The sequence below is a fragment of the Diceros bicornis genome, chromosome 41 (assembly GCF_020826845.1).
Source record: "Diceros bicornis minor isolate mBicDic1 chromosome 41, mDicBic1.mat.cur, whole genome shotgun sequence".
Taxonomy (NCBI): Eukaryota; Metazoa; Chordata; class Mammalia; order Perissodactyla; family Rhinocerotidae; genus Diceros; species Diceros bicornis.
The window spans coordinates 2,045,438-2,117,307 of record NC_080780.1 but is presented as its reverse complement, the minus strand read 5'-3'; the positions used below and the strand labels follow the sequence as shown (position 1 = coordinate 2,117,307).

General features: G+C 49.4%; 1 protein-coding gene across 1 annotated transcript; it reads right to left on the bottom strand.

The window, feature by feature from the left end:
• Window positions 1-13,557: 13,557 nt before the first annotated feature.
• RAMP3 (receptor activity modifying protein 3) lies at window positions 13,558-38,270 on the bottom strand. The gene is made up of 3 exons (XM_058534763.1): window positions 38,114-38,270; window positions 21,153-21,285; window positions 13,558-15,835 (listed from the first exon to the last, which is right to left on the bottom strand). Exons 1-3 carry the CDS (start codon window positions 38,172-38,174, stop codon window positions 15,580-15,582), a joined length of 450 nt encoding a protein of 149 aa, XP_058390746.1. The 5' UTR covers window positions 38,175-38,270; the 3' UTR covers window positions 13,558-15,579.
• Between the last annotated feature and the right edge of the window lie 33,600 nt (window positions 38,271-71,870).

Below are 71,870 nucleotides of genomic sequence, written 5' to 3'. Positions count from 1 at the left end.
ACGAAGCCCTTAGGACTTTAATTATGGTTCCAAAAATGGTACAGAACTTCCCCCATAGCAGATAGTTTTAATTAACCCTGGAACAGCATCCAAGCATGTTCCCCTAAATAGCACTAAATAGCACTAAATAGCACCAGCCAGAGGACCCATATTCATTTTAGAGATACAGGTAAATGTCCAAAATACCGATGCCTGATGTGGGGTCTGTCTTGGCATCTCATTTTTATTGTTGCAGAGTTAGAGTGGTGTGAGCCACAAGCCCAGGCGGCCTCAGGACTGGGGTCAAGCCCGGGTCCCACAGTGACACTGCTATGTGCTCCTCCCCACTACACCTCGGGGTCCCAGTGTCCTCGTCTGCCTTCCAGCAGGGGGTGCCCTGTAATTCTGCAGGTCCTGGCAGAAGGATGGCATGCCCCTGCCTGTCTACAGTCCCCAGCTAGAGGTCATCAGCTCCTGGCCCCTGTGACCCCATGGTGGGTCTCCCACCTTTTCTCAAGAGCAGAGTCGACCTGAGGGGAGGCTGGTGGAGGCTGGTGGGTGCTCTGTGGACACAGAGCAAGGGCCCCATGGGGCTGCCTCTGGCCCCTGCAGCTAAGCATTCAGTGCAAAATGGCAGCCCACTGAAGGACTCCAGCAAGAATCAACCTCTGAGAAATTGTATGGCCTGTTTTCCCCCTAAGCTGAACCCCTGCATTCATCCCACCTCCTGCCCCGCCAGCCACACCTCCTCCCCTCCTCTCCAGATGAGCTCTGCTGCCCACATCTTTAAATGCCCATCTCCAGCCCTGATCATGCCTCCCCACGGCCGCGACCCCTGCCTGTGTGGTCCCCTAAAAGAGCAGATCACACCGTGCCCCCCGCCAGAGGCTGAAAACTTTCAAATGTTCCCCTCACGTGGGAAAGGAGCCCCGCCTGGCACCACTCCCCCCATTGTGGGGATGTTCAGGCAGGGGTGAGAGCTGCAGGTTAGAGAGCAGCGGTTCTCAGACTTTACAATCACGGGGAGCTTGTAAGACACCAACTTCTGGGCTCCGCCTGTTTCCTATCAAGTGGACACCTGGCGAGTGGAACCTAGACGTCCAGCTGGGCTTGACGCCCCAGTGTAACCCCTGCTCCGAGAGTCCTTGGCCCTGGTTGGGCATTGAAGTCACCTGCTCATGCCCCAGCGCCATCTCTGAGATCATGACTCTGTTGGTTGGGGGTGGGGTCCCAAACTGGAATTTTGCAGACTTCCAGGGGACCCTAACATGCCGCCAGGCTGAGAACCCACTGCCCTGGGCCAGCGGTTCTCAAACTCGAGCTGCAGAGCCCCCAGGGGGTTGGCCCATCCACAATTTTTGGTGAGGCGATCTGAATGGGCCAATAATCTGCATTGCTAACAAGCCCCTCAGTGATGTTGGTCCTTGGACTATACTTTGGGGACCGCTGCCCAGACTTTGCACTGAGGCATCAGCTCTAACTTGACCTTCTCAGACAGACCCGACCACCTCGGCTAGAGCAGCCCCCACACCCCATCTTCCCTCTATCACCTGTTCTATTTCAATGATCCTATTTTCAGCAATTTCAAGGGCACAGGAGGAGGCAGAGCCTAGAGCAGGAGGGCCATGGGGAGGAGGGGTGAGGGGGTGCAGGTTCCTACCGCCCTACCCAGCACAAGTGAGACCACGTGAAACAGGTGAGACCAGGAAGGCACCAGCCAGGACAGGATTACTTCTGGAGGAGGGAGGAGTGTGCAGGGAGGGACACACAGATTCCCAGGAGCTGGTAACTCGATTTCTTAACCCAGTGCACGTGGCTTTGTGTCTTATCATTCCTCTTCCGTGTAGACATACATTTTATGTGCTGTTAAAGCCTTTTTCGGACGCTATGCACCAAGAGTCTGGTGCAGGCAGAGCTCGCAGTGGTGGGGTGGGGGTGGGAGAGGGGCAAGCAGGAGCTGGCCTGCAGTGTGGTTCTCAGGTGCCGTGAGAGAGTGACCCCGACCCATGCACCCTTTTTAAAGGGCTCCTGTGAACTCAGCCTTACAGATGAAGGTTCAGCATCTGTGCCACCCTGCACTGCCCATCCTGGGGGATGGGGCACCACCAGGGGGTCTGTTGCCCACAAATGAGCCATCACTGAACAGACAAGAAAATCCGGAGGGCTTCCAGTCACTCTCTCAGGAGTATCTGCCAGCACCACACCCCCACCCTGGCCACAGGGGAGCCCGTGTGCCCTCAGAGGCCCACCCAGGACCCCCAGTCCACCTCCCTCATCCCGTCTCAGCCACGTACAATGTCTTAATTGGGATCAGACTGCCTCTGCCTTGCTCCAGGACCGTTGCACATGCAGACCCTCCGCTCAAACGCCCTTCCTGGCTCCGCCTACTGTGTCCACATAGTAAACCAGAACGCCTTCATACCTGGCTTGGGCATCCCTCCTCTGCTTCAGCCCCAGGAGATGGCAGGCCCCCCACGGCACTCTGGGAGCCTCTACCGTATTGTCATGGTTTTCGAGCTCTGTGTCCTCCCCTGCACCAGACCCCCCGGGCCTGATTTCCCAGCACCAGCTCTGAGGCCCCCTGTTGTCCTGCTGTGCCCTAATTGACAGAAACAAAACCCAGCTGTTGCCCTGACTCCAAGGCGCAGAGTCATGCCCGGGGGCCCCAGAGCCCCTGTGCCTCCATCTTCCTGCCATCCACCCTCTCCCCAGAGAGCCCACTCACCTCTCAGACCTCACCTCTCCCACTGCTCCACATCGATGCCAGTAAGATTCCTGCTGCAAGACTGCAGCCCAGGGATACAGACAAGCCTCGATCTCTGAGAAACGTTCCTGCCCCTGAATGGAGCTCAAGAGCTGGCACTTTCTCTGAGCAGGTAGAGGGGGTGGTCACCTGAGGCCACGGAGACAACTGCAGGAACTCAGACCCTGAGCAGCTTTGATACCCTCCCCCAAATCCTGCTCTGGGGCAGGGCTGCCCGAAGCTCACAGTGGGTCCCCCCGGGCGGACAGAGCCAAGCGGTCAGCTTTCTGCTCACTGCCCCAGGGGCCACCTGTCCAGGGAGCTGGTCAGGTAGCAGCCGTGAGCACAGCTGCAAACCTGTGACCAGGCAGGGTTGTTTCTTCCTTTCTACAATACACCTCGTGCAGAGTTTAACAAGAAATCTGGACGTGACAAAGAGCAGGGATGAATGCCATTCAGCTGCATTGGCAGTGGGCCTTCCAGAAGGTTTAGATTTTCCGATCAGCAGGGTCTCGTATTTGAGACATTTCACAAATGTGTCATTTTAAATCCACGTCATTGGCTACCACTGCAGCCAGCTTTTCCCCAAATGATGGGAACTTGCCAACAAATGTGGTTTTTCCCAGAAATCTTTTTATAGATTTGACTCTAAAACAAGGCCCCCTCTGGACTTCGGGCCCAGGTGTGCCAAAACTGTGGTGTGCCAAAACTGGGGTGTGCCCAGGTAGAAGGCAGGGAGGGCAGGTGCCTGGCCCTCCATCTGTCATCCCCTCCAGGCCTGGCCAGGCACCCTCAAGGATCCACCAAGGACACAGCCCTGGCCCAACCACCCGTGGGGCAAAGCTGCGGGTTTTCTCCAGACAGCTCCTGGGCAGCTGCGGCCTGGAGCTCAGCCTGTCCCTGTGGGCCAGGTATAACAGGCATGGTGGCCGTCAGGACAACACTGACAACCATCCCCTGGCCGCCCAAGCAGGGGTCTCAGGCCAAGCGCCTCACAAGCCTCATCTACTCACCATCACAGAAGTCCAGCACGAACACACGGCCTTTCCCCTCAGTTTTGTTATAGCAAAGGTATACACGCCCCAGTTTCAACCTCATAATGAGGTTTATGCATAAAACAACAGCCTTACCCACACCCCCATGTCCTCCTCCTCAGTGGTAACCACTTTGATCTCTTGCAGCCAGTTATTTTGGTATTTTTTTCCAGCCTTATTGAGATATAATTGACAGATAACACTGTGAAAGTTGAAGGTCCACAACATGATGATTTGATATATGTATATGTTGCACAATGACCCATTACCTCATGTAGTTACGACTTTTTGTGTATGGCAAGACCAACTCTCTTAGCAACTTTCAAGTATACAATAGATATTGTTAACTATAGTCACCATGCTATACACTAGAGCCTCAGAACTTACTCATCTTACAACCGGAAGTTTGTGCCCTTTGACCTACGTCTCCCCGTTTCCCCACCTCCCAGCCCCTGGTAACCACCACTCGACTCTCTGTTTCCATGAGTTCAGGTTTTTAGATTCCACACGTAAGTGAGATCACACAGTATTTGTCTTTCTCTGTCTGACATCACTTTGCATGATGCCCTCCAGGTCCACCCACATTATCACAAATGTCCTCCTTTCTTGCGGCTGACCTCACCTCCCTCTCACTGACAACCATGCCGAGCAGAGGGCTGCTTCTCTTGCAGCATGTGCACACTTGTCCCTGTGAAGGAGGAGCATTTGGCTCTGTACCACTGCCTCCCCAGCCGTCCCAACACCCCATCCCCCCCAGATCTCCCTCTCCTTTGGGTCTCATCATATTTGGGTGAGACTGGAAGCCAGGCCTCCACGATGATAACCATGTACCCAGCATCGGAGTGGAGCCAGGCACACACTGGGGCAGCCCCTCTTTCTTACTCCACCTTTTTACACTCCCGCCTCTCATTTCTCCACAACGCTCGTGCTAGCGCAGTTCCCCGATGACCTCCACCCACCTGCTCTGAAGATGAGCACCTTCCTAGAGCCGCAGCTTCCCAAGGCCACGTCAGGACATGGACGGCCAGGGCTCCCTCTACCCATGGAGGGTCTCCTGGGCCCTGGCCATGGTCCTGCTTCCTGATTTACTCCCTCATGCCTGCAAGCTGGATGCTGCCATGTTGCTGCCAGATGATGGAACTGGGCACAAAGCTTTGCTGGAAGCGGGTTGGTGGATTTTAAGTCTTGTCCTTGCTGCCATCTGGCTTCTGCAGGGCAGCCTAGAAGTCGACCCAAGAAGCCCCTGCTCGCTTCTCACTAGTCTCCTTCCCCCAGGTGGGGCCTGCTGCGGCCCCTCTCCCCACTGCTCAGGGCCTCATGCCTTCAGCTGGGCTGTGCCCTCTGCCTAGAGTAACTTTCCCGTCTCCACCTGGCAAACTCCTCAGCAAGCATCAAGACCAGATTAGCATCTGCTGTGAAGCCTCGCTCATCTCAAAGATTCATTTCTGCTGACGGCACTGCCTCCAACTCCAGTTGGCTCCAGCTCTTACCAGAGTTTCCCGTTCCATGGGTGGACCAGTCTGTCAATTGTGTCCTTTGATGCGCAGAGTTTTGAATTTGACATAGTCCAATTTATCTGTTTTTCTTTTTTTGTTGCCTGTGCTTTTGGTGCCATATCCAAGAAATCATCACCAAGTCTCACATCATGAAGCTTTTCCCTTCATGTTTTCTTCTAAGAGTTTCCTAGTTTTAGCTCTTACGTTTAGGTCTTTGATCCATTTTGAGTTAATGTTTGTATACGGTGTGAGGTAAGGACCCAACTTCATTCTTTGCATGTGGAGATCCAGTTTTCCCAGCACCATTTATTGAATTCGTGCTATATTACAGTCCCACACAACTGAAATGACCTTTTGGACAAAGTGGGAAGAGAAACAAAGAAAAGATAACAGGGACCCCCATAATCTTAGAACAAAACGGGCCCCTTTTCTCCATTCCTCTGATCAGAAGGATGGTGTGGGAGCCAGCCTCCAAGATGGCCACTAACTATCCCACATCCCTCGTGTCCCCCCATCCCACATTGTACCAGGGTCAGCCTAAGTAACCAATAGAACATGGCAGAATTCTCTTTTGTCACTTCCATCTGGGGTTTGCTCTTATGCCCTCTTTCCCTTGGATTGCTAACTCCAGGAGAGGCCAGCTGCCATGGACAGGCCCACATGGCGAGGAATCATAGTGCCACATGTGCGATACCCCAGGCAAGACTTCAGATGACGCAGACCCAGCTGACAGCTTGACTGTGACCTCAGAGAGACAGGGAGCCAGAACCACCCAGCTGAGCCACTCCCGGGTTCCTGACTTTCACAACCCTGTGAGAGAATAGAGGTTTGTTGTTTCACTCTGCTAAGTTGCTGGCACAAATTGCTCTGCAACAATAGGTGACAAATGCAGATTTGTCTTTTTTAGGGGTTGAGGTGTGCCACACAGCACTGCTCTGCAAATGAGGCTGGCCTTGGGGCAGGGCTGGAAATCAAAGTCTAGGCAAAATAAAGAATAGGGACCCCACACACTGTCTCACGTGGGGGCGGGGGCGCTTTGTCTGATCTTCTGTCAAGAAACGAGGCGTTTCTCCTGGAGGTTTGGCAGAGTTCCAGGATTCAGCCAGACCTCAGGTCAAAGCCAGAGGTGAAGGATGAAAACAAAACCACAGACCTCACTCCTGTTACAGGTAGTTTTGACTTCAGTCCCCTGGTGGCCTGCATTGTCTTCTCAGAGCCCTCAGGTCACCACTTTTTGGAGCTGTCCAGAGTTTGTTGTAATCAGTGGGAGAGATCAGCTTTAGTCTCTCACTACATCTTCCATCTTACCTCTTCCAAATTCAGCAGAGATGCCACGGTATGAATGCAATCCATTCCATTACTTAGTCATTCCTAGTTGAAGGACGTTCATATCGCTCCCCATCTGTGGCTGCTGCAAACAGTGCTGCAGGACATCCTCATTGGTGCCTCTTACACTTGAGGGTAGAAGAATTTCTCCGGGACTGCTGCTGGATTGGAAGGAATGCCTCTATTTTTCCATGGAGACTGCTAAATTGTCCACCAAGAAAGACACATTTATGTATAGTCCATCTAGGACCCTTTCAACACAGCCTACCAATGCTTGATATTAACACTGTCATTTTCACACTGAAAATTAATATCTCAGTTTTAATTTGATTCCCCTGAGACTTGTCTCCTTTTCAGCTCCTTACAGGCTATTTATATATCTGTTTGTAGTTCCGTTACTATCATTTTCCCATTTAAAAATTGGGTTGTTGGTCTTTTTTAAATTAATGTATAGAAACTCTTTATATACCTATATAGACTAGATCTTAATAGCTGTCCTATTTGGTTTATTCTTAGGTATCTTATAGTTTTGTGGCTATTGTGAATAGGCTATTTCCCACAATAATTTACATTTGAATATTGCTCTTATATAGATTATTAATTTTGTATGCAGATTTTGCTTCAAGCCACCAGTAAAATCTCATTGGTTCTAATTATTTTTATGGTTTTCCTGGATTTTCTAAATAGAGCATCATATATCTGCAAATAATGACAGTTTTGACAATACATGTCATTTATTTTCTGGTTCTCACTACACTGACTAGGGTCCATTCCATAAGACTGATGACAGCTGTGAGCGTGAGCATCTTTGTCTTATTCCTGACTTTAAGATGGATGCTTGTTATGTTTTGTTATGTTTCTTCACATGTGTTATGACTCCTGGAGGCTGCTCGATTTTGAGTTAAGGAAGTGTGCATCTGTGCTCACCCAGTCTTGTTCTGTTTAGTGTGGCAAACGTGGGCTGCCTCATCCCAACTCATTCCCACTCTTTTATCTCAGACTTCTCCTCTGGAAGCTGAGACGTGGAAGACTTTATTCCCAGCCTCTCTTGCAGCTAAAGGTGGTCATGTGACACAAGTAGGGCCAAGAGTAGAAGGGAAAAGGTGGTGGGAAAGGCTAGATTTCCTGAATAAGAGAAAGAATTTCAACAAGAAAATGCCTTTGCCCTTCGCCCTCCCCTTTTCTACATTACTGGATGCAGATAGAATGCTTTGAGGTGCAGCAGCTGGGCAAGATGGAAAAGGGAGGTAGAGTCAGCTGAGTTCCTTCGTGACATCCTTGGATCGCTGCTCCAGCGTTCTTGTCTCATGAAAAAATAAACCACTCTCTGTGTTCTTTTATGAGATGATCAGTCGAGTGTGGCCACAAGGGGAGACATGAGAGAGGCTCAAGAAAACAAAGGCTATTATACTCCCAGTTCCTGGAGACAGGAGGCATGGCATGCCATGCAGGGCCGCAAGGGGAGCACCAGGGTGGTCAGAAGGCAGAAGCAGGAGTGAAGGGAGAGCCAAGGCCACAGCATTTATTCGGGTTTCCATGGAAAAGGCAGGGCAGTGTGAAGAGCTTAGGATTGGCTAGTTGTAATATTTCTGGAGGGGTCTAAGGTATAGGGATGGTCCCTCAATGCGTGGTACCTGCCCTGGGGTGACTAAGGCTGAGGAATATTGCCTCCTGGGGGCACAGGCCAGAGAGAGGAGGTCTGGCTCTGGGTTGGTCAGTTTGCACTTCACAGGTGTGCTCCCATTGGACTCCTTGCTGTCTCTAAGGACTGGCTAGCCCAGGAGGGGCAGTCTCTCCCCAGACAGATGGACAGAAAGGATGCCAGAACATCATAATATACAGAAAATTAAGAATATACACAGCACAACCACAAACTTGTTTAAACCACTTCTTGGTCACTCTCAGGCTGGCTGTTACCTTCAGCAGAATGAGTCCTAATGAGTCAAGGTGATATCAGCCTTGTAGAATTATTTGGGGAACTTTCCATCTTTGTCTATAATCTGAAACAGTTTATCTACGATATAGGAATAGATGATGGAACCTACTCACAAACCCATAGGGTCTGTTGTCATATTTTAGAAGTTAATATCTGAGTAACTTTCCAATTTCCTCTGTGGATATTATTCTGTTCAGGTTTTCTACATCATTTTTGATCTCCAAAGTAAACTTATCATTGTATTGATCAAATCTTCTCTGGCTTTTCTCTTTCATTACTCTGCTTTTATCATTATTTATTTCTTCCTTCTATTCTTCTTGGGTTTTCTTTGCTATTTTTCATTAATGTATTGAGTTGAATGCTTAGTTAATTTTATTTTGATCTTTCATATTTTCTGAAAAATACATCTAAGGTTACACTGCGATGGCCATGCAGGGATTTTGGCCCCATCAACATTCCCAGCCCTTTCTTCACTTAAGGCAGTGTGCTTGGCAGTTGGCCACTGGTAGGAGGGGTGTCTATCTCCTCATGCTGACTGGTCAATGCCCTTCCTTGTTCAGGTCATGCTGGGTGCCAGGCACTTTGCATACCCTCCCTCACTGATGTGCATAAACACATGTCATGTATTTTGGTGTACGGATGGTGCTTTTATTATTATTAATTTTTTAATAGTTTGTGATTTCCATTTTTATTTTCTCTTGAATCCAAAATTATATAGAAAGTTTTTTTCGTATTTTCCAAGTGAAAAGCTTTTTTTCTTTTGCCTTTTAGTCCTTTTAGTCCAATAGTATGGTGAATATCACTTCAATTTTTCTCCATTTCCCACGGGTATTCAAAAAAGAATGACTACTTCTATTTATGGAAGATATATAGATATTTTGACAAATATTAGATATACATTATATCAAGCTCATTAATTATTATTCAAAACCTATACATCCCTACCTTTTTGTGTGTGTTTATTTGACCTCTTGATTTCTGAAAGAGATCTGTTCAAATCTCCCATAACAATTATGAACTCCTCAGTTTCGCCTTGCACCTCTAACAATTCTTGCTCTGTATCCTCTGAAGCTTCGATGCTGTATGCCGCTGCTTCTCTGCATATCCCTGTCTTATCAATCATTCAGAGCCTGGCTTAAACACCACTCTTCTGTGAGCTCCTCAGGTACACAGAGCTGAGCCTGACCTAGCCCTCCCTGGACATCCCTTTCCGCCCATCTCTCTGGCAAACTGACCTCATTCTGCCCCCTTGGAGAGTTCTCTGTAGCCTTGCCTCCTCTCCAAGACTCTGAGACAGGGAGCCCTTGAGAGCAAAAGTGGTGTCTTTATGGACCCCACCCCCCTCACAATGTCAAGCTCCAATTTAATCAATGCTAGGTGACTGGAAGAGTGTCTGTGCTTCCCAGATATCTTACTGCTCATAACTAATACCTATTTGATGCTGATCTCTTGATTGAGAACTCAATCCTCCAGTTGTAAAATTAAAATAGTGCTCTGATAGCAAAGCAAAGCCATGTAACAAAGAGACTTCCATAAATGCCTCGTATTGTGAGCACAGCAACTGACTGCACTGCCAGAGCGATGACATTACTATTGTGTCTTGTCTTGATTACCGCCTGCCATGAATTGGTGCCCCTGTGGAACAGAGTCTCTTCCACATCTCATATGGTCTGAATGTGTGTGTCCTCCCAAAATTTGTATGTTGAAATCCTAATGCCCTATGTGATGGTATTCGTAGATGGGGCCTTTGGAGGTGATTAGGTCATGAGTGTGGAACTCTCATACATGGGATCAGTGCTCCTAGAAAAGAGACCCCAGAGAAATCCTCAGCCCCTTCCGCCATGTGAGGACACAGCAAGAACATGCCGTCTGTGAACCAGGAAGCGAGTCCTCACCAGACACCTCACAGAATCTGCCAGCCCCACGATCTTGGACCTCCCAGCCTCCAGAACTGTGAGAAATAAATTTCTATTGTTTATAAGCCACCCGGTCTGTGGCATTTTGTTATAGCAGCCCAAACAGACTAAGACCACATCCTTCTAAACAACCAAAATGCTTAGAAACAAAACATGTGAAGCATAGAAGCTTAAGCAGAAGGAACCGTCTTCTGCAGCCATAGTCTATCCCTTTCTCCAGTTGCATCCATTCAACATGTACTAACGTCTGATGTGACAGAACCCCATGGGGGGCAGGGAGAGCAGGGCTGAGAGAGGCTGAGCCTGGGAGTGGATGCAGAGCACAACCCAATACAGTCCCAGGTTGCAAGTAGCTTGATGTGAATGTCAGTTTACAAACAGGTAAGATGCCTGGAAGTGCCTGGCTCTTAGTGGGGCTTGGTAGATGTTAGTAGAAATAAACTGGAATGGGGACATGTGACATTAGCTAAGGAAACCCAAAGGAATATTCTGGGCCACCTGAGTTGGCAGTACCAAAAGCAAGACGCACAATTGCGTCAGTATGCAAGAGGAAGCCTCAGTCCTCGGAGGAAGGACATGCAGCCATCGTGGTCATGCCCCCTCCTCAGTCATCTGTGCAGCCTTGACAAATAACCTTGTCTCCACGCCTCAGCTCCCATCCAGGAGCTGGCAGGAGAGATGGGTGCTCTCCTGCCATCACATTCTGTGGATAGGGGGTTATGAGAATTCTGCTGACTGCTCGGTGACCTGTTGCCCTCACACGGCTGAATGGAGGATACTCGTATCACACCTCCAGCCAGAAAGATGATTTTCAGAGCAGAGGGGAACAAACAGATGAGAGCCCGCCAAAGGGGCAGATCCAGGCATGGAGACTCAGCCCTGGGAAGTTGGACAGAGTCTGGACGGCCCGGAAGTAAAGGTGTGCAGACAGGCTCTCGTCGGCCAGATCACTGCGGAGATCCTTCTGGCAGTGATCAGAGCATCTCAGAAAAGGACCAACGGGAACTGATACTGTTGCCGGCTCCATTCTGGTCAGACTCCTATAAGCAGACACTTTGCACAGTGCTTGACTGCAGAGAGCTCCCTCCCTGGCTTGTCCAGCGCTCCTAACGGTCACCAACGTGAAAAGGGACAGGTCAGGTGCCACCACAAAGTGCCACAGACTGGGCGGCTTACATAATAGAAACGTATTCCTTCACAGCTCTGGAGGCTGGAAGTCTAAGACCAAGGTATGGGCAGGGCTGGTTTCTCCGGAGGCCTCTCTCCTTGGCTGTACACGGCCATCACCTCCCTATGTCCTCACATGGTCTTCCCTCTGTGCGTGTCTGTGTCCTCATCTCCCCTTACAAAGACATCAGTCATGCGGGATTAGGGTCCAGCCATACAACCTCATTTAACCTTATTCACCTCTTTAAAGGTCAATCTGCAAAGAGAGACACATTTTGAGGTCCTGGGGGTTAGCGCTTCAACAGGTGAATTTGCGGGACACACTCAGCTCAGAATAACAACCATCCTAAAATCACATGCATATTTCCTGACTTCACACACACATACACAATCACACACTCACACACTCTCACCTTGGCTCACATACACTCGCAGATACTCACACACACAGTTATTCCCAAAAATGACAAGGCCTACTGACAACTGACTCCCAGGCAGAGAAGACCTGCACACCAGGTGTGGGAGAGGAGAGGGCCGTGTAGGGCCCTGTGTGGATGCCCTGCGAGCGGGGAAAGGGGTCTCACCCCGATCCAGGGCTCAGGCAGCCCCCAGAGGAAGGAGTGTCTTGGCTGAGACCTGAAGGTCTCAGTGTCCTCAGTGTCCAGGCAGAGCTTGGAGAGGGCAGGGGTTCCCGGCATCAGGATGGGCTGGTGCGTGTAGGCCTGGAATTGGAGGAGCTGGTGCTGTCACGAATCCATGGCCCCTGTGTAGCTGGGACATGTTGGGGTAAGTGGGCAAGGGGTGGGCTGGGGAGGGTCTGCGTGACCGGGGAGGGTCAAGGTGAGAGTGTGCGCGTGTGTGCATGTGTGAAGTCAGAGCTGAGGGCTCAGTCATTCTGCTGAGAGCCAAGAGCACCGCAGCAGGGCAGCAACCTGACCTGATCTGCGCTTTAGAAAGACACTGACTAAGCATGGGGAGCAGAAGGGAGGGGAGGAAGGAGTGGGGCGTGAGAAAGGCAGACAGGACCAGGCATTGGTAGTGAGGACGCCGAGTCTGGGAAGAGGCAGGGATGGCAAACTGTGCGGTCTCCACCCCTGGGGTCAGGACAACATGGGGAAAGAATAGCTTCTTGTGACACTCAGGCATCTCAGCCCTTTCCTCCCTTGCCCCTGGGGGAGTGACCCAACATACCGCGGGTGAAGGAGAGGAGCCCCGTCCTCCCCTTCTATGGGATTGCTGCCCGCTGCAGCCGCGAGCCCATCAGCCACCTCTGCCTCTGCCACTGTGGGGCTACTGTGGAAAGGGGCAAGCTCCTTTCAGGGGACTCGTTTGGGCTGGGAGCAGAACCAGATGAGGTGGACCCCTGCACATGGGTTCCCGGCAGCATCCATCACTTGTGACATGCAGAATTGAGTCCTGCTTGTACTGGGCCCCAAGGTTGGGCAGCCTGGACCTTTGACCTTATCGGTGGGCAGTGACTGCCACGTGGGGCAGCTCTGTCCACACCAGGTGGGCTTTTCTCCAGGCATGCTGCTCTGGGACAGCCCACACCTGTGGGCAGATGGGCAGCCTGAGCCCACCGCAGGCACCCTGGGAGGCAGGCTGCCCCAAACCGTCCAGGTGCACCGCCTGGCCCTGGCACTATGAGTGAGGCTGACACAGGAGGGCATCTCTCCTAGGCACTGGGGAGGGGGATGATATTTCTGGCTTTAACTGAGTCAGATCAGTTAGACAGATGGAGAACTTCAAGGCAGCAGCGTCCTCTTGGGCCGCAGAGCCCTGTGAGCTCTGGCTGGGCAGGTGGACAAGATCAGCTGCCTCAGTGCCTTCTGGGCTCAGGGCCAAGGAGGGAAGCACAGGCAGCCGACCTTGCATTCCTGTGGCTTAGCCTCAGGCTCCTCTCCCCACCTCTCCTATGGTCTCCAGTCGGCTCTGAATTGGCTTTCTTTAGGAACTCAGATGGAATTACACTGTATCTTTTATTATTATTATTATTATTATTATTGAAATATACTTGACATACAATATTATATTAGTTTCAGGTGTACAACATAGTGATTTGACATTTATATATATAAGGAAAAGATCACCAGGACAAGTCTGGTAACCATGCATCACCATACAAGGTTATTACAATATTATTGATGACCTTCCATGCTGTATATTACACTGTATCTTGAGCATTGCAGAGAGCCACAGGCCTCAGAAACAACAAAGCCTCCCCATTTCCTGCTCTGCTGAAGGAGAATCTGCACCAGAAAAGCATGGGTGGGGGGGACCTCATGCAGGAGCAGGGTCTCACAGGCCTCAGCAATTTCACAGAAAAAGGCAGCACCAGACCCCAAGCCGCCCCCAAGGTGGCATCAGGTCCCTGCATCAGGAGCTTCTGGCCAACATCTGAGGGAAAATAACGTGAATAAGCAGAAGGGGGAACAGAGATGTCCCATGCAACTCCAGGAGGCAGAACTAAGGTGGGAAGGGGGGAGTCCCAGGGAGAAAAATTCCAGGTCAATAAGCACAAAGGAACGTTCTAGCAGCCAGAGGTGTCCAAGGGAAGGGGCATCGCTTCTGAAGGTGGCCAGGAGGGGGTGTCCAGGTGAGGCAGGACCTCAGAGGCAGGATGGGCACCACCCACGGGCCAACAGAGCCACCCAGATGGTCCCTCTGACAGTTGCACACTGGGGGTCAGGAACCGTGCAGGTGCACCAGTCCCAAATAGCAAAGTTCCCATGCCACCCGGCGTCCCACAGGGAAACAGCTCACACTATGTGGCTCCAACAAAGAGACTTTACCCAAGGGACACTACAGTGGGGGGCAGTGAGGACACTACCAGGAGGGGGTGGGCGAGGACACTATGGGGAGGGGGTGGGTGAGGACACTACCGCGAGGAGCAGTGAGGACACTACAGCGGGACGTAGGTGAGGACACTACAGCGGGGGGCAGGTGAGGACACTACCGGGAGTGGGTGGGCGAGGATATCCTCGGGGGGAGAACATCTGAGAGCTGGATGGACAGGTCCCCCTCCCACCCGCCCACATTCTCCTGGCGTGAAGCTCTCTGAGCCACTCGGAGCTCTGACATTCTGGGATGCTGGGGCCTCAGTCACTCCCTATCTATAAAATGGGTATGAGGGACTTGCCAGTCCCAAGAGACTGCAGTCTCTCTGAACACCCTGAAATAAAACAGGAAACTGCAGAAGTTGCATTACTCTTTACTCTGAGAAAGCACAGACGGCGTAGACAGAGCTCAGCCAGCATGTGAGCACACAGGACCCCACCAGAAGGGCACCTTGCTCACAGGGAGGCTGGTTAGGAAGGAGGCCTGTACCCACCGCACAGCCGGCCTCATGCTGGGCACCCCGCGCCCCCAGAGGAGCTCTGGCCCACTCTCACTCCAGCCCCTGGTTGTAGACACAGATAGCAGATCTGCAGGCTGTGCACAGCCCAACCCTCAGTCTCCCAGCTTCTCTCATCCAGGGATGTGCATGGAGGACTCGGTCGGCCAGGAGGTCTCAGGGACTGCACAGCAGGGACCCACAAATGCCCTCATCCCTGTCTTCCCCCACCCCCAGCTCAGGTGGGAGTGGGCTGACCAGGCCAGAAGTGGGGCTAGGGTGGGCGGTAGGGTCAGGTTGGGAGGTGGGGTCAGGGCAAAAGGTGGGGTCAGGGCAAAAGGTGGGGTCAGGGCCAGGCCTGGGCTGGGGCCAGGAGGGACTCTCTGCTAAAGAATGGCCTAGAAACCCCCACAGCCTCAGCCCAGCCTGGCAGCACAGGCCCAGCAGCAGTGACTTGTGCCCAGCACGTAAGCTCCAGCCTCGGGACATTTTCTTCCACCAGCCCAAGGAAGAGCGAAGAGCTTGGGTGAGCAGCACGGGTCGGTGGCGTCTGCCCAGAACTGATGGCCGAGTGGCGGTGGCCAAAGCCGTGTCCACAGGCTCTCCCGGCCCCCAGGACCTGTCTTCTCTCTCCGCCTAGCCAGGCCCTCACAGTAGCTGGTCAGTGCGTTTGCTGCGCCACACCACCAGGCCAGCCATGGCGACAGTCAACAGGATGGGCACAGCGATGAGCGGGATGAGAACCTCGTCCGGGGGATCCTGCCAGTGGGGCCTGTCCACCGTGCAGTTGGAGAAGAACTGCCTGTGGATGCCAGTGATGAGGCCTTGGGCCAGCGGGTTGGGCCAGTAGCAGCCCACCTTTGTGCTCTCCTCCTCGGTGCAGTTGGTGAAGCTGTCGTAGTACCTGCAAAGGCAGAGCCGTGACTGCCCAGCCCCCTGAGGGCAGGGGGAGGGGGCCCAGTCCTGCTTGGCCACCTGCTCTCTCCCACGTGGGAAGAGTGCACCCTCCTGCCGTGACCCCCATGGGGCCTGCTGGGCAGGGGTCCATCCTCTGGCCTCCTTGCCCTGAGGGTCTCCGGGCGTGATGACCCTGTCCCCTGTACCCTAGCACTTCCTACCTCTGGGTCTCAGCCCCACTGTCACCTGCACCTGAGCCGCCTCCCCAACGCACACAACCATGTTCTACCCCACTTTGCAGGACCCCTCATCACGAATCCTCAATTCCTCCCGTGCCCCTGCCCCAGCAGACAATGACCTCTGCACAGATCCTGGTATCATCGAGCCCAACCCCTGGCACTCCCATCTTAAGGAATAGGAAACTGAGCCCAGCAAGGAAACTCTAAGACCATGAGCTCCCCATCTATACCTCATGCCCACACCTGGGTCATCCACACCCGTGACAGGCTTCCTGTGAGGCCGTGAGCCCCCAGCGCCCGGGTCTGGGCCCAGCCCCCAGGCTCTCAGCACTTGTGCCTGGAGGACACATCAGGCCTGGCTTCTCCAAGGCCAAGGGGGGTGTGGGGTCACGGCCGCTGGGACCTGCAAGACCCTTGTCATCTAGGGCCCCTCTCTGGGCCCCAGGGGAGGAGGTCTCTCTGAGGCCAAGGGCCAGCTGCCTCCCAGTCAAGTCAGCCTACCCTCACTGACCAGGTGGTGGAGGGGTCCCCTGTGAGCCCAGCCCCGGCCCCCGCTGGACAGGACACTTGCAAGCGCCCCTCCTCCAGGGTCTCTCTGTCCGTGTCAGTCAAACCTGGGAAGGGCACTCAGAACACCACCCAGAGGTACTACGTCTGTCCAGCAGGAGGGCTCTGGGCGCTCCTCAAAAGTGACCAACAGACAGCTACCAGGACCCAAGTTCAGCCCAACAGCAGGCAGGCCCAGGATGCGATGAGCGGTCTCTGGAGGGGGTGGCTTAGGCTGGCAGTCACTGTCCAAGATGCTCGGAGGGGAGGACTGGACGACACCTGCCAAGGTGCACCAGGCCCGTCCACTGCCCGTGCTTCCCCACACCCGGCCGAGTGCTGCATGAAGGACAGGTGCAGGAAGGGGAGGGGCTCCTGCCTCCGCTCCCCCTGGGAACAGGGGCCTGGGGTGAGGCCGGCCGGTGGCTCTGCAGCCCACCTCCTCCCTCCAGTGCTGTCCCTGGAAGAGCAGCCTGGCCTGAGCCATCAACAGGAAGGAACTGCTTCCTGCAAGGAGCTTCCTGCACAGAATGCCGTCTATGCCAGGACACCAGCTGGGAAACAGGGCCGCTCATCCACTCAGTCTACCTGGGATGGCCCTCTTGCGGCCCACCCCTCCTGGCAGTGCCAAGCAGCTTCCCAGTCCAGATGCTGGGATGCAGGTCAGGCACACACGTGTTCCCCCCTGCCCCTGTCAGGTAACGTGGCAAGGAAGAGCCCACACAAAGCAGAAGAGAGCCGGAAGCAAAGGGAACAGCCTGGTACCTGAGTCCAGAGCTGTGATGCGGCCCCTGGGACATGTCACATCCCAGGGCACCTCACCAGCCAGGTCCATAGGCAAACCCACCACCTCCTCAGACCCACCCCTCCCACAGGGCCCTGGACTCAATGACCTGCTACCCAGGAACCGTCTAACCTGACACCCCGCCAAAGCCTTCACCCCAGGGAGCTCCCATCCTGGGAGTTTGATGAGAGCCCGGTGCTCCCACTCCATATCTCCCAAGGCCTCCCAGCGTTCCCAAGAATGCCACCGTGACGCACACCAGGGCTCATGGGGCTGAGGCCAGGCAGAGGGGGCCGGGGAAGCCCGGCTGCAGACAGCAAGCCCTCGGGGGCCAGCGAGTGGCATGTGACCCATGTGACCCACACACACAAAAGGCAGCACGGCATAGCTTAGGGCTGACCTGAAAGGCTTCCTCCAACCCCAGCTTGGCACTGACCATCTTCCTGACTTTAGCCACGTTACTTAGCCTCCCTGAGCCTCAGTTTCTCCACCTGTAAATGGGGTTCATAATACTCATCCAATAAGGTGGCTAAGAGGACGAAGTGAGGTGGTGTGTGTGCACCCCTGGCAAGTGCCTAGCACATGGTAGGCGCTCAGTGAGGTCTCAGGGCGAGCCCCCCGACTGCTAGGAGTGGGCAGAGCTGAGCACAGCACCCGCCTATGTGGATGGACTCATAGGGACGACACGCAAAATGCCCATGCCTGGTGCTTCTCAAGAATGCTGGGAACTGGCTCCGTATTATAATAACAAATGTTTTTAGGATGAAAGTCATCGAAGGTTGGGCACCTGACAGGAGCTGCAGGCTGACTCGCACATCTGGCATCCTGCCATTCCCGGGGCTAGGAGGTAGACAAGGCAGGAATGCACATGTTTCCACACACAGCCCCCACCTGTTAACTCCCCAGCACTGACTCAGGCTGGAGACAAAACCAAGGTGTTCTTCACAAGGAAGCTGCTGTCTGCATGGCATCACAGAACCAGGGTCACAGCAGGGTCTGTTCTTCCCAAACATCCCTGGTCGCCCAGGCCTCCCCACGCCGCCACTTCGGTCTGGCTCCAAGACCACTCTCCCTGCAGCTCCTGGGTTGCTGCACACAGGCTTAAAGATGCAGCCGCAGCCCAGATGGGAGAGGGAGGCACAGAGCCTGGAAGACATACAAATCTCCCCCATCGGACTCCCTCTCCCACCAGGAAAAAGCTTTTCCAACTCGACAGGGGTGGTCATGGGCCCCTCGCCTTCCTTCTAGTCCCTCCACTTGCAATTGCTCCCAGGCGATGCAGCGCTGCATTTGGAAATCCCGCTGGCAGCCAGCCCTTAACCCCAGCTGGCCGCAAGGCGGGGACAAGAGCTACAACCTCAGAAAGCATCAGGCGCCCAGAACATCGATTGCCGCTCCCCAACTGCTTTGGGGACAGGCTGCCTTCCACCCCTGGTGCTCGCTGCCCCAGGGACGCCTTCCCCCTCCCGCTTTGGCTGTGTGTCTCATGTTGTCCTTTTCCGTGGTTTTCTCCCTCGCCTTGAGCACAGCCAGCACTGCTCCCTAAGAAAGGGTGCCCAGGAAACAAAAGGTGGAGATGGCAGGAAAGAGCAATCTAGGATTCTGAAGTCCTCCCCATGTCCTGGTTTCCAGGGCTGCTGTGGGGACACCCAAGGCCCCAGTTCATCATCTCCTGTGTAGAGCCCACTTTTGTTTCTCTGGACATGTAGACACATTTCTCTTCGCTTTCACAGCTCGGCTACTTCCCAGCCCATGCCAGGCACCAGTGAGCCCTCTCAGTCTGCAAATTCTCGCCCCCGCCCACGAAATGTCCCTGAATTTCCCCCTCCACCTCCCTCGTCCCACTAGAACTCCTGCCACCTGGGTGTCAGACCTGTTGTCTGGCTCTGCCCTCCTCCTGCTCCCAGCTCTCTGTCTTTCTGCTTCCTGGGAGATCTCCTCAGCATTCATCTCCCGACTCCTGTTTCGCGTCTCATTGCCTCACTTCTGAGGGTTCTTCCTTGGTTCTGGAGCTTCATCTCCTCCTCCACGGGTGAGCACCTGCCTCTCTAAAGTACTGATGATGACGTTCGGGGTTTCCCTCCTGCTACACGGTCTCGGGTTGCCTGACTCTGTCTTGGCCCTCGTGTCAGAGCCCTTACTCAGATGTCCCTTCTTGGATGTTCATGGCTGGGAGGGAATCACGGCTGGTGGACGCTCAGGGCCTGGGGGAAAGGCCTGTCCCAGAGCTTCCCGGGCATCTGCTGGGCCCTCTGCAGGGAGCCCATAGCCACACCTCATTTCCTTAGGAAGGACGGCTCAGGCCCCCACCCTGAAGACCACCCTCCTGGAGCCAGTGGAAGGAGCAAGCAGGCACCAACTGCTTTCTCCACATCTCCACTCTGGGGTACGGGGCCCACACTCACGTGGGTGGTGAGGCCCCAACCCTCAGTTTCAGCAGCAAACCTCAGTGTCGGGCTGGGCTTCAAAGGGGCCCCGGACCCCAGCTGCTTCTCAGACGGCTCCCCAGGTGCCCTTTCTTCCAGCCCAGGTCTTGGAGGCCTGTGCGGTATAAATCGGCTGCTCCTGGCTGCCCTTTCCCCAGGTGTGTGAGGTCAGTGCCCACCTGCTCTCCGACTCCCAGACGCCCCTCCTGGCCTCCCACTCCTGTCCTCCGGCCCTGGGGCCGCGTGTCTGTTCAATCTCCTCACCAAGACTTTAGCGGATGACAGAGGACAGGAAGCTCCCACCTCATCCTCCCTGGCCCCCACCCCTGTGTGTCCACTCTGGGCATGGGGTCGGGCCCCCTTCTCCAGAAGCTTCCTCACAGCTCACTGAGGACAAGAAGGAGCCTAGTCAAGCCTGACCCCCCAGCACCCATTCCTAGCAGACGCAGGAATTATGTTCCATTTGGTTCAGCAAATGGTTCCCCCACACCGACTACATGCCAGGTACACACAGGGGCTGTGGACATGGACTCTGCCCCCAAGGAGCCACTGTCCACTGGGGAAATGGGCATACAAAGCTCTAGGACGGCCACTGGGGACAGAGAGCACAGGGACTCAGAGGGGAAAGGGCTGAAGTGGCTGAGCAGGCCCAGGGCTTCCTGGGAGGATGGGGACTCCAGGCAGGCACGGTGCATGGGACCCACCAGCAGAGCACCAGGGTGAGACAGGAGGTGGGGGGAAGGTGGCGCAGCCCATCAGTGATTTCCAAGGAGGCAAAAGGACATATCGAGGCTTGATGCAAAGTGTGATCACAGGAGATAAAAACCTTAGAAGCTTCTAGAACATGAAGCCCTCTACAGTGAGGCATTCCCAGCACCAGGTAGAAACCAGTGGAATTCACTTTCTCTGGGGTCCACTGGCCCTGACCACAGACCCAGTCTTTGATGGTGCTGTAAGAAAGACCCCAAAATGACAATTTCCACCCAGCATGGGACCGTGAAGAAAGACAGGCACCCCAGGGCAGGGCACCAACCCCATTCAATAAGGGGAGTGGGTATCAGGGGCTTCCCAGAGAAACAACCACACTCAGAGGAGGGCAGACAGCCTGGGGCATTCAGTACGGAATTGCTAGACTATTCAGTGAGGGGGATGGGGGGATATAGGCTAGAAAGCAGCTTCAGAGCATGGGGAGCACAGACACTGAGGGAAGGGTGTGGGCAGGGGGTGGGCAAGGTGTGGGCAGGGCACGAGCAGGGCGTGGGCAGGTTGTGGGCAGGCTGTGGGCAGGGCATAGGTGGGCAGGCCCAGTGCCTGAGCAGTGGCACTCACACAATGAACTCTGACAGGTTGCACCACTTCCAGGCGTCCACCTTGTGCATCATGTCTGCGAAGGCCTTCTCACACCGGGGCAGCATCTCCAGCATGCGAGTCTCGTTGCAGCCGTCCACTGGGGCACACCCCCCTGGAGAGGGGACAGCCATGAGCACTCCACTGCTGGGAAGGCTTGGTTTACAGGCATGACCCTTGAAGGCCCTCCTGCTGACGTTCCCCTACAGGCAGCTGGGGTCTTCCTCCCTCATCCTGGCCTCCGTGTGACCTGGGAGGTTGACGCCAACGCAGAAAGGGAGACCCACATGGGAGTGTCCCACTGAGACAGGACCCAGAGGGGCCATGGCCTCCCAGTGGGATGTGCAAGGAAGAAGGCAAGGCGAGGGCAGTGGGCAGGGAGACACGTGTCCCTGGGGGTGGGGGGGGCGAGGGCAGACAGGCTGCAATGTGGGTGGGGGAGGCAGAGGGGTCCTGGGCAATCAGGGCAGAGGCTCCACTGCTACTCAAGGGCTGAGGGTGCCTGCAGTGTGTCCTAAGAAGTTTCTGAGTCTGGTGACAGTCCAAGGCCTCAGGGGCAGCAGCAGAGGCCCTGTGGTGGTGAGGACCACCTGCCCTGTCAAAGCTGCCCCTCAGACTCCAGGAAGTCTGAGGCTGAGGTACTGTAGGGACCCGTGTTCTAGCAATGGGGGCCAGTCCTTTGGACGCTCTTGGGGTCTGGTGGGGCCCCTTCCCCAGGATTTCCCATCACCCCTCCTGACCTCTGCCACCAACAACCTGTCTGCTCCACCACCAGGAACGCCCACCTGTCTGTCCCTCAGGACCTGTCCACCCACCCTCCCTGGACACCTGATTTCCGGTCATGACCACCAGCTGGTAAACCCCTCCCTTGACCCTTGGCTTTGGCTCCCGTCATATAATCAAGAGAAAGCCCTTCTGTGACTGTCCTGCTATGTGTCCTGGTGTATGTGTATGTGTGTATGCACGTCTATGTGTATGTGTGCACGTGTGTGTTATGTGAGTATGTACATCTATGTGTGTGGATGTGTCTGTTTGTGATGTGTATGTGTGTATCTGCCCTGCCATGTATATCGTGGTGTATGTGTGTATGTATGAGTGTATGCATAGCTATGTTTGTGTATGTGTGTACTGCCCTGCTGTGTCTGTCCTGATGCGTGTATGTGTGTGTTATACGTGATATGTATGTGTGCATCAATGTCTATGTGTGTGTACGTGCACCCTGCCCTGCTGTGTCTGTCCTGATGTGTGTATGTGTGTGTTATACGTGATATGTATGTGTGCATCAATGTCTATGTGTGTGCATTTGCACCCTGCCCTGCTGTGTCTGTCCTGATGTGTGTATGTGTGCATTATACATGATATGTATGTGTACATCAATGTCTATGTGTGTGTATGTGTACGCTACCCTGTAGTGTCTGTCCTGATGTGTGTATGTGTGCATTATACATGATATGTATGTGTGCATCAATGTCTATGTGTGTGTATGTGTACGCTACCCTGTAGTGTCTGTCCTGATGTGTGTATGTGTGCATTATACATGATATGTATGTGTACATCAATGTCTATGTGTGTGCATGTGTACACTGCCCTGTCGTGTCTGTCCTGATGTGTGTATGTGTGCATTATACATGATATGTATGTGTGCATCAATGTCTATGTGTGTGTATGTGTACCCTGCCCTGCTGTGTCTGTCCTGATGTGTGTATGTGTGCATTATACATGATATGTATGTGTGCATCAATGTCTATGTGTGTGTATGTGTACCCTGCTCTGCCATGTGTGTCCTGGCAGATGGTGCTGGGATATAAAAGAAACCACAGGGACGCAAACAGGAGCAAGGCCCAAGCCCCAGAACTGGGCACACCTGGGCTCATACCCAAGCTTCATTGTTCACCGGCTGGACCTCAGTTTCCAGCTTGATCTGAAAAATAGGGGAAACAGGCCAGGCCTCACAAGGGGGTTGTGCTGACTAGAATTAGTCATGTGCCCACAGAGGCTCCCATAATCATGGTGTTGTTACTGTAGGTCAAGGCCAGTGTCCTGTCTCTCCCAGAACAGCCACTTTCCAGCCTCCGATCGCCCTCCATGGTTTCTTGCACTTGGAATGCCCCTCACCCTCATGTTCACCTGTTCCATCAGCACACCTGCAGGCTGGCTTGTCTGAAAGCCCACAAAGCCTGATTCCACCCTGGAGACAGGCTCTGTCCCACTCTGGGCCACAGCCCCTCTGTCTGAGCCCTGGGGGCACTTGCCTCTCTCCACAGAACAACCAGGTGCTCATTTCTGTGGCTGCAGCATGGGCCTCCCTGAAGGTCCCCACATGGCACCACCATTGCAGCCCTCAGGAAACTGCCATAATCAACTTTCCAAGGAAGAAGAGCAGCTCACAGCCAAAAACCAACTAAGTATAACCTCAACAGAAAGACCTTCTGGAATGGCAGTGAGAGGAGCTCGTCCCAAAGGGAACATCAAATAGACACCATTATTCAAGAAAATCTACTCCATCTCATAAGAACAGTGACAGTCTGTGACATTTGAGCCACGACCTGCTGCCATCCCCCCACCTCCAGTCATGGAGCGCTACTCCAGGTGGATGCAACCTCAAGAGGGGGTGGTCCTCTCTGCCCCAGCTCCCAGTCTAGGGCCACATTTCACCTGGAGGGACAGGCCTTCAGAATTTCTCATTCCCCAAGCTCTGAGTTGCAGGAGCTCCACAACTGGGGAGGCAGGAGAAGTGGGGCTCCTTTCCCTACCCAGCCCCACTTCCAGGTGGATCCTCTACCTCAGACCAAGAATTCTGGGGCCCTGATCACCCCACCCCAGCTCACTGATAGGGCAGAGGCTCCACGCTGGGAGAAGCAAGCCAAGAACACCAGGAATTACAATCCGACAGAGCCCACTCATAGGGTGGGGGGTCACTCTGCTGGAAGTAGGCCACTGTCCCACCCCCAGGTCCACTACAGTGGCACAGGGTTCCTGCCAGTGGAGAGGTGGGCCATCAGGACAAACAAATATCTCCACAGCTCTGGCAGAGGAGACTGGCTTTACTTGGAACAGAGCAGGATAGACCAAGCAGAGGTTGGACAGAGAGAGCCAGGAAAAGAGACAACCAAGAAGATCCCTCTTGGGGTCACATTTGTCCCTGGGGGTCCTGAGGGCTGTGTGCAGACACCAGCCTGCATCCACTCAGAAGCACTCAGAGCAGGGCATGAGGAAGACGCGGAAGCACTCCCCATGCCAAACTCAGCTCCACCAGCAAAGGGGGGAAGGCTGCCTAGCTCTGGGCGCTTCAGCACAACCTGTGCATGAGCACTGACTGAGCCAGGTCTACTCTGATCCAGGGCAGAATCCTAGGAAGCCTGGCACAAAAATAAAGTGACAATTATCCCAGGCCTGTGAGACTGTGCATATGCCCAAGGTTGTGCCCCTCGAGTGGCTGAAGAGGGAACTTCCAAGCTACCAGTCCCTGGCAAAACTTGGAGCAAAACGGTAAAGTCCCTGAACTATGAAATCAGTCTCCAAACTATACATATAACTAACTATAACGGGTGACATCTAACTGGCCAAGGGGAGAGTGGAGCACAACCTTTAACCACGAAGTGGTGTGTGCCAACCTAGGAGTCAAACTAAAAGACTTTTTTTTAAGGGAAAAAAATCTGAGCCAGGATCTCATAAACTTCACATTGTGGGAGAAACACAGACTTACAGATTTAGACACTTAACAAACAAACAAACAAACAATACAATGACAAGCACCACGGAGAACCAGTGCCCAGGGTTTCTACAATATTTTATCTAAAATGTCCAGTTTCAACAAAAAAAAATTATGAGACATGGAAAGAAACAGGAAAGTGTGACCCATATAAGGGGACAAAAGCTGCCTTTGAGGAGGTCCAAATGATGGCCTTCACAGTAAACAACTTCAGAGTACTTAACATAAATATGTTCAAAAACCAAGAGAAACCACATTTAAAGAGGTAAAGGAAGGTATGATGACAATGTCTAATCAAATAAAGAACATCAATAAACAGATACAAATTATTAAAAAAAGAACCAAATGGAAATTCTGGAATTGAAAAGTACAATAATTGAAATTAAAAATTCACTAGAGGAACCCAAAAGTAGATTTGAGTTGGCAGAAGAAAAAATCAGCAAGCTTGAAGATATATCAATAGAGATTATGTGATAGGAAGAACAGAAGGAAAAAAAGAATAAAGAAAAATTAACAACAGAACCTCAGAAATGTGTAGGACATCATTAAATGTGCCAACGTACATGTAATGAGAGTACCAGAAAGAGAGGAGAGAGGAAAAGGAGCAGAAAAAATAACCAAAAAATAATAATAATGGCTGAAAACACCCCTAATTTGATGAAAAACTTTAATCTACACCTCCAAGAAGCTCTATAAACCCAAGAAGGATAAACAGAAAGAGACCCACACCGACATGCACCATCCTAAAAATGTTGAAAGACCAAAAAAAACCTTGAAAACAGCAAGAGAAAAAAGATTCATATGAGGAGACCCCAATGTGATTGAGAGCTGACTTCTCATAAGAAACAATGGAGGCCAGAAGGAGTGGGATGATATACTCGAAGTGCTGGAAAAAACTATCGTCAATCAACAATCTTCTATCCAGCAAAATTATCTTTCAAAAATGAAGGTGAAATAAATATATTCCCAGATAAACAAAGCAATACCATTGCTAGCAGACCAACCTTACAAGAAATAGTAAAGGGAGTTCTTTGGGTTGATAGGAAGTGACACCAGACAGTAATTTGAATGCACATGAAAAAAACAGAGCACCAGTCAGGGCACTTATGCAATTATGAAACACAGATTGAAGACAAACTTCTTCTCATTTCTTTTCTTTTTTTTTTTTTCTGTGAGGAAGATCAGCCCTGAAGTAACATCCATGCTAATCCTCCTCTTTTTGCTGAGGAAGGCCGGCTCTAAGATAACATCTATTGCCAATCCTCCTCCTTTTTTTTGTCCCCCAAAGCCCCAGTAGATAGTTGTATGTCATAGTTGCACATCCTTCTAGTTGCTGTATGTGGGACGTGGCCTCAGCATGGCCGGAGAAGCGGTGCGTCGGTGCACACCCAGGATCCGAACCCGGGCCACCAGTAGCGGAGCGCACGCACTTAACTGCTAAGCCACGGGGCCGGCCCCTTCATTTCTTTTCTTAACTGATTTTAAAAGTATTTTATAAAACAATATGTAAATGATAGCATGGTTGGTACTACACCAACACATGTAAATGTAATACTTTCTTTACAATAACAGCACAAAAGAGATGGGTGGGAGGGAAGATGTACTGAAGTGAGGTTATAACTTCAATACACAAGATGAATGAAGACAACCAGAAACAGAAAATAAGAAGGTTACTCTAACAAACACTATAAATATATACTTGCTCTCCTTTCTTTTGTCAGCTTATTTTAAAAACATAAAATGGTATAAAGTAATAATTTTAACAATGTGTTGTTGGGTTTGTAACATGTACAAACATATAGATGTAATATGTATAACAATGATGGCACAAAAAGAGGAGGGAGGAATAGAGATACACTGGAATAACATGTCTGTATCTCACAGCAGTTATGTTAGCATAAACCTGAAGAAGATTCTGATAGGTAAATGTACACAGAAAGCTGTAGAGCAACCACTAATAAAAGAAATCAGAAAACACAGTGAAAAAAAATCATTAAAGGAATTAAAATGTTCCACTACAAGATACTCACTTAAGGAAAAAGCAGCAAAAGAGGAACAAAAAAAACAAAAAGGACATGAGACTTTTTTTTAAAGTCTTAGTGGATTTAAAAGGATTTAAATCCTTTAAGCATGTCCTCTGGCCACAAGAGAATAAAATAAGAAATCAAAAACAGAAAGAATTTTGGGAAATTCACAGGTATGTAAAAACGAACAATACATTCCTAAATAACCAATGGGCCAAAGAAGATTTCACAGGGGCAATTAGATAATACTTTGAGATGAAGGAAAACGAAGACACAACATACCAAAACCTAAGTGACGCAGCTAAAGCAGTGCTTAGAGAAAAATTTATAGTGTGAACACCTATATCAAAAAAGAAGATCTCAAATCAGTTAGCTCATCTTCCACCTTAAGACACTGGAAAAAGAAGAGCAAACTAAGCCTAAATAGAACAGAAGGAAGTAAAAAATAAAGATTGGAGGAGAAATTAATGAAATAGAGAGTAGAAAAATAATAGCGAAAATCAACAAATCCAAAGGTTAGATCTTTTAAAAGATAAACAAGAATTGACAAACACTTAGCTAACCTGACTAGGAAAAAAAAAAAGAAGATTCACATTACTAAATCAGGAATGAAAGAGGGGACATCACCACTGACCTTACAGAAATAAAAAAGCAAGATTATAAGTGAATACTACAAACAACTTTATGCCAACCAATTAGGTCATGTAGATGAAATGGACAAATTCCTAGTAAGACACTTATTAAGGGTTGAATTGTGTCCCCCGAAAAGTGTGTACTCCAGAGTATAACCTCATTTGGAGATAGTTTCTTTACAGAGGTAATCAAGTTACAATGAGGTCATTAGGATGGGCCCTAATCCAATATGACTTGTGTCCTTATAAAAGAGGAAATTTGGACACATACAGACACACACAGAGGGAAGACAATTGAATATACACAGGGAGAATATGACCATGTGAAGATGGAGGCAGAGGCTAGAATTACAGTGCCATAGTCAAAGAATGCCTGGGACCACCAGAAACTAGGAAGAGGTCAGAAAAGGTACACAGCACTGCAAACACTTTGATTTTGGACTTCATTCCAGATCAGTGACAGAATAAATTTCTGTCATTTTAAGCTTCCCAGTTTGTGGTTCTTTGTTATGACAGCCCTAGGAAACTATTAAAGATACAAACTACTAAAACTGACTCACGAAGAAACAGAAAATCTAAATAGACATATAATAAGTAAAGATATTGAATCAGCAATTTTAAAACTTCCCACAAAGACAGTCCCAGGCCCAGATGGTTTCACTGGTGAATCCTACACACATTTAAAGAAGAATTAATAGAAATAACTCACAAACTCTTCCAGAAAATAGAAGAGTAGGCAACACTTCCCACTTTCCAATTCATTCTATGAGGCCATTATCACACTGGTACGAAACCCTGATACCAAAACCAGACAAAGAAATCACAGGGAAAGAAAACTACACAGCGATATCTCTAATGAACAGAGATGCAAAAATCTTGAATAAATACTAGCAAACTGAATTCAGCAACAAATAAAAAGGATTATACACCATAACCAAGTGGGATTTGTCCAAGTGGTTCAACATACAAAAATCAATCAATGTAATACACTACATCAATAGAATAAAGAGGGGAAACCAGAATATCATCTCAGTTGATGCAGAAAAAGCATCTGACAAAATCCAATGCCCTTTCATGATTAAAAAACACTCAATAAAATAGAAAAAGAATGAAATTTCCTAAGCATGATAAGGACTTTTATGATAAACCCACAGCTAACAATATACTCAATAGTGAAAGACTGAAAGATTTTTGCCTAAGATCAGGAAAAAGACAATGATGCCTGCTTTTACCACTTCTATTCAGCTTAGTACTAGAAGTTCGATCCAGAGAAATCAGGCAAGAAAAAGAAATAAAAGGTATCCAAATTGGAAAGGAAGAAGTAAACTATCTCTATTTACAGATAACATTATCTTATACGTAGAAAACCCTAAGGAATCTACCAAAAAAACTATTAGAGATAATAAACAAATTTAGAAAAGTTTCAGATACAAAATCAACACAAAAAAATAAGTTGCATTTTTATATACCAGCAATGAGTAATGTAAAAATATTATGAAGACAATTCCAATTATAATACAATCAAAAAGAATAAAATTCTCAGTAATAAATTTGACCCAACAGTGTAAAACTTGTACTCTAAAAACTAAAAGAAAATTATATAAGGAAATTAAAGAGGATCTAAATAAATGGAAAGACATCCCATGTTCATGCATGGGAACATTTAATATTGTTAAGATGTCAATGCTACCTAAAGTGATCTACAGATTCAGCTCGATCCCTACCAAAATCACAGTTGGCCCCTTGCAGTAACTGATATGCTGGCCCTAAAATTTATATAGAAATGCTCCAAAATAGCCAAAACAATCTGAAAAAAAAGAACAAATTTGTGGGACTCACACACTATAATTTCACAACTTACAATAAAGCTGCAGCAATTAAGACAGTGTGGCACTGTTAAAAAGGTAGACACGTAGATCAATGGAATAAAGCTGAGAGTTCAAGAATAAACCTTTGTATTTAGAATAAAATTATTTTCTACAAGTGCACCAAGATAATTCACTAGGAAAAGAACAGTGTTTTCAACAGATGGTAATGGAACAACTGGATATACACACACAAGAGAATAGTTAGACCCCTTCCTCACACTATAAACAAAAATTAACGCAAAATGTATAGTAGATCTAAATGTAGGAGCTGAACTATCAAACTCTTAGAAAAAAATACTAGCAACAAAAGAAAAAATACACAAATTGGACTGCATCAAATTTTCTAAACTTTTGTGCTTCAAAAGATACCATCAAGAGAGTGAAAAGACAATCCCCAGAATTGGAGAAAATGTACAAAAATCATACTTCTGATAAAAGACTTGCATCTAGATTAAAAAGAACTTTTACAACTCCATAAAAAGAGAGAAATAACCCATTTAAAAATAGGCAAAGGATCTGAATAGATATTTCTCCAAAGATATACACAAATGGCCAATAAGCACATGAGAAGTAATTAACATCATTAGCCATCAGGGAAATGCAAGTCAAAACCACAATTAGACATCACTTCACGTCCACCAGAATGGCTATCATCAAATACTAGAAGTGTTGGTGAGGATGTGGAGAAACTGGAACCCTCATACATTGCTGGTGAGAATGTAAAATGATGCAGTCACGTTGGAAAATAGCTTTGCAGTTTCTCAAAATGTTAAACAGAATTACCAAATGACCCCACAATTCCACTCCTAGATATAGACCACATATGTTCAGACAAAAACTTGTACAACGATATTCATAGTAGCGTTATCCATAATAGCCAAAGATGGAAGCAACTCAAATGTCCATCAAGTTATAAATGAATAAACAAAATGTAGTATATCCTTATAATAGAATATTGTTTTTCAGTAAAAAATGAAGTACTGATACATGCTACAGTAAACAACATGTTAAGTGAAAGATACCAGTCACAAAATAACACATATTGTATGATTCCATTTACATGAAATCTACAGAATAGGCAAAACTATAAAGGCAGAGCACAGACTAGTGGTTGCTTAAGGCAAAGGAGGCTGGGGGAATGGGGCATGACTGCTAATGGGTAGGGAATTTATTTTGGGGTGATGAAAATGTTCTCAAATTGATTGTGGTGATGGTTGTGTGGGAGATCAAGATTTGGCCACCCTGAAATATATCTCTTTACCTTGATTGCTTTCTCTGACAGACATTTGACCTCCCCCACTAACTGCCTCAGGAATTTGACATAGTAACTCCCTCCTGGAACAGATCTTCTATCTGATGGCTGTAATATAATGTAAAATAGATGTTACAATAGGAAAGGCACCAACAAGCGCATCTTATCAGAAGTTCCGTCTCTCTGGCCACATTCTCTGGATGGCCCTGTGAGGAGTTGCCAGACAAACATTTACATTTATAAGGGAAATCTCCATTTGTAAAGGTATCTCCCCCTCTGTACTGGGAAGAGGGGAGATGACCTCATTTCTAGAAACTTATCAATGTGGAAGGTGAGGCCTTAAATCTGCATAATAACCTTACTCTTGTTTACAGTGCTTTAGCGGTAGTCTCCTGTGACTGACTCCCCCACCCCCAACATCCTCCTTTGTCCTTGGCTGAACATGGTATTTAAGACAAGAATTTCTGCTATTGTGTTGAGAAACGCAGTGTCCCTGGTTTCTCCCATGGATACATGTTATTAAACTTGGTATTATTTTCTCCTGCTAACCTGTCTTGTTAATTATTTGGCCAGCCATAAGAACCTTAAGGGAAGGGGCAGAGGGGGATTCTCCCTCTTCCCCCACAGTTTCAAAACTCTGTGAATATACTAAAGAACACTGAACTGTGTACTTTAACTGAGTGAATGTGTGGTATGCGAATTTTATCTCAAAAAGCTTTATTAAAAAATAAAAACTTTTTCAAACATTCAAAAGTTGAAAGAAAGTATCACTAGTACGCTCAAACTTCAAGTAATATTTAAGGATGTCCTTCTGGGAGAAGGAAAATAATATCAGAAGTAAATACAGATCTTCACAAAGGAATGAAGAGCACTAGAAATTGTAACTATGTGAGTAAATACATAAAATTTGTTTCTCAATATCTAAATATCTTTAAAAGATAACCAACTGTGAAAACAAAAATAATAATGTATTTATAACAAAAATAATAATGTATTTATAACTTAAGTTTAAGTAAAATGTATGACAGAAATAGCATAAATGTCAGAAATGGAAGGTTCTTATGCTACACATGAATTGTTATAATATCACTTAAAGATACACTGTGATAAGTTAAAGATATATACCACAAACCCTAAATCAACCACTAAAGTAGCCAAAAAAAAGAGGAATTACAGCCAATTAGCTCAAAAAAAAAGACACAGCTAAAATGGAACAATAAGAAAAAAATACTAAGTCCAAAAGAAGGCAGAAAACGAGAGGAAAGGGGAAAAAAAGTGATGGTATGATGACAGATTTAAACCTAACCATATCAATTAATAATCAGATTGAAAGTAAATGGTCTAAGAACCCCAATTAAGAAGCAAAGATTGTTAGATGAGATCGAAAAGCAAGACCCAATCAGAGGCTGCTTAGAAGAATCCTACTTTAAAAAGACTCAAATAGATTCAAAGTAAAAGGGAAAAGATATACCATGCTACCACTAATCAAAAGAAAGGTGTCCCGTATATTAATACTGGACAAAGTATATTTCAGAGCAAAGAATATTACCAGAAATAAAGAGGGTCTTTTCATAACAATAAAGGGCTCAATTCATCAAGAGGACATAGCAATGCTAAACATGTATGCACCTGATAACAGAGCATCATAATACACAAAGCAAAAATGGATAGCACTGCAGGGAGAAAATGACAGATGCAAAATTATAGTTGGAGAAGCCAATACTCCTCTGTCAATAATTTACAGAACAATAGACAAAAAATCAATAAGATTATAGAAAACTTGAACAGTGGAGGTGTACAGGGTACAGACAGGAGACCAGTGGAGCCAGGGTAGACATGTACAGTTGGGGGAAAATGGGAAAAACTGATGTTGGAAGGTGGACCCAGAGCCAGACTGGTGCAGGGGCACAGGCCTTCTGAGTTTATTGAAAGCCTAATAGCAGGCAGAGCTGAGTTTTCAACCTCAGCACTCCCTGGGCCTAAACTAGGCCTCAGAGATTTCGAATCATGGGATCCCAGGCAAGCAGCAGCCAAGACAGAAGCCAACACCCTTTCAAGAGAAGCCTTGCTATCTCTGCAGGAAGGAAGGGCAACATCCTTCCAAAGTTTAACCACATCAGCCACCAGATGCCTGGCCCAGCTCCCTGATTTGCTGTGTGGCTCTGGGCAGGCCCCTTCACCTTTCTGGGCCTTTGTCTCTCCGTTAATAAAGAGGACTGATTCTGATTCTGGGTGTTTTCACTAGTAGTCATGCACCTGTGAAATCTCTTTCAACTTGTCACTATGTGGCCCCAACCACCTACTCGAGCCACTGCTGCCCACAGCCGGCTGTTGCCCCACCCACACACTGCTCTGCCAGGACCCTCTGGCTGCCCACCCTCCTCCACAGATCAGACTGTCCCTCGTCACCACAGCCCTCTTTCCAGGCTGCAGCAGCTCCGGCTTCTGCGCTCCCCAGGCTGTTGATTCAGTTCTATTTTAATATAGCTCTCAACTCTGAAGTCTTTGAAGGAAACAATAATTGTAATAAAAGCCTTTTGAAGGCAGAACAAAGCCATTCCTCTCTGAGGCTGGTGCGGAGCACCGTGCATGAGCCTACCCCTCCGTCTCACCCACCCAGGGAGCTCTGGAGCTAGAAGGCTCCATTCCAGCCCCGACTCAGCCCAACCACGTGAGGTAGAATGACGGGCCGACTGGGCTGCACACCACACTTGCCGAGCCCATTGCACGGGAGTCTCCGGGGTGGGGACCCAGAATTCATATTTGTTTAACACGTCCCCCTCTCCCCACCCCCGGGTGATTCCATGTGATGCAGAGACTGAGAGAAAGTGCTGGAAAGCAACGCTTGTCCACATGATGTGCACACAAGTCACTTGGAAATCTTGTTCAATGCAGGCCTGGGGCACCAAGACGCTACTCCCTGACAAGCTCCAGGTGATGAAGGCCCAGTGACCACACTCGGAGGAGGAAAGAGCCGAAACCAGGAGTCAGCCTCCCTTTCCCTATTGGAAATGGAACCCTGACCCCTGCCTGGCAGCTCCTTGCCCCACTTCCTTCCACTTCAGTCCTGACCAATGTCCATTGAGTGCCCTGTCCTGTGTGAGACCGAGCCCCAGGGCAGCCTGACAGGTCAGGGACTTAAAAGACAGGACCACTGTGGCCAGGGAGGGGCATCCACCTGCTCAGTAACGCGGTAGGGGACCACACCCAGGCCACATGACCCCAGAGCTGCTCCCAGTTACACATCACCCCACTCCCATCTCAGTTTGCATGCAGATCACTCAGCCTTGTCGCAGGCCTACCTCCCTGCAGTGGGCCCTCCCAGCAAGAGCCCCCCCACCCCCATTCCCTTCTTTCTCTCCCAGCAGGCATTTCTGAGCAAATCGGAGGCTGGGCTCTGCACCGTGTCTGGGGTACAGATCGGCACCTATCCTGGGGAGCCCTGGAAAAGTATCATGCCTTCTGCCCCCATCCTCAGTTTAAAGTGTAAAGGCCCAGAGGAAAAACAACTTTCCCACAGCCAAACATGGAGTCAGCATGAGCAGGGGTGTGCCCCGGGCAGGTGATCCTCCCTCCACCACCCTGCCCAGCTGCACCTGCCCAGCCTGCTGGCAGACAGGTAGCCCTGCGTCCAAGGCCATGCAGGCCTGGCATCAATGACTCTGGGAGCACAGGCTCTCGGGGGTGCAGGGAGACAGATGATGAGGAAGGCAGCCGATGCTCCTTTCTCCCATTGCTACCCTGTTCCAAAGGCATCTTTCCCTGCAGCTCACCAACGGGCTCTGAAAGTCCACCTAGCACTCTCCATGTCCATCCCTTTGTGTCCCTCCCTGGGCCTGGCCTTGTCATTCCTTGACAGGACGGTCTTAGCATCCTATGCGGGTCTCCTGAGCAGCACCACCACCCACACGAGCATGAGCCAGGCAAGTCCCACACTGTCACCCCCTGCTAGCTGCTGCCATGCCTCCCAGCCATGGTCATCTGGACCTGGCCTATCTAGACCACCTGGACCCCTGGACCTGGACCTCCTGGACCTGAACGCCCTAGACCTGGATCCCCTAGACCCCTTCAGCCTGCCCAGTCACCACCTGTCAGATCACTAAGACCCAGCCAAGTGCTTCCTCCTCTTCTCCCTCCCCGTGAACCCCCTTTTCCCTCTCCCTTCCTCCTCGTTCCTCCTGGACCAGAATCTCCATGTGCCCCAGAATCTCCACCTTCCCAGTGCAGCAGGGATTTTTCCAGGGCTGGCTGAGGATGTACCATCAAGGACCACGGGATGCTGTAAGGATGCCCAGAGACAGTGCCAACCCTGGGCCTGCACTAGGCAGGCACCATGGCACACCTGTCGGACCAACCACAAGTGCCCTGGAGTGGGGGGCCCGTTCCAGCACCTTTTCCAATGCACACTCAGCTTAAGGGGCTCCCAGCAAAACCCAACAACCTACCCAGCATTATAACAGTGGGGTAAAGACACAGATTTCTGACAACACCAAGAAAGTGCGTTACTGCCACTCAAGCTAAGGCTGTATTAGTAAGGTCTCAGGAATTAAATCAAAATAGAAAACTATTTTAGTTGGTTCCATCAGGGAAACAAAGAAAATGCAGGACTGTGTTTCTTTTGTCTCGGGGACTTCCAGACTCCGGGAGATGATAAACAGTCAAACAGATGCATTTCCGAGAGAAAGGTCTTTTATGGCCAGTCATTTGGAAATGAAATACAGCAGCTCTCACCTTCCTTGGACAGAAATGAGCAGCAACCAGACCGCAGAGTCGCCAGGCTCTGCAGCAGTGGGCCATGGCCAGTCTAGCCTCCGGAGGTTGTGGTTTCTAGAAGGTTCTGCCCCAGTCCCTGTGGTCTGGGCAGTTCCCTCCCCACTCTGGACCTCAGTTTCCATATCTATAAAATGAGGAGTGGGGTCAGAGGACCTCCAAGCCACCTCTTGGCCAGCCACTTCCTTGCAGTCACTGTGCTGCTGGGGTATTTGACATCCAGCCACACCTGGGCCCACCTGAGTCCACAGAATCCAATGTGACAGGAGGTGGCTCAGCATCAGGACAGCGTTATTACTCTTACTACTGATAAAAACAGTGGCAGTGCCACGTTCACATACACACACACACACACACACACACACACACAGGCACTCTATCTGGGGGTGCTGTAAGTAAGCCCCAGGAGCCTAGTTGCTGGCAGATTCACATGCCCGCAGGACGTGTGTTAGGCACTGGAGGGTGTTTTCCCATACAGCCCTTTGTTTAAGTGTGCAGCCTTTCACGCCACACTCCCACGCCCAGCATAGGGTTATGGAGACTGAACTGATAAAATCAAACTGACGATTACAACAGTTCTTTACATGTTGCTATTCCTGCATCCACACTGCAATTGGGGAAACTGAGGCTAGGGGCCAGTAAGTGCCTCCAACCTTGAGGTTAAGAACTTGCAAAGGGAGGCGCCTACGGTTCGTGCCCAGACCCGAGGGTCCAGTCGAGAGCTGGGCACAGAGGTGGAGCCCGGCTGAGTGGACTTCTACTGGACCTCACTACCCCAGGGCCCTGCATAGTGGCAACTGCTTCTGAATTAGGGTTTGGAATTTTCAAAGAAGCCCTCGAGGCCAGCACCTTCCCTGCTGGGGAGCCAGTCCTTGATGGGCCTCTGTGGTCAATAGTAACCAGTCCCCCTGCTAGCCCTGCTCCTTGGGTGGCCAGGCCCCCCTCTCTGCACAGCCCAGAGGCAGCTCAGGGTTGGCAGGGTGTCAGCATCCAGAACACAGACAGTCGGCAGCCCTGAGACCCTCCTTCTAGATGCAGCAGCCTCCAAGGCTGATGCGGCCCCAGTTCCACCTCTGACAAATCAGCCTGTGACCATGAGGAGGTTTTGCCTCTCCCTGCATCTCCCTCACTCAGTCGGCAGCCAATTCCTGAGGCCTTCACTCTGAACGGGCCAGCACTGGCCTGGGTCTGCTGAGAGGCTAACCTGGCCTAACCCTAGCCGGGGAGCCTGAGCCTATGCTCTGTGGGAGGGGGCAATGGGACCAACAAGACAGGACGAGGTGGCCCTGCGGAACTGCAATGTGAGCCCAGGATTATTAATGCAAAAGATTTCTGCACAGCGTCTGCCTTTGGTCCTTCTCAATTCCACGTTGGAGGTAGGTGAGGAAAGCCTCAGCCTCCCTCGGGACAAATTAAAGGCTTCTCCTTCCATTACAGGACCAAAATCTCCACCCCAGGGACCCTGCATTTGAAGCTTGCTGAAATCCCACATCAGCACGCTCCTGACTTCTGGACGCCACACAAACATCCACTCTGGACCAAGAAATAAAGCCCCGCTTTCTCCACCTAGACATCTCCACAGAAGGGGAACCCAGAGCTCGGGATAGCAATGGGCTGATCCAGCCTTTTCCCATCTCCATAACCAAATTCCAAGTCATCAAAGCTGACAAAGATATTGCCCACATGCCCAACTTCGCATCTTACAGCCAGGGAAACTGGGGCCAGCAAGGGCAAGAGAGCATCCCAGAGGACCCAGGGATGGTAGCCCCCAAGCACAACCCTGAGCGCCCTGACCCCCAGGCCAGCTTTCCCTCCCAGAGCCAGCCAGGCTCAACTCCCAGCCTCAGCAAGTCTCCCACAGAGCCCTCCCCAAACACGCACACCCACTTACTTGTTCTTGGATGTTCTCTTTAGTAAGATTTTTCAAAACAAGCTTTTAATTCAATCCATTCCCAATTTGTGAGCAATGTGTCTTCCCTGGAGTTGTCTTTTCTTGCTCGAGAAGAGGTCTAGGAGGAGAAGTCTCAGAGAGCTGCTCGCTGCCTCCTCCTGCCAGCCACCCCAGACACATGCACACACGCATGTGCATACAACTCACACACACTCACACACCTGTGCGCACACACACTCACATACACACACTACAGGGCTGTCCTCGGGAGGACAAGCACAGCAGGGAAGGTCCAGCCCTACCCGGTTCTGGATTCCTCTCATCTACACCTCAGCGCGTGGTGCGCACGCACGAGCCCTGGGACCCGGGACTGGTAGCTCACTACCTCACGGGGAGGAGAGAGCCAGACCTGCCCCACCTCCGCCCGCTCGGAGTGTCGCGCTGGCAGGGTGTCCCCAGCCCGGGGGCAGGGAAGCCGGGGACATCGCAGCTGGGAGAGGCAGGCGCGGCCCGAGCCCGCTGGCCAGGCAGCGCCCGCAAGAGACCCCGCTCCTCCCTTCCCGTCGCCGTCAGCTCCTCCGGGGAGAGAGCAGGTCGAAGACCCTCCCGCGGAGCCTGGGGTCGGCGCCCGGGTCACCCCTCGCCCCTCCGGAGCGAGGCGCACCGGGCTCGCCAGGGTCAGTGCAGGGCAGGAGGTACAGCCAGGAGTGGGTGCGGGAAGGCGAGGGCCGCGTGAGTCCCCGTGGCCCCTGACGAGGTTGGGCGCCCCGGTGCAGGACTCCGCGTCCCCTTACCCCAGAGCAGCACCAGCAGCAGCGAGAGAAGTTGCAGGCGCCAAAGCACTCGCGTCTCCATAGCTGGCCGCCTGGGGCGCGCTGTTCGGCGGGATCCCGGCTGGGTGCGCTGGGGGCGCCCGGGGACGGAGCCCAGGCGGGGGTGGGGCCACGGAGAATCCGCCCTCAGGACGCGCCCCCTTCATGCCCCCTCCCCCAGGACAGGCTCCCCCAGAGGACGTCCCGCACGCACTCCTCCCCAGGACGCGCCCTCCCTGGCAGGACGCCCTTCCCCACCCAGACAAGCTACTTCAGGCCAAGCCCCATTCCTCCTGCTCCAGGGTGTGCCCCGCAGCGAGTGCAGCTGGGCAGGCGAGGTGCGGGCTTGGGGGCAGATGGGGTGAGGATGGGGGGCGGCCTGGCAGGGAGTGGATGAGTTCCGGAGGCGAGGGGCCCTTTGAGCAGAGGCGCTTATGGAGCGGACCACCGAGGGACGGGAAAGTATCTGGAGGGGGAAAACTGTGCGCGGCTCCGTGCGTGAGTGAGAGACTGGGGAGGGGAGAGGGCGTGCAGAGGAGGACAGCCTTCCTGAAGAGAGGGCTGGCCGTCTCGGGGTGGGGGATGGGGGAGAGTCTCTGTGTGCAGTGCAGGGAGGGGCTACCAGGGTGAACCAGGATACCTTCCTGGGGGCTTCTTTGTGCGTGGACCCTTTGCACCCCTCTGGACCAGAATAGATACTGGGTAGGTAGTTCTGAGCACGCGCACACACAAACACACACAGCACTGCCCATGGCTGGAAGCCCAGGTCCTCGCACCCTGGTCCCTGCCCTGTGCCCTCTGGGAGGCCTCAAGGGACAAAATGAGGGCCAGGAGAATGACTGGGTACCCCAAGGGGGTTAGCGAGTGACTCAGGTTTCTCCAGTCATGGGTCACTGGGCCAGTTTGGTCATCTCTATCGCTCTCGGGCCCCTAGCACAGACGCTGGCCCACCCCACTGCTCCCACCCTTCTGCCTCCGCCTTACTCTGTCCTGGCACCACTGGGCACCCCAGGTCCCCTGTGTAAAGCTGTCTCCCCCGACCACGGCTCCCCCAGGCGCTCTGCAGAAAACCCAGATGCCAGCCAGACCTGGTAGTCCCCTGAGGGGGCTCATCAGAGCTCTGCCCAGGGGGCCAGGAGCCCTTCAGAGGAGAGCCTGCTGGACCGTGCTGAGTGCCGGAGAAGGGGGGCCCACTCATGACCAGCCTTCCCAGACCCTGACCAAGGGACAAATCAGAACCAGCACTGCCTTTGCCCTGTCTACAGGGAGCCGCCACGGCGTCACAGGGCCAGGGGCAGGACCAGGACTGGGGGCTGTCACACATGGCTGGGAGTGGCATTCAGACTGGGGAGACAAAGCAGGCATCAGGGAGAAGCCAGCTTGAGGGGAGCCAGCCTAGAGGGAGCAGGGCAGGTCAAGGGTCATCAGAGACTCATGGCTGCCCCTGCCCTTGGATCTGGGCTATTAGTGGTCACTGTGGCCTCTGGATCATGGCAGAAGGGTCATTCTGGGAACTCCAAGGCTGGGACTTAAGAGATTGGCAGCTCTTGCTCCATGCTGGTTTGGGTGCTTCTTCCTACGTGAGGAGCAGCCACGTGGGCAACCCTGAGATGGGAGCTCACCTCAAGGTCCTGGCAGCTCCGAGGTCCCAGCTGAGTTGGCACCTGGGCACCTGGGCCCGCCCTGACTAGGACAGCCTCCCAGCGGAAACGGTCAACCCCAAGATAGTGAGAAAGGACTCCAAGCATGGAATCCAACAGTAAACCCTCGGGTCCCGGAACCCATCCATCCATCTCCCAGCCAGCCTTCCTCTGCTCCCTGACGCCCACCGCCCCACCCAGGAGTCTAACCCCCGAATGCAGCCCAGCTGCCAAGGAGGAGAATGTCATGCTTGGGTGAGTTTTTGCCTCCCCACCTGCCCTCCTTTCAGCCCACAAACCCTTGAGAATAGCTCCAATGAGCTTTTACTGGAACCCACCCCAAGCTCCCAACACTACCTCTGGAAACAGCATGTCCACTCCTCCCCCAGGAGTCTCATGCAAATCTGGTCCACATCCTGGTGTCTGCTCCTCCATTAGACCCACCCCACAGGCCTGGCTCCCTCTCCACACGGCAGACCCGGATCAGCAGCTTTGATCTGGGTTTCAGAATAGAGGAGTGTAGAAGACACAGAGACTTAGGTCCAGCCAAGCTCCATTATCTTCTAAGCACAAAACCCTCAAGGTGCCTCACATTTTCCATTTGATGCTGGAGAGAATAACTGTCCTGCCTCATTCCCAGGTCAGAGGTGAGGTTTGAGGCCTAGGGAGCCGCTCCTTGCTGAGATCCCCAGGCACAGGAGGATGGAAGCAGAGGTGGGGTGGGGTGATAGAGGTGATGGGGGTGGGGGTGGGAGTGGGGGTGATGGAGGTGGAGATGATGGAGATGGAGGTAGAGATGATGGAGGTGGAGGTGACGGAGGTGGGGGTGGGGGAAGGGGTGATGGAGGTAGAGATGATGGAATTGGGGGTGGAGGTGATGGAAGTGGAGATGATGGAGATGGAGGTAGAGGTGATGGAGGTGGAGATGATGGAGGTGAGGGTGGGGGTGGAGGTGGTGGAGCGTGGGGTAGAGGTGGTGGAGCATAGGGTAGAGGTGATGGAGGAGGGATGGAGGTGATGGAGGTGAGGGTGGGGGTGGAGGTGATGGAGGTGGAGGTGATGGAGGTGGGGGTAGGGGAAGGGGTGATGGAGGTAGAGATGATGGAATTGGGGGTGGAGGTGATGGAAGTGGAGATGATGGAGGTGGGGGTAGGGGAAGGGGTGATGGAGGTAGAGATGATGGAATTGGGGGTAGAGGTGATGGAAGTGGAGATGATGGAGGTGGAGGCAGAAGTGGTGGAGGTGGAGATGATGGAGGTGAGGGTGGGGGTGTAGGTGGTGGAACATGGGGTGGAGGTGATGGAGGTGAGGGTGGGGGTGGAGGTGGTGGAGCATGGGGTGGAGGTGATGGAGGTGAGGGTGGGGGTGGAGGGGATGGAGGTGGGATGGAGGTGATGGAGGTGAGGGTGGGGGTGGAGGTGATGGAGGTGGGATGGGGGTGATGGAGGTGGCAGTGGAGATGATGGAGATGGAGGTGGAGATGATGGAGGTGGGGATGGGGGTGGAGATGATAGAGGTGGAGATGTATGTATGAGGTAGAGATGTATGATATGGTAGAGGTGGAGGAGATAGTGGAGGTGGAGACAGAGAGGACCCAGACAGCCAGCAGGGCCAGAGCAGCGGTCATGCCCAGCCGCCTTTCGGGCTCTTCCTTGCAGCCCCACCACCCTGAGCAGGTGGCTACCATGTCAGGAAAGCGAGGTCAGAGCCTACCTTCTCCAGTGGGCCTGCTGGCAGCTCCCTGAAAGTCCTCTCTGGCCCCTCCTCACCCCTGCCTGGGCCACAGTGTGCCAAATGAGAGAATATACAGATGTGCTCATTGAGGAGGGGCCTCATCGGGCTCCTGTAACCCTGTGCCGGGTCCTCCAGGAAACACGGGCGCTGGGTGAGCACGAGACCCTTGGGTAAGGCCAGCGCCTCCTGGGTTGGCCTGGGCCCCATGGAGTAAGCCAAGCCCTCGAGAGTGAGCCCAAGTGGTCTTGCTCCCCTGTGAGTGGCCTGGCAGCCAGGTGCTACCCAGAGACCAGCTCAGAGGGCGTCACAGGAGGGAGGAGGGGGAGAGACCCCATGCCCTGAGGGGAGGGAGCAGGGACCACTGCCGGTGCCCACAGGGGCTGCTCTGCACCCTCTGTGCTGCCAGACCCCAGGGTCTGAGACCCCAGAGAGGGCTACCCCTGCACATGCGTCATCTCACCTGTGACTCGGGGATGCTCAGTTCCCATCCCCACGTGGCTGTGGTGCTAGTTGATGCTGCTATTAGCACCTGGCCCCAGGGAGCTCCTCCAGTAGGGGTCTGCTGCCCAGGCGCCCCTGCAGCTGCAGTCTGCCCCTTCCTACGCCAGCCTGTCTCAGTGCCCAGTTCTCTATACCAAACTCGTGACCCAGCCCTGGCTGACACACTGTTATCATGATGTTTATTCAGTAATTTTTCTTACTTTTAATTAGTTTTAAGACAAAGTTTTCTCAACACTAAAGGAGCCTCTCCTCTAAGGGGCGGGCTTGTGAGCACAGCACATTGTCCACCAGCCACATCTCCATCTCCATGGGCTCAGAGAAATGGGGTCGGAGAAACACCAGCAGCGTCTGGGCCTCTGCCGGTGTCACACTGGGGAGCCAGCATGGGAGGGGCTGAGGTCAGGCAGCCGACTTGTTCTAGGAGGTTTCCCTGCAAAGCCTTAGGAGGCACAGGAGGGGGCAGGTGCCTGGGAGCTTGGCGCCCCCTGCCAACAGACTGTAAACCATTGTGTCTCCATCCTCCTGGGAAGTGCAGACCTGTGACACCTGCATGTGACATGGCGGTCTGTCTCCAAAGGGGGACAGGGAGATCCCCCAGGGCCTGGGAGAGGGGCTCTGACCCTCAGCTGTTTCACAGCTGCCCCAGGGCTCAGGACTCAACTCTTTGTGTCCTTTTTATTATTGTTGTTGTTATTATTATTATTATTAATATTATTATTGTTGTTGTAAAATACACATAACCTAAAATTTATCATCTTGACCACTTTTCAGCGTCCAATTCAGTGGCATTAAGCACATTTACATTGGTTTGCAACCATTACCACCATCTGTCTCCAGAACTTTCTCATCTTCCCAAACTGAAGCTCTGTCCCCATTACACACTAACTGTCCCTCCCTCCCCCGGCCCCTGGCACCCACCATTCTACTTTCTGTCTCTATGAATCTGACTGCTCTAGGGACCTCTTATAAGTGGAGTCATACAGTATTTGTCCTTTTGTGACGGGCTTATTTCACTGAGCATCACGTCCTCAAGGTTCCTCCATGTTGTAGCATGTATCAGAATTTTCTTCCTTTTTCAGGCTGAATAATATTCCTCTGTGTACATAGACCACATTTTGTTTATCTATTCATCATCATCCACTTTCTTTTTAAGTGATCAAAGCAAGTTTACTTTCATTTGCTTTCATTTTTGTAAAATCTATTAGAAAATGTTTTGAGGAAAATACACCAAAATGTTATCCATGATCATTTCTGGATCTGGAGGGATTTGGGTGATTTTTAATTTATGTTCCTTTCTGGTTGTCTCTGTTTTCTCATTTTCCTTTAGTGCTGTATGTGGCATCTGGTGGATTTTATGTAATACGTGTGTTGTGAGAGTTTGTGTGTGCACTCGTGTGTGTGTGTGTTATGTGCCTGCATCTGTGTGTGTGCATGTGTGGAATGGTATTGTGGATGTCTATGCGAGTGAGCGTGTGCAGCATGTGTGTGTCCGTGCAGTGTGTGAACTTGTGTGATATGCATGTGCTGTGAGTATACCTGTGAGTGTGGTGTGTGGAGTGTGAGCATGCATGTGTGTGTTCAGGCAGAACTCTGTGCGCCCCAGGTGGACACAGTGAACGCAGTCATTTCCCGGAGCTTGACCTTCCCTCCTTCCACGCAACTGACCCTAAGTCAGCTGACCCAGCTCCCACCTCTGCCCTGCTCCTGCAGGTGACGTGTGCGAAGAGTGGGAGCTGGTCTCGGGGGCCACTTTGGGGCACAGCTCTTTGCTCCTTCCATCCTCATGAGCTCAAAGGGAAGTGGGACAATGAAAGCGGCTGCCCTGTCTCTCCCGGAGCTGGAGGAACACAGGCGTTTTAGAACCTGGGGGGCACAGTGCGAGCGGAAGGGATGTTTTTGGGGGACACACATTCCATCACCTGAAAGAGGATGTGGCACTCAGCAGACAGACCAGTGGGGACAGAGGGGAGAGGCAGGAAACCCCCTCCCTCACGACCCTGCAAAGAAAGAACCAGATCTTTGGAGACCACAGAGCCCCCACGTGCCCAGCTCTGCTCCAGGATGGCCACCTTAGGGAGGAGGGCTACGGAGACACTTGCCCGGGAGCCTGCAGCACCACACGCTCCCTGCTGGTTGGTTTTTATGTGATGAATCCCTGAGAAGACGAACCTGGGATGAGAGAGAGAAAGAGGAAAACCAGTGTGGTTAGCAGGTAGTGGCCCCCAAAGATGTCGTCGCCCTGATCCCCAGAACCTAGGAATATGTCACCTTACATGGCAGAAGGGACTTTGCGCATGTGACTAAGGTCCAGACCTTGAGATGGGGAGATCATCCAGGATTGTCTGGTGGGGGCCAACTATCACATAAGTCCCTCAAATCAGAGAACACTTCCCACTGGGTCGGAGAGATGAGACAGAAGGAGGAGGAGACCCGAGAAGGCATGAGAGAGACTCAACTGCCATGGCCAACTTTGAAGATGGAGGACGAGGCCTCGAGCCAGGGAAGGTGGGGGGCCTCAGAAGCTGACAGCCAGCGAGGAAAGGGGGACCTCCGTCCTACCACCTCAAGGAAGTGGGTTCTGCCAAAAACCCAAACGAGCAAGGAAACAAACACCTGATTTTAGCCCCAGGAGCCGAGTGGGCCTTCCAGCCGAGTGGGACTGTACAACAATAAGTCCGTGGTTTTTAAGCTGCTGCATTTGTGGTGAAATGTTATGGCAGCCCAAGAAAACTAACATACCCTAGAACCAACCCAACTAGTACAGCCCAGTCCCTGGAGCAGACCCTGACACCAGGAATAGGTGTGGAATCCTCATAAGTAGTTTGTGGGGAGGCACAGGAAAGGGGGGTGAGCTTCAGGAAGGGGTGAGGTGGGAAAGGGGGGTGCAGGCGAGAGGGAGAGAGGTCACACGATAGAAAGAGTAGTGAGGAAGGCCATAGCAGAATGCAGCAAGCCCGAGATGGGTGTGGGCCAGGCCCAAGAGGATGAAGCCCCGAGGGCCGGCGCAGGGAATGTCGGTTTTGTGCCATGGGAAGTAGGCCTGCTCTGCAGAGCTGATGAGGGCGGGCACTTTCTGAGGGCCCCTCTGGCTGCAGGAGGGCACAGTGGGCAGATGCCAACAGGACTCGAGAAAGGACTGGACAGAGCATGAGAGAGAGGAGTCCAGGATGGCTGCCCACCAAACACCTGGGTGGGTGCTGGTGGCATTCACTGAGCGGGGAGAGGAAAGGTGTGGCCTGCAGGAAGGGTTCTGCTTGAAGCAGGTTGCACTGGGGGCGTGTGAGCCCTCCGAGGGGGATGTCCCCAGCAGGTCCAAGCTGGGCCTGGAGCCCCAGAGGCAGGATGGGTGGAGAAACAGACCTGCAGGTCTTTGGCAGCCAGAAGGTATTTGAAGCCAAAGGAAAACATGCGATTCCCAGGAAAAGTGGAGTGAAAAGAAATGACCCAGACAGAGGCCTGGACGCTCCAACACTGAGGGCCACGTGGCTGACTTGTTCCTGGATCGCCATTTCTGAACCGCCCAGACCCCTGTCCGTGACCTCTCCCCTCACTCATGTTGCTGAAAAAGCATAGTCTTTGGAGCCGGCAGTCTCAGCTTGAATCCTCGGGCTGAGGGTCCGAGAAGTGAGCAAGTCGCTGAAACTCTGAACTTCAGGACTTTACCTAGAAGACAGAGTGAAGGGAGCCTGTGCAGAGCTACAGAGATGCCTCCATGAGACAGCCTCCAACTCTTCCTTCACACCCCACACAGCAGAGATACCAGAGTGTGAGAGGAGGAAGGCAGAGGGGATGGAGCAGAGGAACAGGGCCATAAACAGGCAGCCTTTCACATCAGAGGGGAAAGAGTGGGGTTGGGCAGTTTGTTACCTTTGGGGGAAAATAATGAAGTTTCTCCTGACCTCACATCAGTCACATATGAATTTCAGACGGGCCAAAAGAACTGAATGTAGAAAATCCATGAGTGTATTACCATAAATATAGAAGAGTGTGTTTATGATTCTGGGGTAGGTTAGTCCAGGTTACAGCAAGAAGCCATAAAGTAGCAGACATTTTGACCACATAAAATTTTACATCTTTCACAGGCCAAAAAAATACCATAGAGAGGAAAGAAAAGCCACCTGATGAGAGAAAGTATTGGTGACACGCAGGTTTGAAATCCAACGGTAAGAGGAATGCCCACGATCAGTATCAACCTGACAGAAAAGTGGACTCGAGACTATGAAGCAGCAAGTCACAGATGAGGCATTGAAATGGGCAGTAAACCCAAAATGTGGTCACCTCGCCAGTGCTCAGAGAGACGTGGAGGTAAACAGCACTATCATGGGTCAGATAGTAAGACTTTTCAATTCTGGTGATACTGATGTGCCTGATGTCACAGAAGGAATCGTGTGTCCACCTGGTTCTGGAGGGGACACCCCTTGGAGCGTAATCGCACAGATACAACTGTCCTTGAACACCCCCTTCCCAGCCCTTCTGTCACAGTCCTGTGATGAGTCCGGTTCTTCCCACGTTCCTGACTTCCCAGCCCAGCTGTCAGCCACCGCCCACGGGTCATGCAGACCTGCACTTCCGGCCATCTCTTGGGACAGGCAAAACGGACAACCAAATGCACTGCTTGAAGTTCTGCTGGTCGCAAGAATGCCCGCACCCTCTGCATGGGAACTTGAGGGTTGGGGTGGTGTGCAGCTGTCAAGCTCCAGACGGTGCCACTTGTATACCAGGTCCTCAGTCAGCTGACGATCAGGAGCCCGCCATGAGGCCACAAGCGTGCAATGAGGGAGCGGAGGCAACGCAGCAGGGGCAGGAACCAGAGTCTGGGCCATCTGCTCGTGCCACGTGCACAGGCACAGGCCTTTCAGGTGTGCTGGAGCCTGAATGTGTGTGTGTGCGTGTATGTCCATATGTGGCTATTTCTACATGTATGTGTGTATATATGTGTATTGTCTGAATGTGTGTATGTACATGTGCATATATGTGTGAATGTACATGTGTATATACACATACACATATTAATTTGATGACAGACCACTACTGCATGCACGCAATCTCACTGAGTTGGTGAGTCAGATAAAATGCACTTCATGATGAGAAACTTGGGTCACTTGGTCATTGCTCGTGCCTTGATCAGGCAGTCTCTACCAGGTCCCAGTAGCAGGCTAGGCAATGCTTCCCACAGGAAGAATAGTTACTGCAGAAGAGAACAAGAGTTTATTCCAAAACTTTAGAGGTCTGGGCTGTGATTCTCCCACCGATACTTGCGAGAGGCTCTATACAGCATCCCTGTGGCTGCAGGCACATCAAGCACCATTGGACCTGCAGGGTCAGGCCGAGGTAGACGCTCAGCTTGCACCACAGCCCAGACAGGCCGCAGAGCCCTCTTTCACTCTGGCTCCATTGAAAACTGTGGCACAGATTCAGGAGGAAGGCTGCTTCTGGGGAAGGGGGGTGGCCGTCAGAACCAGGAGCCTGAGGGGTTCTGAGGAGGGCCGCATCCCATGGCGTTGGCACTTTGGAGGTCTGCAGAGGAGCCCCCCGGCCAAGCAAGCACTCAGGCCTCTGAAGAGGAGTCTGCTGGAGAGGTGACGCCGCTGCTGGGACCTCTGAGCACCAACCCACAAAGCCAGCTCCAAGGTCCCAGAAGATGGACGTGGGTGCCAGCTGCCCCTGCAGGAGCGATGCTGCCGGGAGCAGGACAAGACAGAAGCGCGTGTCTTTTCCTCTCCTTCCACCTCGAGTCTCCCGCTGAGGGCCCCTGCTGCAGAGTCTAACAGGAAGCCAGCTGGCGACGTAGTCTGGGAAATGTGGCTCTCAGACCCCTACCTGTATGTGGCTTTTTAAGTTAAATTAATCCAGTTAAATAAAATTACAAATTCAGTTCCTCAGTTGCACTAGCCACATGTGGCCACACACTGGATGGCACACTTCACTGCAGAAGTTCCAGGGGACAGTGCTGCTGAATCACAAGGGCGGCAATCCATGAGAAGGCGGAAGTGACACATCTGGGACAAGGCAAAAGCAAGCCGCAAGCTCCCCTTTTTCCATGGCACTCTTGTTCCCCTGATGTTTCCTGGGGGGCGGGGAGGGGACAGTCTCCCCAAACCTTCTTTCTCAGGCTTGAGGAAGGAGTGTGTGCGTTCCTGGACCCAAGGCATCAGTGGCCACATCCTTGGCCCAAACCCACCCTGCAGGAGTGCCCTGGACCACTCCCTCCCTTGGTCTCCCTGGTCCCCATATCAGAACATCCTGGTGCCTCCCGTGGCTGTCTGTCCTCAGAGGCTGCAGCTCTGGCAGCCCTTGAGACTCTGTGCTGCCCCAGCCCCGGGAACCAGCAGAGAGGACGCCGCGCTCACCGCCTGTCCCGGCCTTCCCCGACTTCTCCACCCCTACAATCACCTCTTTCAGGGCCAGCCATTCCCACTGTAAAAGAGACATTCTGAAACCATTGATTCACTTATTAGACCAGGCAGAGATACCCTCTCATTGCATTGCATTCCACTCTCAGAAGGAGGCATCACTGGTCTCAACATCTGATCGCTTCAAACACTCACGTTTTCCTCCTGAATCTCAAACGTTCTGATTAAAGGTGCACACTATAGCTTCATCTAGTGAACGATGGAATTGGATTAGAATATATCTCAAAAGAGCACATCGACATTCAAAAATAGAAACAGAGTTGGAACTGTTGCCTGGACTCCCCACTGTATTCTGAACCTTGTAACCCATCCGTTAGGCCCAGGTCTTCCCACCTGGAGCAGGTAAAGAAACAGGCTGAGAGAGAGGAGGGCCGCCCGCGAGCACTCAGTGCGGTAGTGCTGGGTCCGCACGTCCTCACATGCGTATCTTCACTATTTACATCTCACTCACACCTGAGCCCCCAACAACAGCCATCCTTCAGGGTCCTTCCCGAAGAACACTCGGCAGCATGCTTTTCCCACAAAGAGCCTGAGTCCCCCCAAACTGCGTGGAAGCCTCGGTGATGGGAAGGCAGTAAAACAGTGGTGCTGGCCAGAGTTGGGGCTCGCACTCTGTGATTACCAAATCCCAAAAGCTTGTGCAGCTCAGACTTTCAGTGAAAAAACTTTCAAACCAAAGAGAGGCTATAAGCCCTCTGGCTGCAAGGGAGTCACACAACGAAACCCCAAGTCAAAACCCCCGCAAGAAAAAGGAGCTGTCACTCTGTCCAAATGGGATCCTGGCCAGTCAAACAACATCAGTCATTTCCCCTTCGGAGCGCTCTCCCGGGGAGTCTTCCTCCTCTGGCCCAATGCCACAGTGTGGGTGCCGTTAGCTCCTTCTCTCAGTTAGCTAGGACCAAGGGGAAATGGGGCTTCAGTTTCTGCCACCCCCAGGTGCACATCGCGTCCCCAGGTGCCACACGCCATGGGGGACAGGAGGATGAGGGCTGGGGGTGTCCACAGAGGTCACCAGAACCTTGGCAGGAGCAGATTTGAAGGCAGCCCAGGCCTGCCCTCCCTGTGCTGAGCCTGGAGGGGAGAGCCCAGCATTCCCTGCTCCTCTGTCCGGGCATCTTCCTGCCCGCTCTGTGCACTTAGCGCTACCGACTTCTTCTTCTTAGAATCCACAACATCCTCTGCACTTAGCCCCTGGGGCCCTCCTCCTCCAGGTCTGCTCCCCTGGCCGCTGCTCCTTCTGTCTCCACCCGACTCTGCCCCTGACTTCAGTCACCAAGATCCAGCTCTTCCTCGACTCCTCCATTCCTGGCTCGGGCCCTCCCTAGGTCCAGGCTCTCTGCTCTCACGTCTGGTGGCCCCGACCCCCAACTCCCCAGCTCGGGAACTGGAACATTGAGTGCCTGGAACAGAACTGTCTTTGCTGAAATTAATGAAACTACCAGGTGGCGTGAGCAGTGGAGAACACCCGCCTGCATGGAGACGGAGCCCAAATGCCAGTCCTCCCTCTGGTCCAGCTGCATGCTGCCCGGCCTCTGTGTGACACACCGTTTCTCTTTTTGCTGCACAAACTGCTTTTGAATTTTTTTTTTTTTTTGTATTTTTTTTTTTTTTTTTTTTTTTTTTTTTTGTGAGGAGATCAGCCCTGAGCTAACATCCGCCAATTCTCCTCTTTTTGTTTTTTTTTGCTGAGGAAGACGGCCCTGGGCTAACATCTGTGCCTATCTTCCTCCACTTTATATGGGACGCCGCCACAGCATGGCTTACCAAGCAGTGCGTCGGTGCGCGCCCGGGATCCGAACCAGCGAACCCCGGGCCGCCGCAGCAGAGCGCGCGCACTTAACCGCTTGCGCCACCGGGCCGGCCCCTGCTTTTGAATTTTTTAATTAAAAAAATTAAATTCATGTGAAATAATATAACCGGGAAGATGTTGAAATATTTTCCTTAATTTGTTATGATTATTCTACCACTTGATAAATGTAAAACCCTTTTTGAAGTTAAAATAATGCTTGGTGATTGCAACAAAGAAGACGGAGTCATTGTACGGGGTGAACACCCTCTGCAACGCGCTGAAGGAGGAAGAGCGCCTTCTTTTCTGCTCTCCTTTTCAGTCAGTCCCACTTCTCAAAGGTGTGCATTTTCTTTTTTTTTTTTTTATGTGGTACTATTTCTCCCACAACAAAGATACGATCTCTGATGGCTGAACAGCATTTCTCTGTGTGGGGCTGGCTTTCATCAGTACCCCCGTTAGAGTTTCCCCGTAGTAAACAACAAGGCGTTACTGTCATTGCAATGAGGTCTTTGCACAGTCCTGTGTATTGTACACATTCCTAGAATAAAGTGCAGTAACGTTAATTAATAAGCGTCGTGTACGTTCCCAGCATAAGATGGCGGCAGGCACGGAGGCAGCCGCACACATGGTTCGGTTGGCGAGCTTCCTGTGGAAGCTGCGCTCAGTGAGGCCCTGCGTTCGCACGCTCCTGCTACCGCCGGCCACACAGCCCACGTGGCCACACAGGCGTTGAGTCCAGATGAGTGGACTCTGCCCAGGCCCTTTTCCTACCACACACAGCCTTTCCCACACTCCCCCGATCACGTGTTCCCCATGACCACAGCGGCTCCTCAGATGGCTCAGGAGTCATCTGTGTAGCAGTCAGGTGAGATACAGATGGGAGAGCAGTCACAGTCGGGGAAATGGAGGACAGGTGACAAGCCAGCCTGGGAGGTCTGAGGGCGTGCCTTCTCACCTATGGTTCCAGGTGCGTGGGCCTTCCAGGACATGGATGTGTCCTCAGAGCAGGAGGGGGAGTCAGGAGGGTGGAGCGGCTGTCCAGCTGTGATGGTGGCCACCTTGAGACCCTGTCTTTCGGGCAAGACTGGTCGAGGAGGCTTTGGGGAACACTCAGGTAGAATCAGTACTCGATGTTTTGTTTTATTGCTTGTTTTCCAATCACTTCACTGCCTCTTTTCAGGGTGTTTCTGTTTCAGTTACCTTCAAAAAGCAACTCTTTGGTACTTGCTGAACAGTGCTTTGCTGCACCAGGTTCTCCGCTTCCCCTTTAGTCCCATAGGAATGTGTTTCAGTGCTAGGGCCAGAGCCCAGTGTCCCCAGTGTCCCCAGTGTCCCCACACACACGTGCATGGCCAGCACCCCTGCCAGCCTCCTGTGCTTGTCTCTGTCTCCTCGGCACCCACTCCGAGCAGGGTCACTGTCCAGAGCAGGGCTGTTCAGTAGACCTACAGCGTGGGCAACACAGGTCACGGTAAATCTTGTGGCCAACTAAAAAAACGTAAGACGAATAGGTGAAATTTTGTTTTTAACAAGACATCTTATTTAACCCATTGCACTTGAAGTATTATTTCAACATGTAATCAATATTAAAAATTATTAATGAGATATCTTCCATTCTCTTTTGTACTGAGTCTTCAAAATTTGGTGTGTATTTTACACTTATGGCACACCTCAGTTCAGATGGAAATCCTTGATCTCACAATCAATTTTACAAAATTTACAACTGAAAAGCAAAGTCACATATCCAGGTCACTACAAACATACTTAAAAGTCTTCCAATAACTGAATTATCCACTTTTTAATTTAAATCAGCTGAATGCAATACAATGAAAAGCCGGTTCCTCAGCCCCGCTATCGCCTTGCAGGTGCTGCACAGCCACGTGCACTGGTGACAGCAGTGTTGAGCTGGGCAGCTCCAGAGAGATGCAGATGGTGAAACAGGGCAAATGCCAAGGGGCCCCACCCAGCCCCAGTTCCTCACCATGCGTGAAGCCAGAGCCGTGGCTCACACCCACACAGATGACAGGTGGGCAGAGTCCAGAGCACAACCTGATGAAGGCGCATCATCTGAAGAAAGGAAGGAAAAGAACGGGTTTATCAATGGGAAAGTGATCAACCAGGGAGCCAGAAGAAGAGGAGCAGGAGGAGGAGGAAGGAGAAGAAGGAAGAAGGAGGAGGAGAAGGAAGAAGGAGGAGGAAGAGGAGGAGGGGGAAGAGGAGGAGCATAAAAAGAAGGAGGAGGAGGAAGAGGAAGAAGACGACGATGTGCTCCCAGGAGCGTTGGCAACATCTGTGCGAGTCTGCTGAGAGAGGGGGCTTGGAGCCCACAGCCCCTTGGGCAAGTGGGTTTCTGCCCCGTGCCCAGATCCAAACGTGCCGGTCTGAGGCCGTTACACCTTGGATTAACTCTCCTTTCCCACTCCAAGCACAGTTCTGATTGCCATTTGGTTTCTCACAGGGCTCCGTCTAGGGGGAACCATGCTGACCCTTCTGGTGTTGTATCTGTTCCCATGACCGTTACTCTCATGGGACGTTGGTCTGCTGCATTTATTACACCTCTTGGCTGGTGCACCTCCTTCCCTGAGAAATGAAGTCACTGCTTTCTGCTCACAAAATAACATTTCTGGGCCGTGAGATTGGGGTCTAAACCTACTGCTGTGGCGATTCTAAAGTATCTGTATGGTATTACCACTTGTGGCGCCACTTAGAGGACAACCTTGATCTTCTAGTGCACTCAGCCCTACTGGCCTTCTTCCTTTTTGCTCAAAGTTTTTACAAAGACTCTTGGTAACCATTGTGCCCAACATTTGTATAGCATGCCACAGCCACCACGCTTCTGATGAACGTGGTTTACACACATGAGCAAGCAGAAGGCAATGAGAGGCCAGGCATAATAAAGCACAAACTTGGTGGTATGAGATGCAGATGAGGAAGAGAAACTACAGGAAAGGGGGCTTCAGGAAGATAGAGAGCTTGGTCACAGTGAATGAACCCGGAAGCTCGGCTGGGGATCAGCATTTGCTGAGCACTGTAGGGAGGGAGAGATACGAGGTGAGCAATCCTTCAGAGCAGAGCCGTCCTACTAACGGGAGATTCAGCTCCAGTCATAACGCCGGTCTTCACAGTAACCAGTAATCAGTCACATGGGAAGTCCTATAAATATGCACGTTTTCTACAGAATTAAGTCACCTTCAAACCTCAAACCCCAAAAATGTATGTAGGAAGGAGATTCTGAAAACAAGTTGAGCTGTTGTGTGAAGGGCTGCTGCATCCTGCTGTCCCTGCCTTGCAGTGATAAACTCCCCCATCACTGATGTGGGCTTATGAAGGGTCTGCTAGTGCAACCTAAAGCATGAATCCAACATGACAGGCAGTGAGGAGCCATCCCAATCTCTGATAAGATGTGTCCAGCTGAAAGCCATGTTGAGGAACATGCCCCTTTTTGAAAGTTTACTTGAACATTAGAAACAGGAGGCAGGAATATTAATCCCACATTAAAGAATACAGGCAGGTGACGTTGCAAATGTGGCCAAACAAGACGTCCCTCACTCATATCCCCACCTTGACAACAACAACATGACATCCATCCACAGACAACAGTGCCTCCGTGGGAGCTGTGGGATCCACGTGGGAGACTGTGAAACTCCAGTGCAATTCAAGGGCGAGAACAGTCGTTTTAAGAAGGCAGGCTCACACCCAGACTTCTGACCCACTGAGTGTGGTCCCAGCTGCAGACCCCAAAACAGCTCTGCAGGCTGAAGACTTGCCTACAGCCCTGTTTGGCTTTTTTACGGCACCATCACCAAACACCAAGAGAGTCTGGAGGAATCACGCCCACCTATGTGGTGGGGCCTAGGCAGACAGACCTTGGTCCCTGCTGCAGACCCTGCAGTGGCCGGTAAACCAGCTCCAGCCCCTCTCGATTGTGGTCCAGAGGTCCCTGGAGAATACTGTCTTAGACAATCACCACAGATGAGAGAGACTTTGTGAAGTCCAGGAGTCCAGCGGAGAAGTTCCAGACAACACTGGAGCAAAAAAGTCAAAGGTTGGATGCACTGGAGAGGGTAAGAGGAACAGTTTGACTTTACTGGTGTCACCTCCCCAAGACGGCAAGCTCAGTGCAAGACAGACCCACTTGACCTGCGACTTCTCCTGTAGGGGGAAGCGAGAGCATGTGAGTGAGCACCCAGGTTCCCCAGCTATGCAGGATGCTGCCAAAAGGGTGCATTTCTCTCTCACCCCACCCAGAGTGCTGAGTCGTGAGCTGCAGGGGGGTGGGAGCAGCTGGGAGGTGGGAGCAGCTGGGAGAACAGCAGCTCAGAAGGACACAGATCCTACTAACCATGTCATGGACTCCAGCGGGAGGCCCACCCACAAGCTGCTGGGGATGCCTTGCATGTGGATCCCCCCAACTGACCCATAGGCACCACCCAGCACTCCACATGCCTCACCCAAACACACACCACACACCCCATGGCTGGCTCCCTGTGCACACTCTCAACAGCAGAGAGAGTGAGTTTTTACAGATTTCTGGTGAGTGCATGCAGAAAACAGGCCTGGATCTGTGGGCCTGGGAGAGATCACCAATTTGAGATTTAGCTCTGCCCTCTGGAAAGCAAAAGGCTGTCAGCACTTCACCTGGTGCTTTGCAGGATTGGGAGAAGTCATGTTAGAATTCTACCACAAGAGGGAGCAAGAAACATGGAGTAGGTGTATCCACAGAAGGTCCGAGAAAGGCTCAGATTCCCAGGCAGGGCTGACAGGGTTGGGGATATTTCTTTCCCAAAGCCAGATGGTAAAGACTAAAGGAGGTAACTTCTCCTACAAATGCAAAGACAGCAATGCAAGACATCAAGGAACATGAAAAATCAAGGAAACCTGACACCACCAAAGGATCACAGCAATCTTCCAGTAACAAACTCCAAAGACATGGAGATCTGCAATTTACCTGAAAAGAATTCAAAGTAGCAATTTTAAGGAAGCTCATAGAGCTACAAGAAAACACAGAAAGACAATCCAATGAAATCAGGAAAACAACATATGAACAAAATGAGAAGTTTAACAAAGCGATAGAAATCATAAAAAGAGCTGAACGGATTCTGGAGCTAAAGAATACAATGAATGAAGTGAAAAATGTGATAGAGAGCATCAACAGCAGAAAGGCATCAAGCAGATGAAAGAATCTGTGAAGTAGAAGGTAGGACCTTTTAAATTATCCAGTCAGAGGAGAACAAAGGAAAAACAATGAAAAAGAGTGAAGAAAGCTTATGTGATCTATGGAATACCATCAAAAGAAACAATCGGTGAATTATTGGAGTTCCAGAAGAGAGGTAGAAGGGGACAGAAAGCTTATCTAAAGAAACAATGGCTGAGAACTCCCCAAATCTGGAGAGAGATTTAGATACCCAAGTTCATGAAGCTGATAGGTCCCCAAACAAATTCACCTCAAAGAGATCTTCTCCAAGACATGGTATAATAAGACTGTCAAAGATCAAAGACAGAAAGAGAATCTTAAAAGCAACAAGAGGAGGCCGACCGGTGGCATAGCAGTTAAGTGCGCATGCGCCACTGTGGCAACCCAGGGTTCACCGGTTCAGATCCAGGGCACACACCAACACACTGCTTGTCAAGCCATGCTGTGGGGGTGTCCCAGACAAAATAGAGGAAGATGGGCACGGATTTTAGCCCAGGGCCAATCTTCCTTGGCAAAAAGAGGAAGATTGGCATCGGATGTTAGCTCAGGGCTGATCTTCCTCACAAAAAATTTAAATTAAATTAAAAAATAAAAGCAACAAGAGAAAAGAAACTTCTCACTTACAAAGGAACCCGTATAAGGCCCTTAGTGGATTTCTCAGCAGAAACCTTACTGGCCAGGAAAGAGTGGGATGACATAGTCAAAGTGCTGAAGGAAAAAAACTGCCAACCAAGAATACTTTATCTAGCAAAGTTGTCCCTCAGAAATGAAGGCAAGATAAAGACGTTCCCAGACAAATGAAAGCTCAGGGAGTTCACCACCACTAGACTTGCCTTAAAAGAAATACTGAAAGGAGTTCTTCAAGCTGAAATGAAAAGATGCTAATTAGTAACATGAAAACATCTGAAAATATACAACACATTGGTAAGAGTAAGTATATAGTCAAATTCAAAACACACTAATACTGTAATATAGTGGTATGCTAACCACTTAACCTCTAGTATAAAGGTTTAAGGACAAAAGTATTAAAAATAACTATAGCTACAATAATTTGTTAAAGAATACACAATATAAAAAGAGGTAAATTGTGACATCAAAACCATAAACAGAGGGCAGGAGGGCAGTAAAAGGCTAGAGTTTTTGTATGCAATCAAGAAGTCAAGTTGTTATCAGCATAAAATAGACTGTTTTGTCTATAAGATGTTTTATATAAATCCTCATGATAATCTCAAAGCAAAAACCCACAGTCAATACACAAAAGTTAAAAAGAAGGGAATCCAAACATACCACTACAGAAAACCATCAAATCACAAAGGAAGAGAGGAAAAATGGAACAAGGGACTACAAAACAGCCAGAAAACAATTTTCAAGATGGCATTAGTAAGTCTTTACCTATCAATAATTACTCAAAGTGTAAATGGATTAAATTCTCCAATCAAAAGGCACAGAGTGGCTGTATGGATTAAAAAAAAAAAAAAACAAGACCCAAATACATGCTGCCTATAAGAGACTCACTTCAGCTTTAAGGACACACATAGGTCCAAGGTGAAGGGATAGAAAAAGATTTTCCATGCAAATGGAAACCAAAAGAGAATAAGAGTAGCTGTACTTACATCAGATAAAATAAACTTTAACTCAAAACCTCTAACAAGTGACAAACAAGGTCATTATATAATGAAAAAGGGGTCAATTCATCAAGGGGACATAACAATCATAAATACATATGCACCTGACATGGGATCAACTAAATATAGTAAGCGCATACTAACAGATCTAAAAGGAGAAATAGATGACAATACAATAACAGAGGGACCTCAATACCCAACTGTCAGCAATGGATAATCATCCAGACAGGAAATAAATAAGGAAATATTGGACTAGAACTATACTTTAGACCAAATGGACCTAACAGACATACACAAAACATTCCATCCAACAGCAGCAGAATACCCATTCTTCTCAAGTGCACACAGAACATTCTCCAGCATAGATCATGTGTTAGGTCACAAAAGAAATCTTAGCAAATTTAAGAAGATTGAAATTATACCAAGTATCTTTTCTGATCACAATAGTATGAAATGAGAAATCAATATCAGGAGGAAAACTAAAAAATTCATAAATATGAGCATATTAAAAAACACATTCCTGAACAACCAACAGGTTAGAGAAGAAATAAAAAGGGAAATAAAAAAGATCTTGAATCAAACAAAAGTGGAAACACAACACACCAAAACTTATGGGATGCAGCAAAAGCAGTTGTAAGAGAGACGTTTATAGCAATAAATACATCGAGAAAAAAGAAAGATCTCAAATAAACAACATAACTTTATACTTCCAGAAACTATATAAAGAAGAATAAACTAAGCCCAAGGTTAGCAGAAGAAATGAAATAACAAAGATCAGAGGAGAAATCAGTGAAATACAGACTAGAAAAAAAATAGAAAAGATCAACAAAACTAAGACCTGGTTTTTTGAAAAGATAAACAAAATTGACACACCTTTAACTTGACTGACTACGAAAAAAAGTGAGAAGACTTAGATAAAATCAGAAAGAGGAAACATTAAAACTGATACCACAGAAATACAAAGGATCATAAGAGACTACTATGGACAGTTAGATGCCAACAAATCAGATAACATAGAAGAAATGGATAAATTCCTAGAAACCTATAACCTACCAGACTGAACCAAGAAGAAACAGAAAATCTGAAAAGACCAATAAAGACTAAGGAGATTGAATCAGTAATCAAAAACCTCCCAACAAAGAAAATCCCAGGACCACAGAATTCACTGGTGAATTCTACCAAACATTTAAAGAATTAACACCAATCCTTCTCACACTCGTCCAGAAAATTGAAAAGGAGGGAATAATCCCAAACATATTTTATGAGGCCAGAATTGCCATGACACCAAAGCCAGATAAGAGTACTATAAGAAACTACAGACCAATATCCCTGATGAATATAGATGCAAAAATTCTCAGCAAAATATTAACAAACTGAATTCAACAGCACATTAAAAGTATTGTACACCATGATTGAGTGAGATTTAGCCTTGGGATGCAAGGATAGTTCAACATATGCAAATCAATAAATGTGATACACTACATTAATAGATCAAAAGATAAAAATCTTATGATTATCTCAATAGATGCAGAAAAAATATTTGATAAAATACAACATCCTTTCATGATAAAAATGCTCCACAAAAATGGATATAGAAGGGACGCACTTCAACCTAATAAGGCTATATATGACAAGCCAAAAACTAACATCATACTCAACAGTGAAAGGTTGAAAGCTTTTCCTCTAAGATCAGGAACAAGACAAAGGTGCCCACTCTCGCTACTACTATCCAATATAATACTGGAATTCTCAGCCAGAGTAATTAGGCAAGAAAAAGAAATAAAAGGCATTCAAATCAGAAAGCAAGAAGTAAAATTGTCTCTGTTTGCAGATGATATGATCTTATATATAGGAAAGTCTAAAGACTCCCCAAAAACCTGTTAGAACTAATCAATGAATTCAGTAAAGTTGCAGGATACACAATCAACATACAGAAATCAGTTGCATTTCTATTCACGAACAATCAAATATCTGAAAAAGAAATAAAATAATCACATTTACAATAGCATCAAAAACAATAAAATACTTAGGAATAAATTTAACCAAGGAGGTGAAAGACCTATATGCTGAAAACTATAAAACATTGAAAGAAATTGAAGAAGATAGAAATAATTGGAAAGATAGCCCATGTTCATGGATTGGAAGAATTAATATTGTTAAAATATCCATACTACCCAAAGCCATCTATAAATTCAGTGCGATCTCTATCAAAATCCCAATGACATTTTTCAAAGAAATAGAAAAAATCCTAAAATTCGTATGGAATCACAATAGACCCCAAATAGCATCATATTTCCTGATATCAAACTATATTACAAAGCTATAGTAATCAAAAAGATACGGTACTGGTATAAAAATAGATACATAGATCAATGGAGCAAAACTGAGAGCCCAGAAACAAACCCATGCATACATGGTCAGCTAATATTTGACAAAGGAGCCAAAAATACTCAACGGGAAAGGACAGTCTCCTTAATAAATGGTACTGGGAAAACTGGATATCCACATGCAGAAAATGAAATTGGACCCTTGTCTTACACCACTCACAAAAATTGACACAAAATGGATTAAAGACTTAAACATAAGACCTGAAACCATAGGGAAGAAATTTGCTGACATCAGTCTGGGCAATGCTTTTTTGGATTTGACACCAAAAGCACAAAAGCAAAAATACGTGTCAGACTATATCAAAGTAAAAACTTCTGCACAGCAAAGGAAACCATCAGCAAAATGAAAAGCCAACCTATGGAATGGGAAAAAATATTTGGAAATCACATATCTCATAAAGGGTTAATATCCAAAATATGTAAGGAACTCATACAACTCAAGAGAAAAATAACCAAACAATTGGATTAAAAAAATGGGCAGAAGAATTGAATAGACAATTTTCCCCGAGAAGACATACAGATGGCCAACAGATACGTGAAAAGATGCTCAACATCACTAACCATCAGGGAAATACCAATCAAAACCACAATGAGACATCACCCCACACCTGTTAGGATGGCCGTCATCAAGAAGACAAGAGATAAGTGATGGCGAGCATGTGGAGAAAAGGGAATCCTTGTGCACTATTGGTGGGAATGTAAATTCCAACAGCCACTATGGAAAACAGAATCACAGTTCCTCAAAAAATTAAAAATAAAACTACTATATGATCTAGCAATCGCACTTCTGGTTATTTATCCTGAGGAAATGAAATCAGGATCTCAAAGAGTTATCTGCACTCCCATGTTTATTGCAGCATTATTCACAATAGCCAAGATATGGAAACAATATAAATGTCATCAATGAGTGAATAGATTAAGAAAATGTGAGATATATATATATATATACATATATATATCATATATATATTATATATATATAATCTGTGTGTGTGTGTGTGTGTGTGTGTGTACAATCATGTGCCACATAACGATGGGGATACATTCTGAGAAATGCATCGTTAGTCAATTTTGACATTGATCAAACATCATAGAGTGTACTTACACAAACCTAGGTGGTATAGCCTACTATACACCGATATGGTACCAATTTTATGGGACCACCATCATGTATTTAGTCCACTGTTGACTGAAACATCATTATGCGGTGCATGACTGTATACAGGATGGAATACTGTTCAACCACGAGAAAGAAGGGCATCCTGCCATTTGCAACAATGTGGATGGAACTCAAGGGCATTATGCTAAGTGAAATGAGTCAGACAGAAAAAGACAAATGCTGTATATCATTTGTATGTGGAATCAAAAAAAGCTGAACTCACGGAATAGTGGTTGCCAGTGTCTAGAGGGTGAGGGAAATGAGGAGATATTAGTGAAAGGGTACAAGCCTCCAGTTTAAAGACGAATATGTCCTGAGGATGTAATGTACAGCATGGTGACTATAGTTAACCACACTGTATTGTATACTTGAAAGTTGCTAAGAGAGTGCATCTTAAATGTTCTCACCACAAAAAAGAAATGGTAATTATGTGAAGTGATGAAGGTGTTAACTAAAAGACAAAGGAATAGCAACAACGTATTAGGTGTAAAATTTTGTCAATGATGTATCATTACAAGACAGTTGATTGAAATACTTATTCAATGAATTAATCCAATTGCTTTTAATTAATCCAATTGCATTTTAAAATTGTCTTAATTAGGGGCCGGCCCAGTGGCACAAGTGGTTAAGTGTGCGCTGCAGCGGCCCGGGGTTCACAGGTTCGGATCCCCGGCGCGAACCAACGCACTGCTTGTCAAGCCATGCTGTGGCGGCGTCCCATATAAAGTAGAGGAAGATGGTCACGAATGTTAGCCAGGGCCAGTCTTCCTCAGCAAAAAGAGGAAGATTGGCAGATGTTAGCTTGGGGTCGATCTTCCTCACAAAAAAAAAAAAATTGTCTCAATTAAACTGTCTTGATGACTTTATTTCATTCATGGTTTTTCAGAATGCTTTGAAGTTTTTAATGTCTCCCTCATTCAGTTTTGAATTTAAGTATACTAAAGAGAAAATATATTTCATTTTCAGTACCACTGTGTGCACAACAATTAAAATATTAGATGACAGTTTTTAAAAAGAATAAAGGCAAGAAGGTGGCGATGTGACTGGAACAGGGGAGTGGGGAAGACCCAGTGTAAGGATCAGAAGTTGAGAGGATGAAGGACTGCATAGGGTGAGGGGAGGACAATCAGATAGCTTCTGGGGCAGAGGAAAAGCAGGCTGCTAAGATCCCAAAGGTATTGATGATCTACTGTAAGCCAACCCAGACCATCAGGTCTTTGAAGAGAGTGGGGTAAGTGCAGACCCGAGCAGGCAGCAAGTGGATAGGGAGCAGCAGAGGCCAGATCCATGCAGGGGTGCTGGGTGCCACCCTGCGGGCGTCCACTCCCCTTCATAGCTTCTAAGATCCTCGATGTCAAGTTACTGTGTCCTAGACTCTGTATATCAGAGACACAGTTAAAGAAGACACATCTCTCGCTCTCATAGTTGGGGAAACAAGCATTAATTGTGACACAGTGTGACAAATGCAGGATGCTGGATGGGGCATGCCCAAATGGGCATGAAGGGGTCAGAGAGAACCAGGCCGGGCAGTGGCAGGAGGGTGAGCTGAGGGGAACAGGATGAGCTGAGGCAGGAAGAGGGCTGCTAGCCAGGAAGCCGGAAAGGTGAGGCCCTTCCGGACATCTGCGCCCACACCCTGTCCCACTGGGAATCAAGGGAAGTTTGCAGCCATGGTTGCTCTCAGACCGAGTTCCAGGACATGAAACTGTTGCTGAATGGACTCTGTATGCAGAAACTACCATTTCTAAGCAAGATTTGATATCCCAGAATGAACAGGAGCTTGGGAGATGAGAAGGACTTGGAGAAAGCAGAAAGCGGCCTTGGAACCAGTGAATGACTCAAAGTAGCACTTATGAAGTGAGAAGGAAGACATGAGGACCATGAGGTTACCTCTTAGTTTGTTTTTCCATAGGTTTGGAACTTGAGTCTCCCTTGCTTCTCTCAAAGCCCCTGGAACCTCTGGTGTGGTCCATCCTGCTTCCAGCCAAGGTCAGGTCTGTCAATGGCCCCAGCTGCGGGGGACACATGTCAGAGGAGTGTCTTAGTCTGCTCGGGCCGCCATAACAGAACACCACAGAGTGGGTGGCTCAAACAACTGATGTTTATTCCTCACAGTTCTGGAGGCTGGACATCCAAGATCAGGGTGCCAGCAAAGTCAGGTTCTGTTACTGAACCAAACGTTGAGTCTCCTTCTTGGCAAGTTAATCAAACTACACCAGAAGTAGTTGTCACACAAAGCACAAATTTTATTTGCGGCATGCAGCAAAGAAAATGGAGACCACAGGGAATAATTTCACAAAGGTTTGGCTCCCCAAGCACAAGGAGTTGGGTACCTTTATGTGAGGTAGGGAATGAATATTCAAAGGAGAAGTTTCATCATCGCATGTAGAGATGGGCATAAGCTTTCACATGCATGGTTTGAAATCATGCTTTTACATACATTGCATGATCTAAAAATGGCTGCTTTGCCCCTCCCAGAGGAGAATTGGTGCTGTTAATGAAGGCAGGTTACTTTAGTACAACATTCTGCCTGTCTGTGCTGGTGTCCTTCTTGTGGTTTTGGCCTGGACCCGTCTGGTCCGATTCAGAGTGGTTGGGTCCAAGGCAGTTGTCGCTTAGAGCTTCTTCCTGGAACATAACTGAAACCTCATAAGCTCAAGACCCCAAAGTCATTAGAGAAAGGAACATCTTCGCCTTTCAACAAGACAAGAGAATTAGGTCAAACAAGACAAGAAAAAAAAGGTTAGAGTTTAGGCAAGACAAGAGAAGTGGGTTAGGGTCCATAGCTGGTAGCAAAATCCCTCTTTTAGTTTTTCCTGCTCTTCATTCTTGAGGGGCGTGGGGTGAAGTTCTCTCTTCTGTAATTACTTCCTGCTAAGCATGGGCCTTGTCATAGGGGCAGTAGAGTAGAATTTTTCTCCTGCTAGTCTAAGGTAAGTCTGTGGGTTAGCAGGCATGGCTCCAAGTTGTTCATATTCTTGATTTTAATAGGCAGGTGGTAGCTACAGCTCTCAACTATGGGAGCATCTTTTTGCCACGGTGTCTAGCTGCTTTGAGAAATAAGCTACCACTCTTTTTTAAGGGTCCCAACTTTGGGGTTAATACTCCTAGAGCTATTCCTTGTCTTTCATGAATGTATAGGTCAAATAGTTTTCTCAGGTCTGGTAAAGCCAGTGCACTTGCTTCCATTAGTAAGTTTTTAAGCTTATTGAAAGCTTAGTCACATAGCTTATCCCATTCAAAGGAGTCTGTTTCTGGCCCCTGTAATTTGTCACAGAGAGGCGTAGCAATCAACCCAAAATTAGTGAGTCACATGTGGCAGAAGCCAGCCATCCCCAAGAGTCATTGTAGCTGACTACATATTATTGGAGGAGCAAGTTGATATATTATCATTTTTCTCTCTTGAGGAAAGTTGTGTGGCCCTTTTGAAATAATAAACCCCAAAGAGAATTGGGTTAAAGTCCATGGCTGGTGATAGTTCTGGTGAGGGGTCTCTTCCTGGCTCGCAGATGGCGGCCTTCTCCTGTGTTCTCACATGGTAGAAAGAGAGCTAGCTCTGGGGTCTCTTCCTCTTCTTACAAGGGCATCAGTCCTATTGAATCAGGGCCTCACTTTATGACCTCATCTAAACTTAATTATGTCTTTAAAGGCTCCACCTCCAAATACCATTGCATTGGGCTTCATATATGAATTTGAGGGTCACAGAAACTCTCAGGGCACAGCAAGGAGGTTCCTTGGCTCCGGTAATCACAGCAGGGGAGCCACACAGGCTTGTTGCCCAGAATACCTTCTTCCAGTTGCCTGAAAGACAGGACAAAAGTATGAAAGCTGTTATCACCATGAGAAGAGCTTGAGCCCAGATGTCATTCCACACCTGATTCATTCAGATCCTTTGTTAACTACCAGAGTCAGAAACCCAAACTGGACAAGATTCAGCACGAGGTGGGCAGGAGGGTCCAGCAGCCTCGGGGGCTGGTCCTGGCCGAGATCCCTACCAGTGCTTCCCTGACTCCTTCTGAGTTAGCCTTCCTCCCCTGCTGCAGAGGGAAATGGGCATGGGTGTCCATTCTTGGGGCCCACCACAAAGATGGAAATCTCCAGGTCAAAAAGGCGTGCCCAGCTGGCCTGACCATCTCCACTCAGCATGCCAGGAGCAAGAGCCACTACCAGAGGAAGCAGGGAAGTGCTGCCCCGGCAAACACCCTTCCTGGGGCAGCCCAGTCATGCCCAGCAGGAGGGAGCAGGGACGTGAACCTGTGGCTGAGATCTGCAGGACAAGCCAAGCACAGAAAGCTCTCCTGCTTCACACGACATTCACCACGTGTCTCTTCTTGGGGTTTTACTCCAGAAACGACATCAGCCAGTCCCATGTCTGCATAGAGCTGAGCTTCCTGAAAACTCACCAGAGCGCTCCGTGCTGCACACCTTTTGTTTGAATGTCTGAAAAATGTGAGACATATTTTCTACTGCATTCTAGGCCACAGTTTGAGACGGTTTTCCTTGCCATCCTCTGTGGGGTGGGAGAGTTTTATTTCTAGATCTTTGAGTCCTTAGACTCCCCATCTTGGGCGCATCTTGGATTTTGTCCCCTGCCCTCTGTGTTCAAGGTCAAGTTCACCTGGCCTGGCAAAAGCCCACTCTCGGCTTGCTGACCTTTCCCACGGTTCTTCTTTCACTTGTTTCAGCGTCTGACCCTTGCTTGCTACCCGGCCAGGTGTGCTTTCTGTAATTCATTCAGGAATTTTTCCATCGTCTTCAGAGGAGAGTCAGCTGGGACCCTCGGGGGGAAGTCCTCTCCCTCCTGGAAGGTGCTGCTCTCCGGGTCTCCATTCCACCTGCCTTCCAACCCCCACTTCTGCCTCTGGTTCTGCATCTTCCCTCTAACCCGTCCCAAAATGTGGTGTCTTGGGGCTCAGTCCAGATCCCCTTGTCTGCTAATCCCATCTGCTTCCCACAAGCTGGAAGCTCCATCCTTGCGCTTCCTAGAGCTCTAATGCACACGTCCCATGGTCCGCAGATGTCTTTTCCTGGATGCTTGCTTTCCATCCCTCTCCCCAAAACAAAGCCCCTCCTCCTCTCGTCTCAGCAAGTGTCGCCACCATCCACATCCATCCATTGGCCCACATGGGAAACCGGGGGTGGCTGCACACGCCCAGCCCTGACTTACTGTAGGTCGGGATCCCAGCGGGTCTGCCTCCAGAGTCAAGGGGTCCCTCCACCACACAGCCCCCAACCTCACCCCTGCTGCTGGAGAAGCCTCTGGTCTCCCCCTCTCACTCTGCCCACCCTCTCTCTGTTCACACAGCAGCCTAAGCAGTCTTTCTAAACACACATGGAACACATCCCTCCTCTGCTCGGACCCTTCATTTATTCCCGTCACACTTGGACTAAAGCAAAAGCCCCTTTTGCTGTACATGAGGGCTCTGGCTCTGCCACTCGTCAGTCCCCGTGCTCCACCACACTGGACCCTCTGAACACCCCCTACTCTTGGCCCCAGGCCCCTTCACCCAGCTGCACAGCCAGAATTTGCCCCGGCCTGCCCCAGTGCCTGCATTCTCACTGGTACACTGCTCGGGCTCGTGAACAAGCTAGTGGCGGAGCTCAGGTCCCCAGTGGCTTTCGACATGGCCCCCTTCTCAGATCAGCTCTGACCTCCCCCACAGATTCAGAATGGTCTGTGCCCGTGTGTCTAACTTAACACCAGATTCCAGCAGTTTGATTATATTGAGGGAAAGGCACACAGCGGCGAGTGACCACTCCTCCACGTGTGTTCAGATAGACCACCCGGCCAGTTGTTGGGCTGCTCTGACTCTCATCCACAAAACTATGAAAAACATGTCCTTTAGTCATCACTTGAAGCCGCCTCTCCTCCATAAGTGCCCAGGAAATGCTATTTTATTTACTGCTCAGTAGCAAGGTACCCTCGAGTGGCGGTGTGAGCGTCCCCAAAGATCAGTCCCGAAGGGAAATGGTGTTAAACATACAGTATCAGCACTTGCGAGCACCTGCTGAGCCACTTCTGTGTGCCGGCACCACGATGGCATTTTATCTCCTAATCTTGTTCGACTTCGAGACACCCTGAGAGGGGTGCCCATCATCTCTGGTTTCCTGAGGAGGAGACGGAGGACAGAGGCACAGGATGGCAGGCTTCAAAGTCATGTGAGCAAAGCAGCAGAGTCAGGAATCACCCGGGCAGGTAGAAGTGAGCACAGGTGCGCAGTCCCACCTAAATCCCGAGGTGAGTCAGAATGGAATTGAGTCACTGGATCTGGGGATCGGGGGGTAGTCTCCAAGGCCTCTGGAGAAGGGAGGCTGGGATCTGCAGGCTTGGGAGTTCAGGTGAAGAGCACCCATCAGTAGATCCCAAGAGGAGCCAGAGCCCACCCGAGCTGGGGGGTCGGTGCTTGCTTACAATTACAGTTCCTGTGACCCTGAATTTCTCGGAACAGGAACGGGAGCCCCTCAAGACATGTGACGAGACTTGGAGCTGCTTGTCTCCTTGAGTGTAGATTACTGTCTTTAACAGCTTTACGGAGGTTTATTTTATATACCATAAAATTCACCCATTTCAGGTACACAATTCAATTATTTTTATTAACTTTCCTAGGTGGTACAACCATCACCACAAATCAGTTTTAGAACATTCCATCCACCCACTAAGATCCCTCATGCCCATTTACAGTTAACCCCCCTGCACCCCAGCCCCAGGCAACCACTCATCCTACAGATTTGCCAACCCTGACATTTCACATAAATGGAAACCCACCAGATGTGAGCTCTTGTGTCTGGCGTCTTTCACTTGTCAGAACGTTTTCCATGCTGCATCCATGTAGCATGTGTCAGGACTTCTTTCCTTTTTAAGACTCAATAATATTCCATTACGTGGAAATACCATATTTTTTTATTCTATTCATCCACGGATAGATTCATCCATCTATTCATCTAACATCCACCAGTTGTTTCCATTTTGGGGTTATCATGAATTATGCTGCTGTGAACAGGCACATGCAAGTCTGTGTGTGGACATAGTAGTTACATTTCTCTTGGGTAGGTAACTGAGAGTGGGAGGGTATGTGTTCAGCTTTAATGTATTTATTAGACAATGGGGTTCTTCATTTACTTTGTCCACTGAATGCCCACTGCTGCTGGGAACCTGGCGTGTGGTAGGTGCTGGGGAATCAGCAGGACTGAACACAGCCCCTACCCTTCATGAGTCCACTCTCTGGACTGAGACAAGAGATGTTGACAATCAGAATGTAATAAGGATCATATGTTAGGAGGAAAGCATTGCTTCTGCCTGCAGGAGGACGGGGTGGCGCTTGGTGCCCTCTCCCGGGCTTCCTGACTCCTGTGTGAGCACGTGCACGTGCTTGGCCAGCAGCCTGCGGCACTGAGGCTACATGGGGGCTAGCTTGGAACCGGCGACTGCCTGGTGTGCCAGACTGCGGAATTTGGGCTCTGTCCTGTCGGCAGGGGCCCCATATGCTGCTTTGCTGGTGGAGCATTGTCAGAGCTGGCAGGAAGCTCAGACACCAGAGCCACTCACAGCTCCCCCTTCCTGCCTCTGCAGCCCTTCACGTTCATAACAGCGGTGCCTCTCCAGAGGACAGAGACTGCTTGGCCTCACTAAATACGCCAAATGAGTTCCTGCACTAACCGACAACGGTCCTCAGCTGCCAGGGCAAAGCGAGAAGACTTCTGTATTCCTGAGGGGAACTAGACTAACTGGTTAGTGTGGGTCTCTCTTGCCAGTGTAAAACCTTACAAATGGGCCGAGACCCTAAAGGACCCGGGTACCCCAGACTTATGGGAGTCTTAAGATCAGAAAACCTCCATAGAGCCTCATCCGTCTTCTCACATACGAGACGTGTAAAGAAAACTCAAACGGAGATTCCTGACTGACTCAACATGCAAGTGTCTCTACTGAAAGAGGCCGTGAGAGGAATTGTTTAAACCCGTAATGTAGTAACAGCAAAAGAAAAAAAAAATCCTGTGATTCTGCAAACCAGGATTGTGCTACATCTGAGTGGTTTTTTTGCTATCAGACTTCCATGTGACAACAATTATATTCATGCTATCATGAGATGGTTTCTTAGTATCGCGATATGCATGATGTTGCCTCATACTTTAAACAACGTTATGGCAAAAAATATGCACTTTATGCTTCAAGTGGTCCCACTCCGATTGTGGGCTCCGTGGGTCTCTGGAGGGGCTTGGGAGGAAACTGTGGCTGCTGTGGATCTGGCCCTTAGGTGGGGACCTGACCAGGGTAGGTGATGGAGATGCTCAGTCTGTGCACAGGAGGGCTCAGCGTAGAGCTGGTGCTCCCCGTGAGGGCCTGGCCTGGACAGGACTCGAGCTGTCAACCGGTGTGTCCCCTGCGCCTACACCACAGGGACTTTGTAAAAGATTCTTGACGTCTGAGGTGGCAAGCTCCCAGGTGGGGGTGATCCTTTAAGAATGTCTGAACTCTTCTCTCCCCTGTCTCAGAATTAACCTCAGGATTTTGATTGGGATTTCATGGACTTTGTAAATCAATTTGGGAGCAATTAATACCTATAGTAATTGAATCTTTTGATCCATGAACATAACATACTTCCATTTATTTAGGTCTTTAATGTCTTTCAATAAAGTTTTATTTTGTTGGGTTTTTAATTATATTTTTCAACTTTTTATTTTGAAATAATTATAGAATCATAGGAAGTTGCAGTGACGGTACAGAGATCCCATGTACCCTTCAGTCATTTCCCCAATTCTTACATCTTACCCAACAGTGGAACAACATCAAAACCAGTAAATTGACACTGGGACAATGTTTGTGTGTGGTTCTGTCATTTTATCCCATGCATAGATTTGTGTAACCACCACTGCAATCCAGATGCAGACATCTCCATCACCATAAAGAACCCCCTTGGCTACCATTGTATAGTCACACACACACACACACACACACACACACACACACACCCAGCTCTAACCCCCGGCAACCACTAATTTGTTCTCCCTCTCTATAATTCTGTCACTGGAGAATGTTATATGAATAGAACCACACAGTATGTGACCTTTTTTTTGTTCACTCAGTATAATGCCCTTGGAATTCATCTGAGCTGTTGTATGTTGGATAATTCCTTCTTTTTATTGCTGAGTAGTATTCCATGGCACGGAAGGAACACAGTGTGTTTAACCATTCACCTGTGACAGACATCTGGGCTGTTTCTAATTTCAGGTTATTACAAAGAAAGCTGCTATAAACAATCATGTACAGGTTTTGCTGTGGACATAAGTTTCTATTTCTCTGGAATAAATAGCCAGGAGTGCAATTGCTGGGCGATATGGTAAGTATGTGTTTAGTTTTTAAAGAAAATGCAAAACTGGTTTCCAGAGTAGCTATACCATTTTACACTCCGCCAGCAGTGTCTGAGAGATCACGTTTCTCCACATCTTCGCCAGCATTTGGTGTGGTTGATATGTTTTATTTAGCTGATCTAATAGGTATGTGCATGGTAATATCTCACCATGCCTTAATTTGCATTTGCCTGACGGCTAATGATGTTGAACATCTTTTCATTAGCTTGTTTGCCATCTCTACATCCTTTTCCGTGAGATGTCTCTTTGTGTCTCTTGCCCATTTTTTAATTGGATTGTTCAATTTTACTGTTGAGTTTTGAGAGTTCTTTATATATTCTAGATGTGAGTCCTTTGTCAGATACGATGTTTGCAAATATTTTCTCCCAGTCTGCGGCTTCTTTTCATCCTCTTAGCAGAGTCTTTCACAGAGCAAAAGTTTTTAATTTTAAAGAAGTCCAATTTATCAATTTTTTCTTCTATGGATCATGTTTTTGGAGAACTCTTTGCCTAGCCTCACAAACGGAATATTTTCTCCGGTATTTTTTCTAAATGTTTTATAGTTTTACATTTTACATTTGAATATATGATCCATTTGGGGTTAATTTATGTGTAAAGCATGAGTTTAGGTCAAGGTTTATTTTTTTGCCTATGTATATCCAATTGTTTCAGTACCATTGGTTGAAAGATTATCCTTCCTTCTGTTGAATTGATTGTGCACTTTTGTCGGATACCCAGTTGGCTGTACTTGTGTGGGGCTACTTTTGGATGCTCTGTTCTGTTCCACCGCTCCATATGTCTGCCCCTCTGCCCACACCACACTGTCTTGATTATTACAGATACATAAGTTTCTAATCAGGTAGAGGGATTCTCCCCTCTCTATTCTTCTCAAAATTTTTTAGCTACTCTTGTTCCTTTGCTTTTTCATACAAATTTTAGAACAACCTCCTCTATATCTACCAAAAATCTTGCTGGGATTTTGATAGGAGTTATGTTGTAGATGTTCTTTATCAAGTCAAGGCAATTCCCGTCTATTCCTACATTTCTGAGTGTTTTTATCATAAGTGAATATTGAATTTTGTCATATGCTTTTAATGTATCAATTGATATAAGCATATGACTTTTCTTCTTTATCTTGTTAATATGGTAGATTACACTGATTGATTTTCAAATATTGGATCCAGCCTTGGATCCTTGGAACAAACCCTACTTGATCGCAATATATAATTCTTTTTATATATCACTAAATTCTACTTGCTAAGTGTCTGTATTCATCACAGATATTAACCTGTAGTGTGTGTGTGTTTTTTGTACTGTCTTTGTCAAGTTTCAGTATCAGAGTAATACTGCTTTTATAAAACGAAATGGGAAATGTTCCCTCCAGTTCTATTTTCTGAAAGTGATTGTATAGACTTGGTGTTAATTCTTCTTTAAATGTTTGGTAAAAGTCTCCAGTGAAACCATCTGGGCCTGGAGATTTATTTTTCAGGAATTTTAATTTACAAATTGAATTCCCTTCATTGTTATAGGGTTGTTCACGTTATCTATTTCATATCGGGAGAGTTGTAGTATTGGGTTAGCTTTTCAAGAAATTGGTCCATTTCGTCTAAGTTGTGAAATAGATGTGTACAAATGCAGAGTTGTTCACAGTGTCACCTTATCATCCTTTCAGCATCTACAGGATCTGTAGTGATAGCCTCCTTTTCATTCCTGATGTGTTGGTCCTTTGTCTTCTCTCTTTTTTTCCTTGTGAATCTTGCTAAACTTTTGTCAATTTTATTAATCTTTTCAAAGAACCAGAGTTTTTCTGCTTCATTGATTTTTCTCTATTTTCTGTTCTCAATTTATGGATTTTTGTCTCTATTATTTCCTTCCTTTTGCTTGCTCTCAATTTATTTTGCTCTTCTTTTTTTAGTTCCTTCAGATGGGAGCTTACTGTATTGATTTGAGAC

What these genes read in the sequence shown, in the direction of transcription:
- RAMP3 (XM_058534763.1), bottom strand. Translation starts at nt 38,174, where the DNA reads ATGGAGACGCGAGTGCTTTGGCGCCTGCAACTTCTCTCGCTGCTGCTG. An exon ending in GCTGCTGGTGCTGCTCTGGG is followed by an intron (nt 21,286 to 38,113) that starts GTAAGGGGACGC and finishes TCCCCTCTCCAG; the next exon opens with GGGGGTGTGCCCCAGTGGAC. An exon ending in AACCTGTCAGAGTTCATTGT is followed by an intron (nt 15,836 to 21,152) that starts GTGAGTGCCACT and finishes CTGCCTTTGCAG; the next exon opens with GTACTACGACAGCTTCACCA.